General features: G+C 39.4%; 2 protein-coding genes across 2 annotated transcripts; both read left to right on the top strand.

Annotated features, from left to right (window-relative positions):
* The first annotated feature begins 8,868 nt into the window (after nucleotides 1-8,868).
* LOC110968743 (transcription factor Sox-18-like) lies at nucleotides 8,869-17,953 on the top strand. The gene is made up of 2 exons (XM_022218707.2): nucleotides 8,869-9,668; nucleotides 13,698-17,953. Exons 1-2 carry the CDS (start codon nucleotides 9,308-9,310, stop codon nucleotides 14,819-14,821), a joined length of 1,485 nt encoding a protein of 494 aa, XP_022074399.1. The 5' UTR covers nucleotides 8,869-9,307; the 3' UTR covers nucleotides 14,822-17,953.
* Nucleotides 17,954-30,476: 12,523 nt separating this feature from the next.
* LOC110968741 (nuclear factor 7, brain-like) lies at nucleotides 30,477-31,865 on the top strand. Its single transcript, XM_051949888.1, has one exon. The coding sequence runs from the start codon at nucleotides 30,480-30,482 to the stop codon at nucleotides 31,863-31,865; it is 1,386 nt and encodes a 461-aa protein (XP_051805848.1). The 5' UTR covers nucleotides 30,477-30,479.
* Nucleotides 31,866-60,027: the final 28,162 nt, after the last annotated feature.

Genomic DNA, 60,027 nt, shown 5'->3' with positions numbered 1-60,027 from the left:
CAAAGTTCTAGAATGTTGTCATAGATCAAGGTTCTAGAATGTTATTAGTCATTATTCTCGACTGTTGTCATAAGGTCATGTTTGAGAATGTTGTAGTAAGTCATGGTTGTGGAATGTCAGGATCAAGTTTCCAGAATTATGTCTTTGGTCAAGATTCTAGAGTGTTGTCATGAGGTCAGGGTTCGAGAATGCACCTGCATGATTCTTCTTGTTTGTTTCTGATTTGTACATTTAATTTTTTTGTACCATGGTTGCTTTCCAACCATTCACTTACTTCACATTTGCCTGCCTGTTTGCATTCATTGTGTTCCTCAGACCCTTTGACTTTAGGTTCTTTTCTCACTGGAGTAGTTTTTATGTTATGGTCCTTGTAATTTCTCCCGGATTCCCCTGTATTGTGTTTTCTCCTCACCTTGTGTTCAGCAGGTGTTGTTTGAATAAAATTCCTTTTTGACAGAACCTGGCTGCCATATGTTTCTTCACTTGGGTCCTATTTTCTGAATCTCTCATGACAGTATGAACTGACCACAAAATGGACCCAGTAAGCCTGAGCTTCAGATCACAGGATGTTATGGGTTCTTGTTTGTCTCAGTGCCACAGCAGACCTTAAACAAGGAACTGAAGATGCAAAACAGATCTAGAAATCTCAGTTTTTTCGATATCTTGGCTTTTCGATGCTCCTGAAGTGGCTGAATTGATTCTGGTGACTGACAGTCTTAAAAAGCCAATGTGGCCGATTCTGGATTCCATTGATTCCACTCCCAGACCAGTTCTGGAGTCTACCACCATCCAATTCAAATGCCAAAGGTGGTTAGAGGTATTAGCCTCCAGCCTGCTAGCCACCTGGGAGATCCAGTTTATAGGTTGGCTAGTCTGAGACCTGCTAGACTTTTGTGAGCTTCAGCTTCTTCTTCTTCTAGCCACCAACCTGTTAGCTTCATGTCAAGATTCCACAATGTTAGCACAGGCCAGTGTTCTAGAATTTTGTTAAAATGCCATGATTCCAGAATGTTGCCATAACTCACTGTTCTAGAATGCTGTCATAGGTCATTTCTGGGCTTTTCTCATAGCTCAAAGTTCTAAAGTGTCATCATTGGTCAAGGTTCGAGAATGTTGCCATATGTTTTAGATTCTACATTAATGCAGTGTTAGATTAAAGTCAAGATTCTGTAATTTTATCATGAAAAAATCTAGAATGTTGCCACAGGTGGAGTTGATACAATGTTGTCATAAGATCAAAGTTCTAGAATGTTGTCATAGGTCAAGATCTTAAAATGTTATCATGAGTCAAGGTTCTAGAATGTTGTAATGAGTCAAGGTTCTAGAATGCCATCACAAGGTCAAGGTTCTTGAATGTTATAACAATCAGGGTTCTAGAATGCCGTCTTAAGGTCAAGATTCCAGAATTTTATAATGAGTCAAGATTCTAGAGCACTATAATAGGTCAAGGTTCTACTGAACTATCTGTCATTATTCTACAGTGTTGTCATAAGGTCAAGGTTCTAGAATGTTGTGAGGATCAAGGTTCTAGAACATTGTGATAAGTCAAGGTTCTAGACTTTTCCCATAGCTCGGAGTTCTAGAACATTGTCATATGTCAAGAATCTAGAATGCTGCTTTGGGTTGAGGTTGTAGAATGCTGTCATAGGTCAAGGTTCTAGAATTTTCTCATTATTTTGGGTTTCTAGAATGCTGTCGTAGATTAAAGTCAAGATTCTAGGATGCTGCCATGACAAACTTCCAGAATTTTGTCATAGGTGGAGATTCTGGAATGTTGTCATATTTCAAGGTGATAGATTAAATGGCTCGCTATATGTCTCCTGTCCGATTCCAACTCTGATGCTGCCAGGGAATATATCATCTCCATCCTAGACTTTAAGACAGCCTCCGGAGGAATGTGAGTTCTCCGACAACATAGAGGCCGTTAGTCACTCTCTATCTCCACATCATCCAGCTTCCTGTCTTTTTTTGTCCTGGACCTACCTCTGGGACCAGACAGTCCCCAGACTGCTAACCTCTTGACAGTTCTGTCTTGGGTCCGCCAGCCACCTCCCTACGAATTCCTGTTCCTGCCAACGCCTTCACAAATTTGAAGTAGATTGGATGAACGATTATCTAGAAATGCAAACAACACATACACATAGGGGGATGTCTTGATTGACAGTAGAGATTCTCAGAGTCTTTTGGGTAAAAGCTAATCAGTGAGGATTTAAACTGTTTCAAGACTAAATGCACAGAACAAAGTTTTAGGATCAAGCTAAACAGGAACATTTCATACTTGTGTTATCCTTTTTCATACTGTGTCCAGTAACATTATAGGCTCGTGAAAAATAAAGGACAAAAACACAAAGAAAAAAATAAAGCCTTGTCATCTGGGGGATGAAATAAAGATTACAAAAAGGCAAAAACTAAACAGAGAAATCTTGAGATCTCAGAGAATACACATGCTGTGACTGAAAATGTGTACATAACGCCTGGTGTAAAAAGACTTTTGCTTTTCCACATTAAGGTCAAGAGAATTTACCGTCATCTCTGAGATTGACGTCAAATTTGACACAGAGCGCCCAGTGAATACAAAAGCCGGAAACAGAGCGTCTAGTTAGGAAAGAAGCCATGCTTAGTCATCATGGAAAAGATGGAAAGGAAACTGAAATAAAAGTCAGGATGGAAGTGTGACAGATCGAATCTTTTGGATGCTCCTGCAGATAGAAAATAGTGTCTAATGCTGCATTCTTTTGTGTCTGGTGCAAAAATCTTAAAAATACAGAAGACCAATTAAAAAGTGACTTTCTGTAAAGGTGCAATAGGCTTAAAGTATAAGTCTGCAGCAGGTTACAGTGGAGTCGTAGCAGCATGGTGACAATAAACAACAGCAGTTGTCACGGGGTTGCAGTCTTGTTAAAAAAAAAAAACCTCAGATCAGCTGACAACTTGTTCAAAATACTTTAATGTCATCTGTGAAAATCCCTGACAATTTGAACATACACCGTTGCCAGCGCGAATAGGTTGTCCAATGGTCTATCAGCAACTTATCACATAAAACTGTGTCTCACTGTTTTTCATGCAGTTTCACTGTCTTATAAACACTACAATCACTGATGCCCCCCATTAACTTGTTACTAAGGGAGAAACAACTAGTCAACTCAACTAGTGCAGCATGAACCAACAAATGTCCTGCATAATGTGAAAGAACAGCTGCAATACTGCCTCCTTTTATGTCTGCTCTCTTCATCTCTGACTTAAAATACTGCTTGGAATCTAGAATGTTGTTTTCAGTCAAGACTGATCACTGAAGAATCCAGAATGTTGTCAGAAGTCAAGGTTCAGGGATGTTGTCATAGATCACTATCCTAGAATGCTGCTATTATTCTAGAGTGTTGTCATAAGGTCAAGGTTCTAGAATGCTGTTATCAGCCAAAGTTCTGAAATGATGTCATGGATCAAGATTCTAGAATGTCATAGCTCAAAGTTTTAGAATGTTGTCATAGGTCAAGGTTCTAGCATGATGCCATAAGATCAAGACTGTAGAATGCTGTCACAAGTCAAGGTTGTAGAAAATTATCCTAAGTCAAGATTCTACAGTGTTGTCATAAGGTCAAAGTTCTAGAATGTTTTCATAGATCAAGGCTCTAGAGTGGCGTCGTAAGTCAAGGTTCTAGGATGTCGTCATGAGGTTAAGGTTCTAGAATGTTGTCATAAGTCAAGGTTCTAGAATACTGTCATAAGATCAAGGTTCTAGAATGTTGTTAGGTTAAAGTTCTGGAATTCTGTCCAAAGTCAAAGTTTTAGAATGTTGCCATAGATGAAGGTTTTAGTGTTTTCATCGATCAAGATTCTAGAATGTAATATTTCAAGCTTTTCGAATGTTGTCATAAGTCAAGGTTCTAGAATCTTGACCTTATGACAACATTCTAGAACATTAAACAAATGATGTTATCATGGTTCTATTGTTTTCATGCATCAAGATTTTAGAATGTAATAGTTCAAGTTTCTAGAATGTTGTCATAGATCAAGGTTCTAGAATGTTGTCGTAAGTCAAGGTTCTTGAAAGCTGTCATAGATCAAGGTTCTAGAATGTTGTCATAAGGTCAAGGTTGTAGAATGTTGTCACAGATCGAGGTTCTATAGTGGCGTTGTAAGTCAAGGTTCTACTGTTGTCATGGATCAAGATTTTAGAATGTAATAGTTTGCTGTAAACACATTTTGTTGCTTATCTTTCAGGCACTGCATTCAGTTTGTTACGTCATTTTCTACTCAGCAACATCTGGCACCAGAACTTTGTTTGTAAATAGTAAAGTTTTGTCTTATAAATTCTTAAATTCATAAGGAGTATTAACAAGTTCACAAGAACTTCAAAGACCAACAGCACTATATTTGGTTTAAACCACTTTCTTCATGGGAATCCAGTCATGAATATTTACAGTAATGTTTTTTCTGAACCAGTTACTTCTGTGGTTTCAGTCCAGTCCAGCTTTTGTCTGTGGACACCCATCTACTTATAATCCTGGCAAACTGCACATCTGTTCCCTTCATGCTGATTGGATAAGAGTAGTTCTGCGCCTCCTAAAATCCTCCATGAACTCCGTAATTGTTGTGATGTTGAGTTATAGCTGATTGAGGCCATTCATCTGTTCTACCCTACTGTCCTGCTAACTAAAGTAGAACCATCAGATAAACCTGACGGCAGGACGGTGAACGAGGAGGGAGGCAGAACTGCAGCTGTATTTATCTCATCGGCTGTGAATGCCGACGTGTATATTCAAAGTTAAATCACCTCCAGACATAAATATTGGCCTCATTTAAAACATTTAACACAAGTGGCAAGAAATATTTGACAATGGTCCAAACCAGCTGACTTGGTGAACTCCAACTCATTCAGCTTCAATATCTGAACCGCTCCTGTTTAAGAATGATTTCTGTTCTATGTGCAGAAACAGAAGCTGCTCTCTGTTAGCATTCTGAAAATCAGTGGTTAAATTCTTTATACAAAAATAGCATTTAACCCATTGACACATTGTGTATAATTACCATTATCTTAGTTTAAAATTTCCAAACTTGTCAGGCAACTGTTCGGTCCAGAAGTTGGACATTTTGGAATTATTTTTTGTTTTTTTTTCTTGTAGGCATTAATTTTTAAATAGGTCTGGTTTATGTTATCACAGATAGCAGGAGTAATTATATTAGCAACCTGTTAACACCTGGTAATTTGCTGACAGACTATTAGCACGTTGTCTAACTTTTCTTTTTGTAGATTTTTTTTCTTTCATACTTAGATTTACTTTATCATTAAGTAAGATATTTTGTCATATATTCTTTGCATATTGTTGATTAAACAATAACGGATGATTGTCTTTAGTAGTTTAGTGACGTTTTTTAAAAACATTTTGATGTCAATAGTGCATTTTTCATTGTAAGAAATCAACAAAAATCCCTTAATTTTCCAAATATATTCTCCAGAGTGTTTACAGCTCTGTTTATTTACTGTTCTGCTATTTATCCTGTTGTTGATGTTCACATTTCTGAGTCTGTACATGAAAACGTGGCCTGTAGTAAATCTCAAATTAGGATGTCGACTTGTCTGGTTTATAGTTTTCTTCTGTTTTGGATAAGGACAGGCTTCCCCCTGCTGGTCTTTATAGTGAACTGCTCTCTGAAGGATTAAAAACATCACTGTGCTAGAGTTAGAACAAGAACGTTATTATCCTTATCCCGTGTGATCGTACTCTACTACCTCAGAACCATTACCAGTATGACTTTCCTACCTACACCCACCAGACTCTTTATTAGCTCCACCTGAAAGAGCTCTGTCGTAGAATTCTGCTTTTAAAAAGCTTTTAAATGCCTCTCAGATGTTTTTTTATGTCAAAAAGTCGATAATTTTATTTTGTGTTAAGTTGGTGGTGACTACACTACAATTAGAGATGTAAACACGTAAAAGCAAAGCTTGTTGTATTTAAAGACGCCAGATTTGACAGATGTACCCAATAAAGTGGTGGGTGAGTGCATATCTTATTGCTGTTTCTGAAAGGCACTGAAGATTTCGTATTATTTGTGAGCAAAATTTGACAAAAGAATCTCATCTTATCTCCTGTTGGTGATCCGGTCACCAACGACGGCATCCTAAAGTGTTTGTTTTCTTCTTGCCAGGCATAAAGGTAGTCTAGTTTAGTGAACCTTGCAGAGATTTTTGGTAAACTAAGCGGCTGTTGGTGATCCATTTGATCAGGTTGTTAGTTAGGCTATTGTTAGTTCGTTGTCCAGAACAAAATCTGGTAACCAGTTTTCTTTACTGTGATGTATGTTTCCACCTGTTTTCCTGAAACCATCCCAAAAGTTTACTGCACCTGCTGCCACCAAGGCCCTGAGTTTGTCACCAACTTTGGTCCATCTAAAATTGGACGGACTGACCAGAGAACTAATCTTCTTTCTGAAATATTTAAATAGATGACTTTGGAGTCATTGGGTGTTTCATGCTCAGTTTCAGAAGAAGCACTTGAACGTCAAACTCTTTCGAGAAATACTGTCAGAACAGAAAGACTGGGAGCATCTATTTCAGGTTCAATCTGTCTAAACTGTTCAGTCACAATGTCTATGGCAGGTTGGTTTGTTGGTTCTTCTGCTAAATGTATTGGATTTTGTCTCCCAGTGTAATGTTATGCAAAGAACACCCACTCCTCATCTTAAGACAGCAGGAATAAACTCTTTTCTGCTCTCACTGCTGGTTCTCAGATCTTCATGTAGTAAAGAGAAAAGTGTTTCACGGATTTTCTCTAATTCATACACTTGAGTGTAGAGAAAAAACACAGTTTGGCCTCCAGAGATGATAGTTCCTGCTTTGTGAAATCCATATCTGGTGGTCTGGTGGTGCCCTCTGGCGGTCAGCAGTGTAATAGTTTGCCCAGCTCTGATATTATGTCCACCATAGACTCCTTTTTTGAAGGAAAACCTGGTGATATACTAGATTGATTCACTTCCTCCCACTTTGTTTGGCTATAGTCCCATCCTAATGTGATAGAACATGATGTTGATGTTGGTGCTGCTTCTCCCATTAAACCAGATGTCCTGTAAAGACGCAAGAAAAGATGAAGAAAGTGGTTGGTTGAAAATTGTTGAGCCAAGCTAAACTTTCACTCCTTTAGCCTCCATGTTTGCTGGCCTTCTAGTCCGATGCTACCCCTCATTTCTACTTAGACTTTTCTAAACATAATGTCGTAACTGTGTCCGACTCATTCCTAGCCATCCACATGGAGGTTTGCATTGTTAGGTTTGGTCCTGGATCTGCTGAAAATGGTCCTGGTGGGTTCCTTTAACCTTAAACTACATGCACGATTCTCTTTAAGCATTTGGTATGAGGAACGCACCGGCTACTCTCCATCTATGCTGATGACACGGTGTTGTACCTGAGTGATTAGGTAGCCATGTCTCCAGTCTTTGTTAATGCATCGCTAACACTTTTGAGCTCGTTAAGGTCACAGTAAGGAAGCAGGTTGGACATTTGTAGATTCATTCAGTAGATGTCAAGGTTGCAGGTGTGATCAGGGTTGGTTTTATGGTATAACAGGTTATTACTGTCGCTGTTGTAAAAGCTTCCTCTGGGTCTCCAATCCTTTAAACATCTGGATGTCTCCTGCTTTACGTCCTGTTAGTTTACGATAAATCAATGCCAGAACAGATTGATCAAAGCCATAAAGTTCTGTCTTCTCAAAAAACTTTGCATCAATAATCTCAAATACTGCTGTAAAATCAAGTCATGCAGCATCTTCTACCTTCTTCTGTTTGCCTTCTTATATCAGCTCTGTTGTTTATTGCAGCGCCTGTATCACCAGATAAACTCTGTATCTCTGGTGTTTGTGTTGGTTTTGGCTCATGTTTTTGGTCATTTCTTGTCTATTTTTTGATGATTAAAGGCCCAGATTGAATTTTTTTCTAAATAATGAAGAGAAAAATTTGAATATAGAAGAAAAATGTGCTATCCAGAACCAAAACGACACTTCTGTCAAATCAATCCAAACAGTCGATGCCTGTTTTTACATTAATAAAAGCAGTCTTGGTCACAAACTGGTAGGGCTGCAGCTAACGAAGCCTTGAGTAATCGTCAGAGCACGATACATCCTCAAAAGCGGAAGTGAGCGCACAATGCAACAGAGATCACCATCCGACTGAAGCGCGGAACACCGACGGACATTGGTGCATATATTATGTATGCACGATGCAGCGCTGATGTCCGCGTTTAGATACAGCTATATAGTAAACGCTGACATAGATCGCGGATGTCCGCGTTGCATCGTGCATACATAATACATGCACGATGCAGCGCCGATGTCCGTCCGTGTTCTGCGCTCCGGTCGGATGGTGATCTCTGTTGCATTACGCGCTCACTTCCGCTTTTGAGGACGTATCGTGCTCAGACAATTAGTCGAGGCTTCGTTAGCTGCAGCCCTACAAACTGGAACAACTTTGACCTTAATTCTGCCTTCAACTTGGGATGCTTGCTATATTAACCTGCAAACATAGGTAACCTCTGATCTACATGGTTATTTTGTAGGATTTATGGGATGTGTCTGTTAGATTTGCAGTTTTTGGCCACCTTTTAGACAGAAATTTGAGCAACAGGGTTTCTGTTTTGTTGCAATATTAGCCACCTTAAAGAGAAAACACCATTTCAGCTGCATCATTGTTGAACCAAATCAACATTAAACCCAATATATCATCTTCTATGTTCTTCTGTTTTGTCTCAACCAGTCGTCTGTCATGTCAGTCAGGATTGAAGCTTCAGTGGGGAGGAAAGGGTTTCTGGAGGAGGAAAGAAGGGAAGGCAGAGTCAAACCTCCCTCCTTCGCTTTTCCTCGTGGACACACTTCCCCTGCAGCCGTCTGACGTCTCATTGGTTAAATCCACCGGCTGTATATTTATGTGGTTGGTCAGGGAGGGGTTTATGTACACAGTTAAATCTGGCCACAAGTTTCAAAACTTTCAAACGGAGTAGAGTCTGAGAGTCGGAGGGAAGAAGGAGTCGAGCTTTGGACAAACTGCTGAACCAACCCCAACCAGAACTGTTGTGTTCTGGGAAATACAACAGGCAGAAAGAGGCCAAGTCATTGTGGATCACCTTCAGGGGGAATATTCTGAACCACAGCTGCTTTGTTTTCTTCCTCGTCCTCCTCTTCCTCTCACATCTCGATGCTTTGCTTTGGGATTTGTGCTCCAAATCCATCCGACTCTCCTCTCCACCTGAAACACTCCAACTTCCTGTCCAGAACTTTGCTGCCTCGCCAGAATTTCACTCGGACTAAAAGTTGACTCTGGAATGAATTTAGCCGAAGCCAGCCTGTCCAGAGAGACTCTCCTGGCCTGGACGTCCAGGACACCGAGTCCTGACTTTGATCCGGAGATGGGTTTTGATCAGAACCTCTCTGGAGACTGCAGCTCTCCTGACGACATGAGGAGATCAGAAGTGAGGGTTTCTCTGACTCCCAGCTCAGGGGGACAGAGTCCGGATCCGACCCAGGCGGGAGGCATGTCGGTGGGCTCAGACGGGAAACCTTCAGGGGCCGAGCAGAGGATCCGCCGGCCCATGAACGCCTTCATGGTCTGGGCTAAAGACGAGAGGAAGCGCCTGGCCCTGCAGAACCCTGACCTGCACAACGCCGTGCTCAGCAAGATGCTCGGTAAGAAAAACAGAAACAAACCAGACTGTAGAAATGAAAAAAAAACTGCTTGAATTTATCTTTTCTTTTGCCTTGAGAGTCAAATCTGCACAGTTAAGACTGTTTAAACCACAATATCAGTGAAATACTAGTTTCATAAAGTGAGTCTCCAGTGCAGGGCTGTCAGACTCATTCTAGTTCAGGTTCCACATTCAGCCCAGTTTGATCTCCAGTGACCAGTAAAATCACAGCATCGTAACCTATAAATAACCAGGTTACTATGCTGGTTATTTAACATAGTAACCTGGAGTTGTGGTTATAAATAACCACAACTCCAAATGTGTCCTTTGTTTTCATGCATAAAGCACATTCTGAAAATGTTCACATTTGAGTACACTTTTTTTTTTTAACAAAACATCATAAACAAACTGAAATTTCTGAAGAAAAATAAGTTCAGTTTCAACAACATTCAGCCTCAGTTTATCATTTCCACATAACAACTTCCAGATCACACAGTGTCTACAAAGGACCACAACATTTAGTCACAGCTATCTGGAACTGAACAATCGAGTATTTTACTTTATGATCACAACAACAAATAAAAGACAAAAATAAACAAGACAAAATATTACCAAAACGAGATGTAGAATGACAAAAAATGAGACAAAGAACATAAAACAAAAAAAGAAACAAAATATTTCACAAAAAGTTTCACAGCACCAAAAATGGACTCAAACGATACAAAAAAATGACACAAAAAGGAATAAAACAACAAAAAATATACAAAAAACCCAAGTCAGACCATAAGGAAGCACAAAACAACAATTAAGGGAAACACAAAATGACAAAAAAAAAACATAATAATAATAAAAATATTACAAAAATTAAGAACAAAAGCACAAAAAATGGACAAACGACACAGGTGAGCCAAACCCCACAAAATGCCAGAAATGAGACAAAAAACAATTAGGCGAAAAAATGACAAAAAAAATAGACAAGAAGGAAACACCAAATGATGAAGAAGAGAAACAAAATGACAAAAACATGAGACAAATGACAAAAGTCAGACAAAAAACAACAAAAACAAGACAAAATACGACAAAAATGAGATGCAAAACGACAAAAATGAGACAAATGACATGAAAGAAAACAAAAAGAGACAAAAAAAGTTACAAAATGACAAAAAATTGGACACAAATGAGACAAAATTACAAAAAAGGAACAAAACGACAAAAAATAGGCAAAAAACACAAGCGAGGCAGGAATCAGAAAACGACTTAAACATGAGACAAAAGACAAAAGTCAGACCCAAAAAAGACAAAAACAAAAACATAACACAAAATATTACAAAAATGAGACACAAAACAACAAAAGAACAATGAATAATGCAGTATTTTACTTCATGATCAAAACAACTCGTCATGAACTAGAAATTATTTTTAAATTTATAGATTATATTTTACAATCTGCAGTTAATGTCTTCTCTGGAATTTTTACTCTTTACAAAGTCGGGCTAGAGTGGACCCTCTTTTGGCCCGTGGGCCTCGTGTTTGACACCCCTGGTTTAGTGTGTAACTGCAGCTAAATATTCAAAATGCTTGATTTTACCCAATTCTGTCCCTCTCTTTTGTCTCAGTAACACTAATAACACCAGCAGCATCAAATTAGAATCACTGCTTTAAAAACTCAAATATATCTGCAGATATGAACATGCAACAATCTGTCTGCATTCAGTTGTTTGACAAAAATGTTCATCACATGTCCTGTATATCCGTTGTAATTGAGTCTTTGCTTTGTTTTGCCTGTTCAGAATCGGCACAGTTGTCTTCTCTGCCTATAAATTGTCAAATTTCCTGCATTGAACTGTGATTTGAGGACTTTAAAAAAGACCTAAGATAAGATAGGACTTTATCAACCCACAATGGGGGCGTTTGCATCGTTGCAGCAGCAAAAATAGTGCAAACGTTAAAGGAATGTAGCAGAAGAATAAAAAACACCAAAATACTCATAAGTACTAGTTCACAGATTGTACATAAGTAGAATGACTAATTACATATAATGTCTAAGAAGTATTCCCCCTCCTTGGATGTTTCAACTCGCAAAAAAACCCTCTTTAATATGAAAGTTAAAACAGATTTTTACTTTACCTTACATATTTTTAATTAGCTGACATGATTTTTAAGAATCTGTTTTCACTTTGATATTAAGGAGGTTTTTTTTTCAAATTCTTGTCCAAAAAAGGCCAAATTATATCGATTTCTTTATAGTGTCACCTTTCTCAAATAATGTTTTTTTATTTTGTATAATTTTTTTTGCATCTTTACCACGTATGTCGATGCTGCAGCTTTAAACAGACATCTGCAATAAATCATAATTCTCTACACGACAGTTGCGCAATTTTGTGTCAAATATTTTCACCTACAATCACTGATCACTGTCAGTTGATCAAAAGTAAAATTTCTCACTGACATCTCCATGTTAAAGCAGCTAAATTGATCTTCAGTGCATCTGACAGTCACTTCAAACCCGTAATGTGTTTGCATGGACAGAATAAGTGGGAAGAAAAAACCCAAACTGTCCTTAGAAACCTCTCAAACCGCCCATAAGTCACCTCTCCTCCGTCCATCCATGTGCTCATTATGCTCCAAGCTCCATAGTTTGTCAGAAATATGGAACCCTCTGCAGCTGATAGGAGTCCAAGTCGACCACAAGCCCTCCTTCAGCCTCCTCCAGGAAGAAAAATGTTTTATGGCCGACTCTTAACTACAGACGAGGTGAAGGTTGGACACAGGAGATTTGAGGAGGACTCACTTTAATGGACTGTTTTCTGAAAAAATCCACTTTTTCTGTGTTTTTCTGCTGCTTTTGACATCAAGATGCTTTTAAAAAACTATTCATGCATCACATTCTTGTAGAGTTTCACATTCGGCTAATCTGCACTCAGGAAGTACAGTCCTCCTCCAAGGCTGCTCAGTCTTTGGATCATTTGTGATGGACGAAATCTTGTCTGTGTTTTATGTTGTCTATGAATATCCTTTCAATTTTTGGGCACTTCAGTGAAGGCTCTTGTTCAGTTTACTGTCGTAGAAGACGAAAGAAACCAGTAAATATTCACATTTGAGAAGCTGCAGTTAAGCCACCGCAAGGTTGACCCCAAAGAGACACAAAAACGACCACAGACAAAGACTACCGTAACAGATGCAAAAGTACCAAATGAGACAAAAACGACCACAAAGAGACACAAACTAAACACAAAGACACACAAACTGACTCCAGAAAAACATAAAAACAACCACAAAGAGACAAACAAATGACCACAGAGAGTGTAGTCCTCCTCCAAGGCTGCTCATTCCCCCATATGGTATTATCAGAAATGCAGCATTTTTTATTTAGTTTTTTAATAAATGTAGCATTTGTTTATTAGTTATTGATGATCAGAACAACATAGAATGTGTCCATTTAATACAGATGTACCCACAAACACAATGACCTTGCGCTGAGCACAGCCGTGTGTTATGCATGTTTACGTTATGTACGGATACCGAATAACGTGACCTAAATATGTAGCAGGCGGCGGGAATTGATGGGACTCAGAAACACCCCCACAATTTAATCAACTGTTCCTTGTATCATGTCCGATGAATACGTCCCGATAAGTCTGCAGCGGTGGACTCATAGTAGGATCACAATCATGTGATTGTTAGCAGGCACCATTTTGACCGGTGCAATCTCCATGTTATATATGAAGCAAATCGCTGTGTTACCTGTTATAAATGTTACGGCATTTTCCGTTATCAGTACGTATATTTAACAGTGAAAAACATTTTTTTTTCAAGAAATAAATACAAAAATTACAGTACTGAATGTTCAAAAACTGTGTCAAAGTAGGGAAATGTATTTTTTTCAAGAGAATTTAGTTTTTCCTGATTCACTGTATACAAAACTTTCTAGTGTGTACGCCTTTTTACTGTTGAGGTTTGACAGTTTTTCATAGTAAAATTTATGAACATTTATGTACTAAAATCTAATTTGTAAATTCCTCTCCTCCAGGTCAGTCCTGGAAGGCCCTGAGCTCCACCGACAAGCGTCCGTTTGTGGAGGAAGCCGAGCGTCTCCGTGTCCAACACCTCCAGGACCATCCCAACTACAAATACAGGCCTCGCCGCAAAAAGACCACCAAGAAACTGAAGCGGGTCGAACCGGGGCTCCTGCTGCACAGCTTGGCCCAGGGCGGTGCACCGGGCCTGGGGTTAGGACCTTCCATCAACCCCCTGGGAGCAGAAAGCATCTCTGGAGGTTCTCCTTATCCAGGCGTCCACCACCACCATCCCCACCACCTGCTGCCGTCTCTGGGGCACTTCAGGGACCTCCAGGCCCCGGGACCCCCAGAGCTGGAGACCTACGGCCTGCCCACTCCGGAGATGTCTCCCCTGGATGTCATGGAAGATGGAGGTGGAGAGTCGGTGTTCTTCCCCCAACATATGCCAGAGGAGGCTGGGATGGGAGGTTGGAGCGGTGGGTACCACCACCAGCAGCTCCACCATCACAACCAGCACTACGGCCACCAGTACGCCAACCACAGTCCCAGTTTAGGTCTGACTTCCAGCCCGAGTCCTGGTAGGGGCACCAGACTTGAGTCTCGAATCGTCGCCTTAAGGAGTCCTGTAAAGTCTTTCCATGACTCGTACCCTCAGCCCCCCGTCAGCCACCCTGAGCCAATAAAACCCCACCAAACTTCGTCTCCCGTCGCCTACTTCAACCAAACGTACGCCGGTGGCTGCTCGAACTCCAACCATTTCACTCCGTCTCATCTGGGGCAGCTTTCACCTCCTCCTGAAGCTTCTCCGTCTTCCTCCATCCCGCCTCCGTCCACCTTCCTTCCTTCTGGGCACTTGGACCAATCAAATCCCCAATCCTCTGGACATTTGGGGTCTTCTGCTGCTGAATTCTGGTCTGAAGTGGACAGGCATGAACTTGACCAGTACGTGAATGTCGGCAGGAATCGCGAGGACGTCTACGGACCGGCCGGAGGATCCAAAGTCCTCAGCAGCAGCGTCAGTAGCAGGGATGTTGGTGGTATTATGGGTGGGTGTGATGATGGCAGCAGCCCTCTTATATCAGCTCTTTCAGACGCCAGCAGTGCCGTTTACTACAGCGCCTGTATCTCCGGATAAACTCTGTGATCTCTGGTGTTTGTGGTGGTTTTGGCTCATATTTTTGGTCATTTCTTGCCTATTTTTTTGATGATTCATGGCCCAAATTGAAAAGTTTTTCTATTGCTGAACAGAAAAACAATGCAGATGAGGAATCTTATGAGAGGAAAACTGTGGAAATTGGAAAAAATACACTTTTGTCGAATAAATAGAAATTGTCATTGGTTGTTTTTTCCATTAACAAATGCAGAGTTGACTCAAACTGGTTTCCTTTGCAGGTACAGGCTGTTGTGGCTTCTTTAAACTTGGGAATTTAGGTTTATTAACCTGCAAACACAGATGACCTCTGATCCACATGGTTATTTTTTAGGGTTTAAAGGATGTGTTTGTTAGATTACCAGTTTTTCACCACTTTTTAAGAAGGAATTTGAACAACAGGTTTTCCATCTTGCTACAAAATTAGCCACCTTAAAGAGTAAACAGCATTTCACCTGCATCATTGTTGATCCAAATCAACCCTAAAACCAATATGATATTTGATTTTTTCATTCATTCTCAAACATACACTACTGTTCAAAAATTTGAGGTCACTTAGAAATGTCTTTATTTTTTGAACAAAAAGCAGTTTTTTTCAGTGAAGATAACATTAAATGAATGATAAATCCAGAGTAGACATTGTTAATGTGGTAAATGACTATTCTAGCTGGAAACAGCTGATTTTTAATGGAATATCTCCATAGGGGTACAGAGGAACATTTCCAGCAACCATCACTCCTGTGTTCTAATGCTACATTGTGTTAGCTAATGCTGTTGAAAGGCTCATTGATGATTAGAAAACCCTTGTACAGTTATGTCAGCACATGAATAAAAGTGTGAGTTTTCATGAAAAACATGGAATTGTCTGGATGACCCCAAACTTTTGAACGGTAGTAAATATTAAAACTGGAAGCAAACGAGAGAATCTTGTCACTAAAGTGTATTCTCCACCTTTGATTGGGTTTCCCTTTGTTCTGCAGGGTGCTAAATTGAAGTGTCAGCATGGCTTGTGCTAGAAAAAACAGAAGTATTTATCAAAAGTTGGATGCATTAATGACACAAACATCATGATTCAGGGAATGTAGGACATCAGTAAGGGTTTGTCTGCATTGAAGAGACTTTTAGCAGGATGCTGACCTCCTATCTGTTCTACTTATGTATTTCTGCACTCTGGTGACAGATTTTAAGCTTGTTTCATCTCAGGACCAGACAAATAATCATCACCAAGTGAACTTCATGAAGTTTAAATGCCTCTCAGTTTTCACCACAAACCCAGAACAAACCACTGACGTCTCCCACAAACTATCAGGATGGTTTACAAGTCGACTGGGCTTTATTCTGTCCGTGACAGATGCCATGACAGGGCCCTTGTGTCGAACTCCACACCACAATCTGAAGGTTTTAAGCTGCTTTGCTTCTTGCTAAACACTAATATGCCGATAATTCAAAGTTTATTCTTTCAAAACCAGCATCACTTCTTGTTTTTATCAACTTTTATTGTCTAAAGTGGAACAAAATTAACTCTACAAACATCAGGTCTGTAGGTTAAGTGCTTTGGGAACAATTCTTTCAGGTAATATTGTGAAAATATGTGAATCTATATGTAAAAAGTCATCACGTTTATGTGTAAATTCATAGAAAGCAGCCTTAAAATATCAGAAAGTGGTTTGCAGTTATTAATTAATAACTGTTTGCATGGTTGGTGTTGTGGTTTTTGAAAAATGTTGCTTTGATGTTTACTGAAGGAGAAAGTGAGACATGAAATGTTCTCTTTGCACTGGGGAGGAATGCTACTTCTTCAAAATAAATGGCCAAATTTGATATGTTTTATACAGAAATGCTTGTGTACATGTTGTTTTATAGAGTCTTATTTTTTCGTACAGGAAAACTATTTAGGAGGATGCTGTTAGCAATACTTAGCCTAGCCTAGCATACGGACTGGAGGCATTTTAAAGAGCTAAATCCACCTATCAGCACCTCAGAGAAGTATAATTGACATTTAATTTCATGCTTAAGCAAACAGAAATGCAGAATTTGTTATTTTAAAGGGAGTTTGTGGTGCAATCACTACTCCACAAACCACAAATTGTCTGTTTTTGCTTTTCTGCTGGCGTCTAGATTGCACTATTTGGAGTTTTTCGCCTCCTGACCTATCATCGTTCTTAAATTAAAGGTCTAAAAGAGTGAAACTATTCCTTTAGAGAATATAAAAGTTTTGCTGCAGTGCGTTTTTTGCAGTTAATCCAAAATGTGTTATGATTTTGCCTTTAAAAGTGAATCTATAATTGTAAAAATTTCTGTTTTCTGTCAGACTCACAGCTGAACAAACGACTTTCCCCTCCTACGCCAAAGCTGGAAATTAAAATGAAAAATTAGTGGTTTTGTTTGTGCTGAGAAGTCAACAAGTTGCAGCCACCATCGAACCTCCGTGTGTGTTTATGTAGTTTCCATCCCATAATAGTTCCGTTTACAGTTGAGGCAAAAACCCAGAAGTGTCCCTTCGAAGATTTACTCTGCATCTGGTCTTCATTAGTGCTAAAGACAAAGCTTTTCCTCCTCTGTTTTTCTTTTTCTCTCTACATGAAACAGTAGAACAAAATAGCGCATCTTGTCCAGTGAAAGCGGTTCTATTTACCACATAATGGTAGATTTTCCAATAATTCCTCTCGAGGACGGAGCAGTATTAAAAATATGCTCCTACATCTGCATCTGACATTCCTCTGCGTTGACACCAGACTCTTGTTTCCATTTTAATTTACTGTGACGCACTCAAACATCAGAGAGACAGCGGGCGTTTTGTTTTTTTGTTGGTTTTTTTTTTCTTTCTTTGGAGTCGTGCAATAACTCTGGGGCTTTTGGTAATAATTATCTGAAGAAGAAAAAAGAAACACCCAAGGTTCTGGGATTAAAACAAAGGATGTTTTCTCGGCGCTCGTATAAATTAAAACAAGGATTTTCCCAGAAGTGTCGCTGTGATGCTTTTAAACGTGCCTGACAGGGATTATTTTTACTTTTTAAATGTAGAAAATGTTTGTATATTTGAAAAAAATGTGTCTGTAAATGGTTCTGTTCAATTTTATATGATAATTTTACAAAATAAACACATTTCTGATTCTTCTCACCGTCTGCCATCACTGCTTTAAATTAACTATGGTGTAAATTGACTGAAAAATGACCTAATTCTTAAAATTATTTCCACATTCAGTCATGCATATTCTCATCTGAGAGTTGGATAACAATAACAACAACAACAAAAAAATTCTAATTAACACATTTTTGGTTTAGTTTTGTGTTGATTTGTGCATCATAAAGTGGATTTTTCATGAAAACTGTCCAAACAGAATCAGTCTGGTTTGGTTTCATTTGAAATATTTCCATCGGATATAAAAGATGTGAGGCTTAATTGATGGAATATGAGAAATCTGAGCTGAAAGTCCAAACGTTATTGTGTTGGAGTGAGTCAGATCTTGAACCAGGTCATCAGACGTCTCCACCCAGTAACCGCTTCACTTTCCACTGCATCAGTTAAAGGTCATGCTGCTTCGTCTTTGGAACCTTTTACTGATGGTTGAAGTGAGACACCAACTTTTAGCATTTAAGATCCTGAAGTTTTAAAGATTTTAACCCTTTGATGCACAACATGAGTCAAAAATGACCCAAATCCAATGGAAAAGGGGCATCTAACGAAATGGTCAACTCAAGAAAAGATACGAAATACGAAACAGGGCTCACGATACGAAATACTCACGATACAAAATAAAGATGAAAGAAAATCCCCAATGGTAGGAAGTTATGCAAAAATCTCATTTTCTTTATTTTCTTCCTTATGCAGACATACAAAAAATAATGCTGCATCAGTACAAAATAAATGCTCTTTGAAAAAAACTAAATTGTAGTTTTTCCCCTTACTTAGACTACGCGATGGGGGTGCCCCTTCGCGTTTTTTATTTCGTGTTTTTATTTCGTGTGTCTTTGAATTTTATTTTGCCATTTTTATATTTTGCGAAATTTCATGGCACGAAATTTCGCTACACCCCTAATATATACTATCAAAATCTAGTCAACGTGATGCTAAAGGTTTCAAATCTTGATATTTAACTTTGGACAGTGCAGTGCTTCCATCTAAACTGGTCTAATTTGCTAAAACCAGACCTAAGCTGGTCTGATTTTGGTCCAACCAGGCTCCAGTTGGCAGCCAACTGTAATAAACGGCCTCGATGCTACACTAATACTGGAACCAGTCGCCTGTGCCGATACTGGTGCAAATTTTCTAGCAATTTAGTTTTACCATACAACTACCAACAGTTACCAACACTTTGACAAGCACTTCTCTTAATTTTTTTTTCTATGAACTTGGACATTCAGGGTACATTTAATGAAATTTCACCCAGTTATATTTCAGTTTTATACTTCCAGAAAAATCACTGACATGGTGACATCTGTAGCTAGCTGTTGTACGTTGCAGCAATAGCTAGTGAAAAATGCAGTCTCATGAGTCTTATGGGTTTTTCTCTGTTTAAAGGGACTGTAAATGTGACATATCGACAAAGCAAGCTGACCTGTACAGATGTGGAATCCAGGAATCTTCTCACTGTTTTACCTTGGTTATTATTGTGCTGTGGTTCTCGGTCTCTTGGACAGTTTTTATCCATTGCTGGACAAATTCGTATTCATTTTGCACAGGTTCAAAGTCATCATATACAAATTTGGAGTAATTTTAGATAGTTTTAAATGAAAATATCCAAAAACTGGAAAAAGTGAAAAACTTGTTTTGCCAAAGCTGCCCCGCATCAAATTCTGCTGACGTTAGTTAAGTCTGTCTGTTCTGCAAGGAAGGGAGCATATATATTTACACATACATAAAAGCAGGTAAAGGCATTAGAGAGTGGTTTCCCCTAAAGGAGATAGTGTGATAACCCTCCTTCCAAGTCTTTTTGGATCCCAAATGTTGACCAAAGACTGCATTTCAGTAGAAACATGGACCCATCCATATATATATATATATATTTACAGGAACCTTCTCGGGCCTCAATACCACTCATGTTTGAAAATGTTGCACTTTTTTCCATTTTCAAAGGGCAATAATTATCCACTATTGTCATTTTGCACTGGTTAAAGTAATCTTGGACAAACATAGTCATTTTAGTCAGGTTTCAAATCAAAATATCCAAAAACTGGAACCTTGTTTTGGCAAACTTACCAAATTCTGCTAAAATTAGAGTCTCAAAAGTTGGCAAAATGTTGATCAACAAACAACCAAAGTATTTTAAGTAAGGAATTAGGATGGATCCATATATATATACACTTAAAGGACTTTTCTGGGGGCCTAAATGTCGTTTTGACCATTTGCATTAAAAAAAAAGAGACTAAATATGTAGCAAACCGACCTGTACAAATTAGGAAACCAAGAAGCTTCTCACTGTTTTACCTTATTTATTGTTGTGTACAGATGCTAACCAGCAGCTAACTATGTGATAAGATCCCCATCTTTCATTTACAGTCGATTGTTTGTCCAACAGTTAAAACAACCAAAGTGATCAGACTTTTTGAAACTGCTGCATATATCTGAGCTGTGATTGGTGATTCAGAGATCAGGAACTGGGTTAGGGAGACAGATGGACACGCTAACTTTAGTTGTTGTAGAAAATAGCATCAAAAAAGCAGAACAAAGGCAGTATCTTCAGTTGTATTTCCTAATATCCACTATGAAAGCCGTGGTTTTCTGGCCTCACTTCTCCAAGAATTTGGACTGAAATAAGAGAAAGGAGGAAAAAGGAGGGGTGGGAAAGAAAAGACGAGAGAAGACGGAAAGACAAGGCCTCGGTGTTTGTGCTGTAATCCTCTGTGATCTGTTCCGTCCTCTCTGGGTTCAGATCCGAAAGACTCTAGAAGACTTTGGCTCGTTGGCTCGAAACAAACCACTAACGGACTGAAAAGAAAACATTTGGAACAAGGAAAAACTGTTCTCTCTCCTCTGACGGCCTGTTTTCTTCTCTGTTTTTTGTTGCTTTATTCCCTCTCTGTCACTGTAATTTTCTTTTGTTTTTCTTCTGCTTTTCTTCACTTTCCCACGAGTTTCATTCCTTCATCTTGTTTTATTCCACCTCCAGCTCCCGTCTTCTTTTTCCTTTTTCCTCTTTTTGTCACTTTTTCCCCCTTTATCTCTCTATTTCCATCCAGATGTTTTCTTGTTTTTCCAAATGGATCTTTCTTTTCCTTCCATTATCACTCTTTCACTCCATGTTGTCTGACTTTTATCATCTCTTCCTCAAATCACATTTAGGTCATTTTTAACCTATCTTTACATAATTTTTCATTCTTTACAACCTCTTTTCACCTAATTCCTTCCATCGTTTTCACTTCTTTCTTTGTGTTTCTACACAATTTCCCTGTTTCAACCCATCTCCTACCTTTTTAAACCAGTTCTCATTCATATCTTTTTCAGTCATTTTTCTTCCTTTTCTCTACCTTTCAACCTTGATCTGCTGTTTTGTCCCCTTTTTATTCTTTCATCTTATTTATTCCATTTAGTGTAATTTTAAAAAAAATTTCGAGCTTGTTTTTTAAAAAAAAAACTTTGTCCTAAATCTCCCTTCAAATCCACTCTTCTTTTCAGTTTACATCTGTAATCATTTTCACAATTTTCTCTCATTAAATTTTCATCCACTCATGCTTTGTCATATCACCCGTTCTTCCGTCTCTCTTTTTATCCATCTTTTTTTCATCACTGTTACGATCCAACCTCTAGGGGTTGGCTGGATGCAACAAAATAACCAGATGTAATTGGTTTAGGTAAGGGATTTATTGCTTAGTAGTAAAAGGGAAAGGAAAGGTGACAATAAACATAGGACGAGCGGGTGCTGCCAAAACAAAGAACAGAATAAAACATAACAAAGGCTAACAGAGTTTAAAACTGAGCTAAACACAAAGAAAACAACTAAACTCCCTAGCCAAACCAAACTACAGAAGCAACACCCACCACCAGAAACAAAAACTAATACAAAATGTGTACAAAACAACTTAACAAAACTGGTGCCTCTGAAACAGTGTACATAATGAGCATAATTTACAACAGCTCAACATACATAGTGGTTTCTACACAGAGCTGACAGACTACGAAGTGGAGCCTCAGTCTCCACACTAAACTAAAGCCAACAGAAGGTCGAAGTTGTCTGGAGCACCCACCACAAGTGCTTCCAGACCGAAAGACCACACAGGACCACACAGAACAAAGAGAGCACCAGGGTGGACTGGTCAAAATACCAGCCACCAAGACTGATGATATGGTGGGTCTTTATAGTCGGCAGGTGTGGTGCCTGGCTGCCTCCGGTTGATTGGAGGAGGAGGAGCTGGAGGGCGGCCCAATCAGGACGGTCGGAGGGCGGGGAGAACCAGACGAAAGTGCAGGTCGTCATCAGCTTCGTCATCAGCTGAAACGGCTGGCAGCTGGGGCTCCAAAAGGCTCTGTAACAAGCCACACACAAACATTTCTCCCACACAAAGGCCCCAACAAAACACCCGCTCAAAACAGACGGCACACCAATACTGGTGGCCGTAACAATCTCTCACTTGGACTTTTTAACTTTTTTCCAAGTGACAACCTCTAAGGCTGAAAACTGCAGTTCCTCAAATGCCCACTTGAGGTTGTTCCAAAAGTGAGTCAATCCTCATAGACCTCCATATTAAAATGTCCAACTTCACAGCAGAAATAAAAGCGTTTACAGCTTGATACGAGAATAGTTTTGGTCTCTACAGCTAATTTCTTCATTCATGACAGATGTACAGGAAGTGTATTTTTAAATAACTCATCCATTTACATTTTATTAAAGCTTAAAGTTATGTATAAATCAGAACGTTGCAAATATTTTTGCTCACTCTTGAGAATTTCGGACATTTTCAGGATTGAGAAGTTTGTATCTTCTTTCTTTAAATTAATTTTAATCAACAGGAATCATGACTGTTCTGATTGTTTTCTGTTGTTGCTTTTAGTACAGCTTTGATCTGTTGCTTTGTTAGTCATGCTCTAACAAACATGACTGTGATGTGTGTTGAATTGTCACCAGTTTCTCTGTTTCATTTTCATTTCAAGCATAGACATGGGATCAAACAGTAAGGCAAAATAAAACTTACATGTTGTTAAATTCTAACATGAAGACAACATGGAAGCAGCTTGTAACTCCACACATCTAACATCACCATCAAGACCTCTATGAACACCAGTTTCTGTTCCTTAACAATGAGTCCACATCAACACTTTGTCAAAATGACTAAAAACTGGAACCTTGTTTTGCCCAAATTTTCTACACATCAGATTCTATTGATGTTAGAACCTCAAAACTTGGTGAAATTTCGACCAAAGAATGTGTTTTAGTAGAAATATGGGTTAATCCTTATCCATATACAGTTACAGGAACTTTATGGAGACACAATAGCACCGTCGTTTGAAAATCTTGTGCTTTTTTCCATTGTCAAGGAGGAATAACTATCTCCTATTGTCAATTTGGTCAGTTTTGAGTCATTCTGGACCGTTTTAAGTTACTTTGCACAGCCTCTATCCATTGTACAACACATTCGCATTCATTTTGCACAGATTTAAAGTCATCTTGGACAAATTTTGAATAATGTCAGACTGGTTTCAAATCAAAATATCCGAAAACTGGAACCTTATCTTGGCCAAACTTGCCACAGATCAGATTTACTGAAGTTAATGAAATGTTGACCAAAGACTGTATTTTAATAGAAATATGGCTCCAATCATAGATATACACTTAGATGAACCTTCTGGGGCCCCAATACCACATCCGTTTGAAAATTGTGCACTTTTCCCCCCATTTTAAAAGGCCAATAATTACAAACATGGCCTCTGTTGGAGGAATTTATTAATTTGGATCTAAAGGAAGCTATCTTGACTCCATCTTTACTAAGGGAGCTTCATTTCTGGAGATATATGAACCAGAAAATTGCAAAAATTCTAAAATTTCCAAGTTTGAAAGCTTGTGAAAGTCTTAAAATGCAGCCACAATATTTTACAAAACTTAATTTTGGATCCCAAATAAATGAGTGGAGCCACACCACCAGCTGAAATGACTGACTTCTATGATTTTTCTGCAGTTTTGCTGATCGTTTCTTGACATTTTTCTCTTTTCTATTCCACAATCCACTTCCCTTTCATCCATTGTATCTTTGTCACCCATCCTTCTAATTTTTTTTCAGCTGTTGGTCACTTTTTCTACCAAACTTTGTTCTTGCTTTCCAAAACATTTCTGTCTTTGTTCCATCTCCTTCTCAATCTTCCTCTTATTTTTACCTTCTTTTTGCTCTCTTTACTTCAGTCTATGCCTCTAAATCTCACCTTGATTCTCTTTTTTCTACTACTGTCGTAACACTTCCATAAGATTCAGTTATCTTTAGGCTAAAGGAGGCTTTGTGCATCGTAACTGGGCTGTAAAAACCCAAAGTTGCGGTACAAAGTGTGTCTTCTTTCCTACATTGGCTCATGTACTCTTGTTTGTCAGTTTGAAGGTTTTTCTGAGTGCGTTCGTGTTGCTGAGGTAACCGTCAGGAATGTTAGCAACGAGAAGGAAACCCCTGTGGAAGTTCGGGATGTTCGGGAAGGGTGTGTGTTCACAGGGAGGGAGGAAGAGGTGTATATTTATGTGAGACCACCTCACCCGGCTGCTTGTTACCCTGACTGGAAAAGATAACACAAGGCTGGATTCCCCTTTTCCCAGATGGAAATGAACCATGTGATCTTGTAGGGAGTGAACATGGATGAGTATCTGTGGCTTCTTAACCATGTCAGTGTAATCTGTGTGGGTTTCATACTCTGTGACGATCAAGAAAAACCCCTTTGGTTGGGAAATATAGTTGAAAAATGAATAAAAAAGTGTTCAATTATAGTAGATATCAATAATAGTCAGAAGCATCCTGATCTGATGTCAAAGATCCAGGCCAATCCAAGCTTCTTCTTTTTTTTTTTAACAAACCTGAGCCTGATCCTTTGTTTATGTCTGCTGTCATACAGGTGTCATTTACAGAGTGTACAATTTGTTGCAGGATGTTACAGATGTTTTCTTTTAGTTTCTAAATCAATAATCAACAGTGTTATCAATCAATCAATTAATTGATAACATGGATTAAGCACAGCAGGCTTTTATTCTGCACTGCTATCATTGCTTAAGTCAACAGACACATGGTTTGGGACGTAGCTACAGCTCTGTAAGCAGTGATATAGTGAATCTGGGTTCATCAGAAACACGTTATCTCTAGTCGGACGTCATTTACCACCATAGAAGTCTTTGTCACGGTGTGTGTTGTTGCTGAACTCCCACAGCATGAACCGTAATCTGAGTGACACCTCCTCTGCTCTCTACCTGTATGAAACAGTAAGAGGCGCCACCTGGTGGAACAACCAGGTACTATGGCATCATTATCAGTGACAAATTAATTATAGCACTAATTTAGCCTGGTGGACATGTGTCCATTGCAGTTTTACTCAATAGACACATCATTTGGGCTGCAAAGGTGGTATTGTTACATACAGAATTGTTGTCTTTGTTGGTCTCAGCTTCTCTAAAATATATTAGCTCTGTCTGGAGGTCATTACCCACCACAGAAGTCTTTGTCATGATACACGTTGCTAGTGAAACCCCCACAATGCTCTCTGCTTTTCAACATAGTCTTTTATTCCATTCTTCTGTCTCTTCAGTACAGCTGTTTCAGGGTTCTTCTTTCCTTCAACATGGGGATGCTAATTCTGAATAATCATCTTAACTAAAAGTGGAACACATCATCATCAGTTGATCATAAAATGGAACAACGTACAGTTGACTATTTTCCACATGCTGATGAAGTTATTAACCAGGGACACAAAACATTGCAGACAAACCAACTTTGCTTCCTCTGCATTATGTGAGCTCTGGTCGGAGGTCATTAACCTCCACAGAAGTCTTTGTCATGGTGCCCGATGCTAGTTAAACTCCCACAATGCTCTCTGCTTGCCAGCATTAACTGGAGTCTGAGTGACACTCCCTGTTAAACAGTAAGAGGCTCCACCTGGTGGACCAACCAGGTACTACAGTTGATTTATGATATATTTATTGACATTGTGCATAGAATACAGGTTTTCTGCATCACTACATTTACCCTCTAATACTAGATTTACCCTCTGACACCACATTTACCCTTGAAAACTAGATTTTCCTAATACATAAAATTTATTCAACTGTGCAGTGTATACATTAGATTGATTTTATTAACTTTAATGCACTTTTAGTGTATATTATCTCGGCAAATGATATCAGATTGGGCCTTGGTTTGGGCAGGTGCTAAATATCAAATCATTCCAATTAGATATGCCAAAAAAAACTTGATTATGATGACTTATTTTCAGTAAAAAACAGCAGAAAAATAGGTTTCATTTTAATTTAACCACTTTAGTCTATTTATTAAGGTACATAGCTAATAATTAAATGAAAAACACATACAAGTAAAAAAGATATTCTTAATCACTCAGGTCCACTTCAGTGTCTCCATGAGAAGCCTTCTCATCCGTCTTTTTAGAGGTCCCTACAACAATCATATAAAGTCAAGTTTCAGGACAAATCTATAACAAAAAAAGAGTTAAAATGAAATGCAAAAGTGGAAACAAATGAGTATGAAGCTGGGAAAGGAGCAACGATACAAGGATCCGATGTGTGGAAGATGAATAAAGAAAAGAAAAGAAGAAACAGATTCTTTATTATGGCCATAACTGACTTAGACAGGGAGACATATATCAGTTTATTTTAATAGGGGCCCAGAATCTAACCTTCTTCCTCTGGGTTTTCCAGGAAAGTCCAACTGTTCATGTTGGTAAGTCCTCAGAGGGTGAAGGAATGATTTGTGATTTCTACTTTATTCTTTGCACACTGTGAACGAATCATGAGCCAGATACTGAAGATTCACATGGAGATAGACAACAAAACAAAAAAACTCCTTAAACAAGCAGAGAAGTGGCATTTGAACATGTATGCACTTAAAAAAGAGAGCGTAATTAAGAGCGACTTTGCAGACGGAGAGAGATTGAGGGATTTTCCCGTCTCTTTTTGTCCCTGTGGTGTTTCATTGGCCACATGTGGTTAAGATGTCAGATCAGTCACCACAACTACACACTGACTCACAAACTGTGTGTGTGTGTGTCTGTGTGGCTGCGGTCGACAATGTGTGTGTTTGTGTGTGATTTTACAGAGTTTGTGCGATGACAGTTGGTTTACGCTGTAAATGCAACTCCTTTGTGTTCACTGTTCTGTAGCGTTCTTGCGTAAAGGTTTGTGTACGTATGTGTTGTGACTGTGTGTGCAGTATTCGCATGCATGTGTGTCATCATACTGTGAATGTGTGTCAGGGTGTAAACGTGATTCTGAATTTCCACTAAAACCAGCTCCGAACATGACATAATGGTGTTTTTGTGTCACAGATTAAACAGGAATTAATGACAGATACAGCAGAGAATGCGGGTCTCATCTGTGTTTTGTGTTGTCTGTGAATATATTTCCATTTTTTGTGTATTTCAGTGAAGGTTCTTATTCAGTTTTCTGTCGTAGAGGAGAAAAGAAACCAGTAAATATTGATGTTTGGGAATCTGCAATTAAGCCACCACAATGAAGACAAGGTTCACCTGCAAAAAGACACAAAAAAACCACAAAGACACAAATCAATTACAAATATACACCCCCGCCCCCCCAAAAAAGACACAAATCAACTCCAAAAAGATGAAATGCAATCACAAACAGTTGCAAAACTACCACAAAGACACAAAACAACTAGAAAGAGAGAAAAATGACCACAAAGAGACACAAACCAACTACAAAAGGCACAAACACAAAGACAGACCATACTTGTTTTATGGGAGTTATCCAGGTTGTTTTTTCCTGGCTAGATGCTTGCTTATGTTGCATCTACTCTCAGATGTACGTTGCTCTGGATAAAAGCATCTGTTAAATAAAACTTAAGTGTAGAATTGTAGAAAGAGACACAAAAGTATCACAAACAGATGCAAAACTACTACAAAGAGACAAAAAAAAGACAGGTCTTCACCATTCTTGAACATCTCCACGACTCTGTGGACGGTCATCCGGCTGATGTTCAGCTGCTTGGCTCTGTCAGACTTGTTGCGGCCAGCACGAAGGAGAGCAGATATCTCAACTCTTTTGACTTCCATCTTGATACAACTTCACCAGAGAACAAATTTGTGTTAATGACACCTGCCTATAAGGTAGAACTTTCAGTTTATTTAATGGAATTTTTCACTCCGACATGTAAACGTCTCTAAAGATCATGAAACCGTGTAACAGAACTTTTGCAAAGCCCGGTATGTACTTTATGAGGGAGTTGTAGTACATATTTAAAATAAAAAGAAAAAACAGTCAAGAAAAAGGTTAGATTAAGAGAAGGGAACTGGTAAAACAGTGTTTTCTTCTGCTGCTCATTCTGAATGTTTCACCAAGAAGCAACAGGAAGTGAGGCGACAGTGAGGGTTATGTAAAGTTTGAGTTGAATATTGGTTAGTAAGTTGTGAGGCACAAACCAGTCCAACTCTTGCAAAACCGGCAAGTTAACTAGTTGTGGATGAAGCTGAGGAAGGTAGAAGTACTCATCTAAGTTTATACCAACCACAGTAAAAATGAACTTTCACCACAACATGGGAAAATGTACGATTTGGAGCGCAGACTAAAAATCAAACCAACCCTCACTGTAAGTTTCCTGATAGACCAGATGATGTCATGTTGGGGGTTTCTCTCTCTCTGCTGCAGGATGTCCAGCTCTATCTTCCATCACCCCCACAACTTCCTGTTTCCTGTCTCGGCAGGAAGTAGCTCTGCGTTCACTTCCTGAGAGGACCAACAGTAACACTACAGTGTTTGAGGACCAGTAAGGGACAAAAACAGTTCTAGGGTTTTAAAAAACAGACAGAAAACTTAAAAGCGCTCCAGTAGAAGTTCACGAAATGAAAGGAAAACATCTAAAGTGATGTCAAGGATAATAACCGAGCCCCTGAGTGCGATTAAAACATCTGTTCGGAAGCTGAGTGGTGTTTGTGTTGACTGATGACGGTTGATCCACAACTCACAGGAAACAAACGATGACCTCTGATCCCGAGTGAAGCCGTCTTTACTTTTAATAGACACCAGAGTCTTATATCTGGTTTTCCTCTTTCTGTTATTCACCTTCTGTCCTTTATGCGTCCTGTTTTTATCTCGTTCCAATCCTTTATTCCGTCACTTTGTCCTGACTCTATTTTTTCCTGTCCGTCTTCCTCCATCTCCTCGCTCTTTTTCTTCGTATCTTCTAACCTGTTCTCTCTTCTTTCTTTCATTCTTTACCTTCCCATCCTCTTCATGTTGTATGATGCATTTAAGGATGACGCCTTAAGGCAAAAGTGTTGTTTGAAACTTAAAGTCAGAGTGAATTGTATTGCAGGATACTAAGGAAGGGCATTACAAAGCAAGATTAATAGGTTAGCAGGTATGTTGAGCCTAAATTCAGAGTTTTCAGTGTCTAACCTGTTCTGGAAGATCTTCCTGCTTCTCTAATGTATGGTTTCTCACACAATTTGCAGAGAATTCCACATATGATGTTGCATTTATTCTCTGGTTCTATTTTGTCTCCGTGGTGTACCAGTGGCTGTTGGAGTTTTGCATGTAGTTCTACTGCTGGGTTAATGTTGTGTTTTTTCATTATTTGTTTTAAAGGTTCTGTTATCCTTTGGATGTATGGAATGGTGACTATGTCTACAGAGACATAATCATACAAGAAAACATAGATTAGAGAAAAAGAAAGATCATATAAGAAAAAAGGAACATCAGACACAATGTGAAAAGGAAATAATTGGACGACTCACAAGAACACTAAAAGACAAAGCCGATCAAGAAAACCTAAAATCAACCATCACGGACCACTGCAAGAGACATCACCACAGTAAAGACTGAGACAAGGGAAGAATTGTAACCATCAAGAGATGGTTGAGCAGAGGGCCTCTGATGATGTCACATGGAATGGTCCTCATATGGATTATAGCTTGTGAACAGCTGGTTACTTCTAATAAAATATGTCAGATATGTTTGATGAGGTTTTTCTGGATTTGTTCCGTGGTCAGAACGTCATCTGTTGTTATGAAGGCCTGCAGAAGCAGCTGAACGGCAGCGAACTATCCATCCATCCATTCTCTGTACACTGCTCTATCCTCACTAGGGTCGCGGAGAGTGCAGCGAACTATTATTCTGTTAAACCAGACGCTGTATCCAGACCGACGTAACTTCCTGCTGAGCATTGATCACTGCTCTGGAATGAAACAGACCCTGAATAACAGGTAAGGCAGGAGATGAGGTGTGACGAAGCTCCACCCCTCACCTGGCTCACCTCGGACAAACCAGAAAACAGTTTGTGATTCTTTCTCAGTAAAGCGACACTCAGACCATCAGACGGAGCTTCAGCGTCCTCAGACTGAGTCCAGCTACAACACTGCTGCTTCCAACTGTGACACTCCAAACACTGAAGGTGAGTCTGAGCAGAAACACCACTCAGAGCCAAAAGAGGTTTCAGAGAACTTAGTGACTCACAGGATTCTGTGTCTGCTGTGTTTTTGACTTCACTCACAGGCTAAATGGCTTCCAGATCAGAGGAGGATCTCTGCTGTCCGATCTGTCAGGACATCTTCACAGATCCTGTTGTTCTGTCATGTAGCCACAGCTTCTGTAGAGACTGTCTGAAGACCTGCTGGAGGCAGAAACCAACACACGACTGTCCAGTTTGTAAGAGAACATCAATGTATGAACCACCATGTAACCTGGTTTTAAAGAATCTGTGTGAGTCCTTCCGGCAGCAGAGAGCTCAGAGATCTTCAGAGTTTCTCTGCAGTTTACACTCTGAGAAACTCAAACTCTTCTGTCTGGACCACCAGCAGCCAGTGTGTGTCATCTGCAGAGACTCAAAAAAACACTCCAACCACAGATTCAGACCCATCAATGAAGCTGCACAAGAACACAGGGAGGATCTCCAGGAAACTCTGAAGTCCTTAAAGAAGAAGTTAAAGGTTTCTGAGCAAGTTAAAGTGAAGTTTGATCGAACAGCAAAACACATTAAGGTCCAGGCCCGACACACAGAGAGGCAGATTAAGGAGCAGTTTGAGAAGCTTCACCACTTTCTGATTAAGGAGGAGGAGGCCAGGACGGCTGCACTGAGGGAGGAAGAGGAGCAGAAGACTGGGATGATGAAGGAGAAGATGGAGACTCTGAGCAGAGAGATAGCAGATCTTTCAGACACCATCAGAACCACAGAGGAGCAGCTGAGAGCTGAAGATGTCTCATTCCTGCTAAACTACAAGGCTGCAGTGGAAAGAGTCCAGCGCTGCCTCCTGCTGGAGGATCCACAGCTGCTCTCAGGAGCTCTCATAGACCAGGCCAAACATCTGGGCAACCTGAGCTTCAACATCTGGAACAACATGAAGGACATGGTCTCCTACACTCCTCTCATTCTGGACCCAAACACTGCAAATCCATTTCTCATCCTATCTGAAGATCTGACCAGTGTGAGATATGGAGATAAACAGCAGCTTCCGGACAATCCAGAGAGGTTTGATTTTAATCCCTCTGTTCTGAGCTCTGAAGGCTTCAACTCAGGGACTCACACCTGGAATGTGGAGGTAGGAGACAGTAAACTCTGGGCACTGGGTGTGACAGAAGAGTCTGTCCAGAGGAAGGGAATCAACCAGTCTGGATTATGGAGAATAAGATTCTCTGGAGATAAATACTTTGCATGTTCACCACCAGCTTCCTCCACTGTTCTCTCAGTGCAGAAGAAGCTCCAGAGGATCAGAGTGAATCTGGACTGTAACAGAGGAAAGTTGTCGTTCTCTGATCCCGATACTAAAACACTCATACACACCTTCAATCACACATTCACTCAGAGGATGTTTCCGTACATTTTCACTGATGATGAAGTAAAGATTTTACCAGAGGAGGTTTCAATGACAGTGGAACAGAGCAGCTAAGAGGTAAAGAAGATGAGGATATTTCTGATGTACACATTGTGTGATTTTACCAATCTCATAAGGTCACAGCTTGCCACGCTGTATGACATTAGTCTAATAATCTTTGGGTTTGAGTTTTCTCAGTGCCGATTGAACAATGAAAACACAGCTGAATTGCAGTCTACGAGGTACAAGTCGATGTGAACGTGCAAGAATAAAATGTGTGCTGTCTATCCATGAAAAATAAACGACAGAAGCATAAGCGGAGCTCCTACATTCGCAAGGAAACTAGCCAAACATGAACGGAGCCCTCGTGACATTTATGTAGTTGGAGAGAAATCCTAAAAAAAGGAGAAGGTGGAGAATATGGACGCGGTCAGAGCTGAAATTCTGCCTCTATATCCTTCCATGCTTCGTTCTTGTTTGTCCGGTTGTGGTATGAGCTGGAGGACACGTCAAAAAGGCTTCTGCTGAAAACAACTCCACTAGACTGTCTTCTGTGTTTAAATCCACATATTTGTTTTGATGTGTTTTGCCATTGTCACCGCAAATCATCTATTTGGGTTTAGCACGAGTGTCGCGCTGATCAGTGTGTGATTTCATTCTGCATTTCTATTGGTTAGTTAGCTGTTGTAGGTTGCAGCAGCAATCACACTGTGAGATGGTCACCTCAAATTTCTGACACTGTCAGAATTTTATCACAGCTTGTCTTTGGTTGCAAGACTATGAGAACGGCTGTTCTTGAACCTGTCTCACTGTCTGGGGTCGGACCACCGATTTAGAGCCACAACCAAAGATTCTCTCACAATTGTTATCTTTCATCTGGGACGGCTGAAAATTGCACAGTGTGTAGAGGCCTTTAGAACTGGAATAAACTGATGAAACTGATCATAAAGACTGTTGTTGTTGAGCGTTTGCACTGATGATATGAATGTTGGGTGGAAGGGTAGCTGTAGGATAAAGATAGAATAATGAGCTGCGTTAATGCCACACATGATTTTATGTTTTATTTCAACTGTCACAACTATCTGGAGATGTTTTCAAAGCAAAGTCAGTGCATATTTTAATCACCTGTAATGTTACTGGACATCAGATGTTAGCTGAAAATGTACTCCTTTGCTCTCTGAGATGATTTTTACTTCACTACTGGTGCTGAAATATGGAAAATATCTTCAAGATTCTTCTGTTTGAACACTTGTTTACCAGCAACTGCTGGTGATGCTCATTTAGGGTTTTGGCTCCAATAAAACACCATATTTTACAGCTTTTAAACCACATTTTTTAAAAATATAAACAGTCAGAATTTGGCTGCATTCGTACAAAGATTTATTCCAGTATTTAATGAAATCACATGTTTGATGTCATTTTAATCAGCTGATCAGTAGGATTTCACATTTATAATCATGAAAGCTGTTTATCAACCACATCAATATGTCATAGGAATTATTTTATATCTGTCAGCTCTAAAGGTACTTGAACCTTTCTGCATTATGAGGGCTTTTCTTCGATATCAGCCTTTTTGTTGGAGCTTTTCTTCACCAACTATCAGTTTTTTTAAAAACTGTGAGCTTATTATCCAGTGCTTTTCAAATATAATACATTTTTTCCTTTATTAGCCTTTTCAGTGTCACAGTGGAAACTATTTTCTGTAATTACATTTTTAGTTGGATGCATTTTTTTGTGTAACTACACAAAAAGTAATATTGTGTTATATTGTCTGTCACCAGCAGTTAATAAATGTTCTGTATGTGAATATAAGCGATGCTGTCGTGTGTTTCTTTGCACTTCAACTAAATGTCAGTGAAATCTGAATTTACGACTTCTGCTTATAGGACTGATCAATAGAATTATATTCAATAAATGTTAATATAGGACTGCAGCCACTGATTGTTTTAGTAATCGAGTATTCTATCGATTATTCTGGCGATTAATCAACTATTTAGATTCCGCGTTTGGTCTTACAGCATCAAAAGTTGAAATATATCATACATATATACATACATGTATGTAAATAAACTTTTGTCTCTTTTTGTCTTTTGGTGTTTCTTATCTTTCATGGATCCATTAGTGGTGGTGACACATGACCAATATGAGAAACTTCACCGGTATTAAGCATCTGTTTTGTCGGTCATCAATAAAACACTAAAAATTAAGGTTCCATGGAGAACACAAATAGTAAAAGACACTTAAACTGCATGGAAACAGGTAAAAGTTTGGTCACATTTCTTCTTTTTGGTCACAAAGATCACCAGATTCGGTAAGATTTATTCCGTTTCATTGGGTTTGGTTCCTCCTGAGGGGATCCCAGTTTGTTCCCAGATGAGATATAACCCCAACATCCTCCCAATTTATCAGAAAACCTCTAAAGGAAAGTTTCAAGGAGGCATCCCTATGAAATGAACCACCTCCAATGGATAAAAGGAGAAGATACTCAACTTTGAGCTCCTGGGTCAGGATTAAAGTATAGATCAACAGATCAACTAGTAAATCGAGAGTTTTGTACACTTAACTAGTCCGATACAACACCCACATTACTGCTGATGCTACCCAAATCCTTCTGTCCATCGAATAATTCATTTAAAAATCTGTAATACTTCATATAAACCACAAACCAGCCAGCTAGTGGACGCCTTATTATTTATTCTGATCATTAATAAACAAAAAGTAACCCTGATAAAGTCAGAAACATCTCACACCTGGACATAATGGAGCTCTGTAACATCTGACAACATCCTCCAAACATCCTCTGGATGTTAAAACATTCTGTCTTCATTCACTTTTAACCTCACAGGAACATTATTAGAAATTATAAACATCCTTACAATGTTCTTGGAACATCAGATTAAAATGTTTTCTTTCAAACATTATTAGAACTCATAGGTAACATGAGTTAATGTTGTGGGAACGTTCTCTGCTGTTTGACCCAGCTAGATTTTTTTTGGTTCCAAAAACATTGTGAGAAAGTTCTGAAAAGTTCTAGTTATCGTTCCAGCAGGAATTTTTCTTTTAGTTCCCAGAATCTAAGTTGAAAGTTCCCTAAAGACATTCAAAAATGTTCTTGAAACATTTTCTGAATGTTGCACTGAGAACTCCCATAACATTGCAGGTGAAATGTTCCATCTTTGCTCATATTTTAAATTACAGAAACGTTTTATAGTTTTATTGTCTGTACCTGTTGGGTAAGCGGCCTAATGAGGCCAAAAGATGGTGTGATTGTCAAACCGTTGGTTCTGGAAAGTTACCGTCACCCTTTCTTATCTCCCACTTATTTCCCACGTTAACTTTCTTGGACTTTCCTAGCCTCCTCATCTCCTCATTCCTCCTGTGCTGCTATCTGTCCTCCTCTCACCTCCCCTCTAATCTTCTCTCCCTGGCCGAAGCCAAGGTGTGGGTGTTAAACCTCTGAGGTCTGCTGGTTTGGTGGCCTTGGCTTTGAAGGGCTTGTGGGTTGTGGGTTCAGGTCCCGGGCAGGCCTAACCGCTAACCTTCACTGGTGGAGCCCATCTATCACCGTGGAAACAGTCAAATCGGCCAGTCGCCGAGCCAGAGTCTGAGTCAGCAGGAATCCGGAGAGAAGGTTCAGTCTTATTCTATTCTGGTCGCTCGTCTGAAACAGCGTCTGTGTTTCGCTGTTTCTTCTGTGGCTCGTCCTAAATGCTTATTTTGGAAACGAGTGAGAGAATGCAGCGATGAAGAAAATGCCGATTTAAAAATACCAGGCAGATGAAAGGGTGAACATTCGTCCCGTTAGACGCTTGGTTGAAGTCCAGAAGGTAGCAACAAAACGCAAAGTTAAACAAAATCCCAGAAGGGCAACAGAATCATGGGAAACAAACTGAAGACAGAAACCAAGAAACACAAGAAGCTTAAAGAACTAATTGGACAAAGCAGAAGTTTATGTGGAACGTGGAGAAACTGAAAACTGGCATCTATTCCTATTGGATGTCTACATATCAGCTAAACAGCAGCTCGATTTTAGTTTTTATTGGTTCTAAAAACATTCTGAGAAAGTTCTGCAAGTTCTAGTAATGTTTTTCTTGGGAAGTTTTCATTTAGTTCCCAGAATATTCCTCTTGAAGGAAGAATAAAGTTCTCTAAAGATGCTCTAAAAATGTTGTATGAGGCATTGAGAACTTCCTTCTTTTGTTATCATGTAACATTGTGGGAATGTTTTATAGAAGAGTGCTCTCGACAGCAACATCCCCAAAACATCTTCAGAACATTGTAGTTTGTAGTTATCGTGGAACGTAATCTGACAACATCCTCCAAACATCCTCTGAATCTTAAAATGTTCTGTCTTAGTTCACTTTTAACCTCACAGGAACATTGGGCCTCATTCATGAACCTCTTCTTAAAAATGTTCTTAAGAACGGCATTTAAGAACGTGCTGACAGGACAGTGCGCCAGATTCACGACGCGTTCTTAACAGGGGCAAATCGTTCGCACAGGTGTTCTTAGTGTTCGTGAATGCCAATTTGGAAGTGCATGCATGTGGAGGCTGATTTGCATCCGTCACCACCCATTTTTCCCATAAATGGGGCGAAAAAAGTGCCGTGCACAAAGCGTTCAGCTGGTGGACATGATGCCAAAGCGCAAATGTGACACAGAGGAGCAGACAGACAAACGAAAGAAAAAAATTCAACCCCACAGAAATAGAGGTGCTCTTACAAGGAGTGACCGAGCACAAAGAAGTGTTATTTTCCAGTGTGACAACGGGTCATCAGGCCATCCAAAAAAATTCTGCATGGGATATAATTACAAACAACGTTAATGCCATTTCAATTGAAAGGCGCACCACTGCAGAAGCTAAGAAAAAGTGGTTTGATCTAAAATCAGACTCAAAAAAGAAAATTGCAGAACACCGGAGGGATGTCCAGGAAACTGGTGGAGGTGGGCCATCAACTCGTGCTGACGTTTCAGAGGTGGATGAAAGAATAGTAGCCATCATCGGGGAAACTGCTGTCAGTGGAGTCCCAGGCACGCAGGCTCTGGATGCAGATGTCGACTTCTCCTTCATCATATCTGAATCTGAGGGTAAGTTAAATGTTGATTTTGTTGGTTTCCAAATTACAACTGGTCTACAATATGCAGCATTGTGGTTTGCAAATTAAAAATTAGCCCTTATGCTTAAACCCCCCCCACCCAAAACATTAGGCTATTTAATGCTTAACACTTTCTACACCTTTTATCATTTTTTTCTTCGGCAGACGAACTGGTCGGACAAACATCACAGGCCAGCACCCCAACACAAGCCAAAACTCTGACCCAGGCTCCGTCCTATGCACGTGCGTCTTCGCGTCACTCCAGGGTCATCTCAGACGTTGTATTAGAAAATCAAGAGCGTATTGCAAACTCACTTGCTCAAATTGCATCAATTCTTAAAAATATTTCAGATACACTTCGACAGATACACACAGTCATAATGGAAAAATAAATGCTAAAACAATTGTGTGGAAGTTGTTTATTTTTTTGTCTAATCACATTTGATTAATAATGCGTTGTCTTATTAACACGGCTGCTCTGTGCTCTGGCTCAAGACGTGGAGGAGGCCGCATATCGTTGTCTGGGGGAGCCAGGAGGGCAATGGGCACACCACGCTTCATTGCAACATTGTGCAGCACACAGCATGCCATTATTATTCTGCACACCTGTAACATCAGTATATTAGTTTGAATGTTCTACTATAGTACATCTGGATGTAAACCTTACCTTTTCTGAACTGTACAGCAACTTTCCACCTGCTGTGTCCAAGCACATCCAGCTCCACGCATGAACGTGTGCGCGCATGTTTGCGGTGTCCGTGGATTATTAAGTGGAGTCATAAGCCATGGTGCGAGGGCATACCCACAATCACCTGCAACATGTTAGGTTAATTCAGAGTTTGGTATGTAAATTGCGAAAAAATGACGTTTTGCCCACCGATAAGCCATCCATCGCCCGCTGCTCCATGCCTTAGGCGCATTCCAACGGAGGAGTTTTGGAGAATGTATGAGCCGTGTGTACCACCTGGGAAACGTGCCACTACATTCAGGAGAAGGTTTTGGGAATCAGAGATTATTTGAACGTTTATGTAAAGGAAGCGTTTTCTATTGAGGTAGGGAAATGAGTCTGGTGATGGTGCCTTAATGCGCACGTGGGTACAGTCAGTGGCACCAATTATGTCTGACAGGCCTGCCACAGAATGGAACCCAGTTTTGACGAGTATCTGTTGTCTGGGGGTGTATGGAAATTGTATATATTGTGGAGCGAGGTTGACAATTTGGTTGAGGACACGAGAAATGGCACAGCTGATGGATGGCTGCGACACACCAACTCTGTCTCCAATTTCTCTTTGGAAAGTGCCAGTGGCTAAAAAGCCTAAAGTGGAGAGCACCTGAACGTGGGCTGGTACTTGGTTGGACCTGTTGGTGGGGGCTTCTAAAGCGTCACGCAAGGTGTCACACAGCTCGATTAAAACTGGTCTAGGAAGTCTGAAGCGTGATATTAGGTAGTCGTCCGTTTCCGCAAATAAATCCATATGCTCCCTGTAGAGTCTTTGTCTTTGTCAATGACCACTACGACGTGCACGCGCGATGACCGCCGCCACGTGCACGCGCAATAACTATTGAAACGTAAGCGTAATATCCACCACGCTGACCGCCGCCACGTGCACACGCCCCGGTGTGCACGCGCGTGCTGACCGGGGAGACAAGGCGGACATGGCCTGGGCAGTTTTACCTGTCACTGCAGCAGAGGCAGAGGGTGTTTTATTACGACACACACACTTTCTGAGTATAAAAGTTTAGCTGTCTCAGGTCAGACTTTATTGGCTGTTTGAAGCTCTGTCATCTGCAGAAATGATCATCACTCTGGTGGGCGGAGTTTCACCTGCACTCCAGTGCTCACGTGTCTCAAACACGCTCTTGCTGCTGCCTTATAAGGAAGTTTAGAGGGTGTACCTTTTACATTTACAAGTCAATACAATGTAAATGTCATGTTAATGAGAGGGGAGGGTGTTCGTAGAGACTGTTCTTGAATCCGGCGCATCTCCCTCCGAAGAACAGATTTGGCTTGTCAAGAACGCTTCGTGAATCCGATGTACTTTTCTCTTGGGAGTTCTTAAAGCCGTTCTTACAAACACTTTTCTACGAACGCGTTCATGAATGAGGCTCAATGTTCTTGGAACATTAGATTAAAATGTTTACTTTCAAAAATTATTAGAACCTGTAGGTATTGTTAGTAAATGTTGTGGGAATGTTCCCTGCTTGCAGTGATTGCTGTATTTTTCATGGATCCATAAGTGGTATTTCACACATGACCAGTATCTCAAACTTCACCAGTATTAAGCATGTGTCTTGTCAGTCATCAATAAAACACAAAAAGTTATGGTTCCATGGAGAACATTAATAGTAAAAGACTCTTAAACTGCATGAAAACAGAAAAAAGCTTGGTCACATTCCTTCTTTTTGGTCACCAAAATCACCACATTCGTGTGTTACCAACCAGTTAGCCCACTAGGAGATTTATTCCACTTTGTCGGGGTTTGGTTTCTCCAGTTTGTTCCCAGATCAGATAAGATACAAAATCCAACCAGTGAGTTCTGGGTCTACCCTGATGTCCTCCCAGTTTACCAGAAAACCTCTAAAGGAAAGTTCCAAGGAGACTTCTGAATCAGATGTTGAACCACCTCAGATGGTTTAAAGAAGCAACGACTCGACTCTGAGCTCGGTCTGGATTTCCAAGTGCCTCAATGTAGCTCTAAGAACTCATTTTAATCCTCAGAGATCCTGCTTCAGGGTTAAAGCATAGATCAACTAGTAAATCGAGAGTTTCATCCATTGATTCAACTCCTTAACCGGTCCGATAAACACCTACTTTACTGCTGATGCTACCCAAATCCTTCTGTCCGTCCAATAATCCATTTTAAAGTCAACACTGCTTCATGTAAACATCAAACCAGTCAGCTAGTGGACGTCTTATTGTTCATTCTGATAATTAATAAACAAAAAGTAACCCTGATAAAGTCGGAAACATCTCACATCTGGACATAATGGAGCTCTGTAACATCTGGTAAACATAGAAAACACGGTATTTCAACCCAAACAAAGAACCTTTTCGAAATGTAACCACAAAGTTTTGGTGCCTAAACTTAACAAAATATTAAATGATCCCAAACATTAACTGTATTATTTATATATCCAGTGCTTAACAAATGTATGAGGCTATAACACAACACACATATTTAGAAATCTGTCAAAAACTTGTTTCACACTAAAAATTGCATGATTATTTATTAGACAAATAGCAAACTGGAACAACTTCACCAAACCTGAACCTCTTTGGTGCTGTGTGCACCCGACCATCCACCCCGACCTCCACATTAATCAGGAAAATCTATGAACTCCATTTGCTGGATTCTTTTATGTACACTACCATGCAAAAGTTTGGAATCACTTATAAATGTCCTTTTTTTTGGAAAGAAAAGCATTTTTTTTCAGTGAAGATAACTTTAAATGAATGATAAATAAATGTGTTAAATGACCATTCTAGCTGCAAACAGCTGATTTTTAATGTAATATCTCCATAGGGGTACAGAGGAACATTTCCAGCAACCATCACTCCTGTGTTCTAATGCTACATTGTGTTAGCTAATGCTGTTGAAAGGCTCATTGATGATTAGAAAACCTTTGTACAGTTATGTCAGCACATGGATAAAAGTTGTCTGGGTGACCTCAGACTTTTGTGTATGTGCTGAAAGAGCACCACTAAATACTAACTTTCTCTCTTTTTCCAGCCTTTCAGACATTTTTGTCCTTTGTCTCCTCCGTTGAGAAACTGTTAAAATGTCAAAAAGAGAAAAAATAACGGTGGGAAAAGCAGAACAAGCAGAAAAAAGGAGCCCAAATGAAAGATGGCAGCCGGTGTGAGAGCAGATGAAGACATTTTTAGGCTCTCCGTCGTCTATTTTTTCCCTCATGACAAAAGTACCAGAGCTATTTAAAGGGACGAGAACTTTTCAGTTATAATTTATCTTGCTGGCTCCCCTGCTTTTCCTAAACCTACATGCATGTCTAAACACCGGCTTTATGGGAGCAGCGCTGATGTGGAAATCTCCTAAAATTAAACGGAATTTCAGCCCCTTTTTATATATTTGTCCGCCGTCGGTTTTGCCGCTATAACAGGCCCTGACGCCGCGTGGGAGTGTGTGTGTCGGTGTGTGTTTGCGTGTGTGATTGTGTGTGTGTGTGTCGTCGTGGTGACCCAGCATGACGCCGTAGTAAGCATCGCACATGGCTGCCAGCAGACGTAGAAAAAAAGAGTGTGGGAAAGTACAAGAAAAAAGACAAAAAGAGAAGAGGAGAGCAGAAATGAATGGTGACAGAGGGAAAGGAAAATATGAAAATAAGGAAAGAAAATGCAAAGAACTGGAGTTACTGAAACAATGGGTAAGGAAAAGATGGAAAATCTGTGACTTTAGGAACAGAAACCTCACATTTATTTGTATTTGCAGGTTAATTGTTCATTCTGAACAACCAGTTCAAACATATATACATAATAATATATTATGATACAGTCATGTGGTGGTTAAAGTATTTATTGTAATTTTTGGGGGGAAAGATTTCTATTTACGTCTTTTACTCCAATATTTTGTAATTTTTCATTCTTATTTTACAAACTGAAAACTGAAAACATGTTGACGTCTGTTCTGAAAAGTGAATGGGGAGCAGCTTTACACTCAGTGGTCACTTTATTAGGAACACTTTGCAGTAAAAGGTTGGACCTGCTGCTGCAGCTCTGAAGGTGAAAGAGGGTCCAGAATCTGTTCCCTGCCTCTGGAATATTTCTAACTTGTCTTCCTGTAAATGAGTCACAGAAGCAGTAGTGACAGAAGTCCGTCTTTTCTCGGTCGCTCCTGTTATTGTTTTGCTCAGTTTTCCCCTTCTCAGGTTTCCCCCTCACTTTGTTTCCCAACATATCATTGGCCTCGGCAGTTAGTGAGTCTGGAGCCATGGGATGGAGTGTGTGGTTACCCACTGGTGTGACCAGGGACACTGGGGCACCTCCATCTGCCTCCGTTTGCCTCCGTCTGCCTGACTCCAGCTCTGATTCTCTGTCATTTGCTGCAGCGCTGATGTGTTGGCTTTGCAGCACAAACTAACCGTCTCGCTTCATCGCTCAGCTCCTTTCTGCCATTTAAGTGTTTTGTTTGTCAGATTTTGCAATCAGTCTGAGACCAAAGTGAAAATGCTTCAAATTACCCCCATTCACATCATATTATGACTGTTTTTGTTGTTTCTCTTTTCAATTTTTTTTTGTCATTTTCATTTTTGTTGTTGTTTTTGTTTCACTTTTGTAATTTTCAGTCTTTATTTTTGACAAAAATCTATGTTTATTGACGTGCAGGTTCCACATGTGCACAGAAGAATAAAGAATAAGAGAAAAACACTAAAATGGAAGACTGGCATGGGGTAAAAGGTCAGCGTCCAGATGTGCAGCTCCACACAGGTTGAAGGCTGTAACCGCTTTACTTTGTCATCTCTTTAAAATCTCCCCCACTCACATCACACTGAAAACTTTGAATATTTTTCCATAAAAATGTTAAATTACGTGGTTAAAAATTCTCTAAATGGCATCTATGCTTCCTCTTTTATTGGAAAACAGCCTGCTTTCATTTCAAAAGTTAAAAAAATGAATAAATAAAAGTCTAAAATTGCAGTGTCCAAATGTGCAAGAGAAACCCGATTTAGAATCTACTAAACAGAGACTGGAAGGAGGTGAATGCTGACGCAGTCAAGAGTCCTTCTTTGTAAATTCTTGTCCAATAAAAGCCAAATTAAATTTACCATTATTTAATAACTTCAAGAAGGGAATTTTTTGTATTTCATTTAATTTAATTTTTGAAAATAAAATTAAACTTAAAATTACTATCAAAGTAAAATAAATAATAATATAATTATTTTATTTTTGTTTTAAAAAATATGCATCATGTTTATTATAAATAATAAAAATATTATTAAAACAGAATAACATTTAAAAATAAAATCTAACTAAACTTGTATTTTGATTTTATTTAGATTTAATTTTATTTGTATTTAATTTAAATAAACAAAAAAGTGATACATTATTTTATAATAAATCACAAAATATAATTAGTAGAATAAAATGACATTTAATAAAATATATATTTTATTTGATTTGACTTGTATTCAATTTTAATAATTATTATTTATTATTTATAAGAAAAATATTTAGAATTTATATCATAAAACTACACTGCTCAAAAAAGTTAAGGGAACACTTTTAAAAAAACATATTTCAATGTGGGGGGGGAACAAACTGGATATTTACATTGATATGGACTGGATAATATTTTAGGAATGAAAAGTGCCACATTGTTTGATGGGAATGAAAATTATCAACCCCCCAGGAGGGCTAAATTCAAGACACCCCAAAATCAAAGTGAAAAACTGATGTGGCAGGCTGGTCCATCTTGCTGAAATTCCTTGGCAGCAACTCAAAACAGTATTCAGTAGTTTGTATGGCCTCCATGTGCTTGTATGCATGACTGACGATGTCGGAACAAGCTCTGAATGAGACGACGGATGGTGTCCTGGGGTATCTCCTCCCAGAACTGGACCAGGGCATCGCTGAGCTCCTGGACAGTCTGAGGAGCAACCTGATGGTGTCAGATGGAACAAAACATAATGTTCCAAAGGTGTTCTGTAGAGCTCCAGGAGATGACGTCACACAATCCCGGCATGCAACAGTCAAAATCAAAACACCGCCATATTGGCAGGAAGGCGCACTGTTTAAACTACTGCCAGCTAACTCCTAAACGTTCTTCAGCGTCAACATCAGAGTTCCACCATATGGTGGACAGTTGTTGCGCCCCGGGATGCCAGAACAGCCGAGGACGAGCAAAGGGGAGAGCATTTTATCGGATTCCCAAAGATCCTGAAAGACGACAGAGGTGGATCACTGCCATAAAATGCGCAAGAAGCGAGCAGAAGAAAACGGAGCGGTGGGAACCCACAGGCAACGGATTCCGCTTATGTAGCGACCACTTTGTATCAGGTACAGAATCCGTTTCCTAAGCTTTATATCTGATCGCGTAATTTCTAGCAATATGATGCTGATATGTTTCATGTTAAGTCAACTAAGAGATTTTGAAACACCTGCAATTACTAAACCTGTATGGTTTCTTTTTTACATATCTTCCAGGGAAAAAGAGTGATTTATCATGTAATTGTAGGGTACTGCAGGTCCGGTAAAAGGTCCGCTCCGACCGCCTCAAGATTCTTAAATAAGATACCGGGGGCATGATATGGATCAGATATGTTTAGTTTGTCCAGTTTGTTTGTATATTTTATAATATCATCTGATTTAAAATGAAAAGTAAACTCAGACGGCGTAAATTTTCTACCAGCGCCATTCATTTTGAAGCGGAGTTTCCTGCCAACATGGTGGCGTGAACAAACGGAGTCACGTGACGTCCGGAGCTCTATAGGATTCAGGTCAGGTGAGCGTGGGGGCCAGCTAATGGTATCAGTTCCTTCATCCTCCAGGAACTGCATGACTTCTCTTACCGCATAAGACTGGGCATTGTCGTGCACCAGAAGGAATCCAGGACTACTGCACCAATGTAGGGTCTGACAATGGGTCAAAGGATTTCATCCTGATACCTAATGGCAGTCAGAATGCCATTGTCCAGCCTGTAGAGGTCTGTGCGTCCCTCCATGGATATGCCTCCCCACACCATCACTGACCCACCACCAAACCGGTCATGCTGAACAATGTTACAGGCAGCATAACGTTCTCCACGGCTTCTCCAGACCTTTTCATGTCTGTCACATGTGCTCAGGGTGAACCTGCTCTCATCTGTGAAAAGCACAGGGCACCAGTGGTGGACCTGCCAATTCCTGTGTTCTATGGCAAATGCCAGCCGAGCTCCACGGTGCCAGTCAGCGAGCACAGTGGGCACTAGAGGACGCTGGGCCCTCAGACCACTCTCATTACATCTCTTTCTGATTGTTTGATCAGAGACATTCACACCAGTGGTCTGCTGGAGCTCATTTTGTAGAGCTATTGCAGTGCTCATCCTGGTCCTCCTTGCACAAAGGAGCAGATAGCTGTCCTGCTGATGGGTTGAGGACCTTCTACAGTCCTGTCCAGCTCTCCCAGACTAACTGCCTGTCTCCTGGAATCTCCTCCATGAGAATGTGCTGGGAGACACAGCAAACCTTCTGGCAATGGCACGCACTGATGTTCCATCCTGGAGGAGTTGGACTGTCTGTGGAACCTCTGTAGGGTCCATGTATCGCCTCATGCTACCAGAAGTGACACTTACCCTAGCCAAATGCAAAACTAGTGAAAAACAGTCAGAAAACATTAGGAATGAAAAATGTCAGTGGCCTTCACCTGTAAACTCATTCCTGTTTTGGGGGTTGTCTCATTGTTACCCCTCTGGTGCATCTGTTGTTAATTTTATGAACACCAAAGCAGCTGAAACTTACTAAAAAGCCCCTCAGTTACTGACTTGACCAGATCAGTATCCCACATGTTTCACTGATTTGATGCAATACTTAGATTAAAAAGTGTTCCTTTAATTTTTTTGGAGCAGTGTATATTAATTATACTATCATTTATTTCATTTTAATTAAATTTTGTTTTTATTAGATTTTTTTTGTAATTTTTATTTTAAAGAAGACGCTTTTAAAAATAAATCCTGCTGGTTTTGCATCCTCCTTCCTTTTCCTAATAACATCGCAGTGTGGGCAGATGATGCTGTTTCTTGTTTTTCTGTCTGAATCCCCGTCAGACTGCAAATCGTCACGTTTAGGAAGCAGCGGTGACGTCAGGCTGGAGAATGATCCACAACAGGACGAGAACCGGAGTTTAGGGTCAAGACATCGCTGTCAGAAACACGACATGCTGCAGAAGCATGAAGGATTCAGAAAAACAAGGAAGGAAAATAGAATTAGACGAGCATGACGAGAAATGTTGGCTTGAATAACATGTTTGCTTTCACACTAGTGGAAGGAAATAATCCAAAAGAGACATTTACTGCACTTTGTCTGGACTTTTTGGACAAATTAAACCATATTTAACTGAAATTGTCCTGTATTGTTCTTATTTTATCTATTTCTGTCACCCAGCTCAATAAACAACAGAATAAGATTTGATCTACAAGGCTGATCTGTGGATTTTTGTTTTTTATTTTTGCTTTATTTTACATTGTATGCAACACAGTGCTTTTATTAATGCATGTGTCTATTAATCCATGAGTGTACTTGTATATTTTCATATATGGCTTCTTCTGTCCCTTCTGTTGTTTCATTATCACGCTGTCTGTAAAATTAGCCCTACTGCTCAATGGCAATAAAGTAGATTTATTTATTTATTTTACATAATTTGAATATTTAAGCATGACCTTTCTGAAAACTTGTAACAGTAAAATAAAACAAATCATCCGTAATGAACTGCAGAGGTTTCACAGTGATATCTTAGTTCATTTCTTTCTTTTCTTTGTTTACTACAACCACTAATTCCTATTTAAGTGATATCTTATAATCCTATTATTGTTTTAAAACACTCCAGTTCATGCAGTTATTTCTTTTAAACCCCTTCTCAGTAGTCCTTATTATTCTGCTTTAAACAATTGTTTTTGTCGAATTTTTCCATAAAAATGTTGAATTACGTGGTTAAAAATGATTAAAATGGCATCAATGCTTCCTCCTTTATTGGAAAAAGAACTTATTTGGCTTCAACAATTAAAAAATGCCTCATATTTCCTTTAAAATTTTTGCTGAAAACAAGTTTCCACACAGGACAGCCTCAGTTACATAGAGGAAACTTTCAATTTTCTAAATATACTCTTGCATATTTGATTGTTTTACAGAATATGTGTTTATTTAACAACGTTTCTCTGGTTTTAAACTAAAAACACTTAAAAATGACACTACAGTTCAAAAGTTTGGGGTCATCCACACAATTCCATGTTTTTATCCATGTGCTAACATAACTGTACAAAGGTTTTCTAATCATCAATGAGCCTTTCAACAGCATTAGCTAACACAATGTAGCATTAGAACACAGGAGTGATGGTTGCTGGAAATGTTCCTCTGTACCTCTATGGAGATATTCCATTAAAAATCAGCTGTTTACAGATAGAATGGTCATTTACCACATTAACTGTGTCTACACTGGATTTATCATTCATTTAATGTTATCTTCACTCAAAAAACTGGACATTTCTGAGTGACCCCATAAAAGAATCCAGCAAATGGAGTTTTCCTGATTAATGTGGAGGTCAGGGTGGATGGTTGGGTGCACATAGCACACAATTTTGACCCCAAAGAGGTTCAGATTTGGAGAAAGATGTGATAAATTTGGCCAAATATGTAAAAACTCAGAGTCTCATGTTGACTTTCTCACTATTTACCCAGAGCCCCCATCACTTCCTGACCTGAGCCAAGCGCTGCAAGCTGCAGAAACACAAAATGCTAATGCTGTAATGAATGTTTCTCATCTGGCGAGTTGTTTTTCTGTTTATTACAACTCAGGCAGTGCTAGTTTTGGGTCCAACCCGAGCAGCGAGAGAAAGAAATTCTTGAAGCCCAGAAACCTGGAAGCCTCTGAAGGCTTTTGGAGTTTTGTTGTGTCTCCTGGGACGAGCGGCGGTTCTGGATGTGTGGTCGGCTGCTTCGCTTGGCTTTCAAGCGAGCGGCAATAAAAACTTGGATCTTTCTAGAAGTCGTTAAAAACAATCACAGAGAGCAGCAGAGACCAAACCAGAAGCAAACAGCAGCTGCAAACAGATCTACAGGGAGATCTGCTGAGTGGGTGTCTACTGGAGGAATCTGCAGCTGGACCAAATGAACATCAACATCTACTCTATGAGTCGACTTTATCTGGTAAAACAGTAAATCAGCCCATGAGAGACGTCACTATGAAGGTATTTTTTAGCCAGTATCTGCAGATGGTCAGACCCAAACTGATTTCCCTACAAAATCCAGTTGCAAACTTCAAGTACACTAAAGTTATTACAATCAACCCAATGTAAATGTGTCTGTTTAACCCTGGTGTCCTCCTACGGGTCAAATATGACCCGTATTAAAGTTTGAAAATGTGCAGAAAAAAATAAATTACACAGTGAAACTTCTGATGTCCACATTAACAATGTTTTTGTGAAATTTTCGAACATTTTTTGGTGAAAAAGAAAAATGCTTCTTGAATATTTACAGAAATTATACATTTTTGATGTTAAAGAAAATATTAGAAGTTTTACTGATATGTATGTAATCATTTTAGATATTTTAAAGTTATTTTTGAAGGATTTTTACTCATTTGTTGAAAATATTTACAAATTTATTGTTTTGACAAATTTAAGGGATTGTTTAATATAAAAAATTTTAAGGGGAATATTTAAGGAATTATTGGAAGGTTTTGCAAATTTTCAGAAATTTGGGTGAATTTTTATGTTAAATTTTTGGATTTTTTTCAGACAAGTAAACAATATTTTTGGGTGCCTGTAAATGAAGACAACAGGAGGGTTAACTGACTAACCAGGCCTCCTGTAAAACAGTTGTCTCTATTCTCAGTGGGACGTTCTGGTTAAATAAAGCTTAATAATTATGTAGGGGGGCAAACATGTGACAAATCAAATTTGATCAGTTGTAGAGATAGGCAGAGGAGTTAGTCATCCCTGAAACCTCTCTTTGCATACATACATGAGTCAACAGAGACCAGGAAAGTGGTATTGTGAATGTGAAAAGTCTAGTGCATAATACTGATAAGTATTATGCTGACATTGAGACCACCAGGTTGGTCGTTCCAAAAGATTATCCGCAGGTAGTCCTCCATCTGGGCTGGGCATCGAGGCCAGGCCAACACTGAGAATCATATTGTTCAGCGCTTTTATTGGCCATCTTTATACACAGATGTACTAGAATACTGAAGGACGTGTCATGATCGTCAGGTTGTTGTTCCAGATCAAGGGCAGTTACAGCCATAGTCCATCATGGATGTTCCTTATGAGAACAGCTGGAGCAACGGACACAAACATGCCCTGGTTAGATGTGATTGTGGAACCAGATATCTATCCACTACACTCCATTCAGGTCTAACGTAGGGTTGGGTGTTTAGTGGAGTTATTTCCTAGAGTGGGCACCCTTAAAGAGATCTTAACAGTTTAAGGAACCAGCTTTATGTCACATTTGATGAGATCTCGCTATTACAAACTTTGTGTGAGGGGATAAGAACTCACTGTTGTACCAGCTCCTTACCTGACCACTATTTTCTTTATTTAGTCCAATAGCCACAGAGAAAATGGTGCTTTCTGATGTTGAGTTAACTTTTCTGAGTGGAGAGAGCAGTCTGTTAAAATTACATTAAGTTTGCAAAAGTTACTACCTGAGTTTCTTCCTTGTCCTGGAGGTTAAACAGGAAGCAGCCTCCAAAGCTGCTCTTTCATTGGTTCACTGAGCAGGCAGGACCTCAGATAGGACAATGGATGTGTTCTGATTGGCTGGTTTAAACTGGACGGTAGCCCCTGTCCTTATGTATGAGTGTACTGGGAGAGACGGGAGGAAATGGTTTGTTCAGAAGGCAGCACAAAACAGCTCTAACTGTGCTTAAAAGTTTTCTTGTAAGTTTCTTTTTGTTCCTTTTGAAGATTTTAAAGTTTGTTTAAAACTTGCAAATAAACAGCTTCAGATTTTCAAGCACATTGTTTTTTTGTATTTTTTTACCAGCATGATGTTTAATGATGATGATAAATCAAATGAACAAACCAATTTATGCTGAACTACTGTACTGGTTTCTAGTGGATTCTTGTTTGATTTTATTTTTCCCCAAATACATTTTCAGAGGTTTGACAGAAAATCAACAGAAGCTGCAGAATGTTGCAACATCCCTCCCAACCAGAAAAACTTCATTCATCACTGCAGCAAATGACCCAAACGGGATCCATGTTTATGTTCAAGTGGCAAACACGCTAGCAGCCACAGTAATTATGGAGAAGGAGATAATGTTGTAGAGCAGCAAGACGGGTTTGATCAACAAAATGTGGGACTTTACCGACGGAGAAAACCATCAGTCTGCTCTGTCCGACTAACAGAGCTGGTTTTAGAGGTGACCTGAAGTTCTGAACGACGGAGTAAGATTAGCATGTTAACAGGCATGTTGAATTTAAAGAGTTTTCAGTATCATGAAGGTTTTTATCCTGCTAAAGCTCCATGATAACTGATGCTGTAGAGCTAGATCTCCATGGTAACTAATGCTGTAGAGCTAGATCTTGATGGTAACTGATGTTGTGGAGTTAGATCTCCATGGTAACTGATCCTGTTGAGCTAACATAGTCCAGGCTTTGTTCAGAGTTTCGGATTTAAATCTGCTATAAGAAGTGTCTTCCTTTAACCAAATCATTTCCTGGGGATTATTTATGAGTGATACGGATGCTCAGCTGATTCAAAATGTTTTATCTGCAACCTCGTTCAGCATCACACACTGTATGCATCGTGTTACCATGGTAACCTACATTTATTCAGCTGGTGATGCAGAAATCGTTTAAATCTATTTTTATGTTTGGTCTGTTTACTCTGCTGGTTCTGCTGCTGATAGAAAACTGATCAGTTTATTAGTATTTATTACAGAGAAAACTCTATCAGTAACATTAGTTTCACTCTGATTTGACCAAAAGTGAAAGTGATTTTCTCTTATTATGAAGCAGTGTCAGACCTACAAGCACTTCAACACAATATCATGTTTGAACAGATGAAGTTTAACAGCTCTGATGTGCAGCTGCATTGATCAGTAAAATAAATATGTTAACACATGATTACCAGCTTTCTACCTGCATCATTTGCAGTAGCAGCACTTCTTACTGTCATAGTTTTTATATTCCTCGTTGTTTTGCATTAAAACAACCTGTTGACTGAAGCAGCTGAACACAAACAAGAGTCACATGACGCATTCGATGCTCACGTTTATGTGAATGAGCTCATAGTTTTAAGCAAACAACCTGAACTAACAAAGAAAGTTGATATCCACCTTCATGACACCTGTTACCTCTGACTGGACGTGTAGTTTCTGTTGAGACGACTCACACAAAGAAAGTCTGGATGTGCTGGATTCCAGACCTTTTGCTGTATTTCACCCACCTGCTCACTCTCTTGCATTTTCTGTCTTATCAAGGAAAGTTGGGAAAACTTTAAACTATATCTTTAAGAGAAAACACAAACAAAAGTTGGTTTCATTTATCTCTGTCCACATGGCGCTTATGGCTTTACCTTATCAAAGTAGTAATTTTCACCCAGACCATGATCCTTCCTTAAACTTGTTGTTTTTGTGCAGAAAAACCTCTCGAAACATTCAGTAAAGTCTAAGCAGAGGCCGAATCAAAACCAGATCACATACTTTTCTTTTTACTTCAACTACAGCTGCCCTCAGACCTGTTTCATGCAATATAGATACAAATGGGACATACTTCATTGTAATAATGCATCTTCAGCTTTGATTAGGGATAGATCAATTATCGTGGACAATAATTACCATTTCACTGATTACTGATATCCTTATTTTTATTGGCCGATTATAGCTAAATTAAAAGCAGCCTCCTCTCTCCGTCTGTCATCACTCTGGGGCCTCGGAAAAGTCTCTCTAACAGAGAAACTGAACAAGAAACACAAGCCATTGCCAGAAACTGGGAAATTCTCCTCTCTCACAGTGGCTAATGCTATGCTAACAGCTCATGGCTAAGTTAGAAAGCAGCCACAGATTAACATGAAACAGAGTCTGGAAAACAATACATAACAAGGCTGTAAGATCTGGACCTCAGTGGACAATAAAGATGGTAGAACAGTGAAAGATCAAGCATGCAAGACCTTTTCATTAGTCTGAAAATGGTGACCATGCAAGCAGGATGTCAGTTTGGGAAACAGAAGTCAGATGGTGCAGGTTGAGGTTCAAAGTCACATTTTGCTGCTTCTGCAATCTGGTGCTCCTTTATTCTTTGATTGCTTTAAACATCCGAGTGTTTGTGGACACTCTGTGAATATAACGCTATATATTGTACAGTTATGCCCCAAGATAAGAGTTATGTGCTTGTTTCCAGATGAGACCTTTGTAGTACTGCATTAGCATCCTTTAACTTCAATGCACCTGGACCATCACTGATCAAGCTTCACCATTCCTTCACAGAAGAAGGTCCCATTTTGAACCTTCAGATTCTTCTCCACAGCATGTGTTACGGGTCCCAGGATGGCACCACAGCAACAAAGTACATCTGAAAAATATGATAAAATGCCACAGCAATGAAGACACAGAGCGGTCAGTTCTTTCTCCAGGTTGCGTCTCTTATTCAGTTTCACAAAACTTTCATTCAAACATTTAAAACATTTCACTGTCAGTCCACGCATCAGTCCTCATCAACTGTATGTAAGTGCTATAAATGTCCAGGAACAAGTCAATCTCATCTCAACATGTGCATTCACATTAGGACAACTCAGCAGTGCAAACCATCACTTCCACATCAGTGCATCAGAGCTACCACATTCACATGGAGCAAATTATAACAGTTTCCAACTGTAGTCAACACAGCAACATCTCATTTGCCATAACCATGGACATTCACACTTAATAAAAATAAACTTTTGGCTGACAGAGAAGTATAATATTTTCTAAACATCAAAGCATTCTGCTATACCTGAGTCTTAAAGGAAACATTTAACTATTGAACTTTGACATTAGCTTTTCTTTAACAGTTTCTCCATGTTTGTTTCATGCTTACACATAACACACTTCTGAAATTATTACTTAACTGTAAGCCACTACATGTGAGAGCCCGTTCGCAGTATAAATATGCACAAAACATAGACATTAGCGGCCCGCTTGACGAAGAAAACACACCCACGATGTAGCATGCGCGCTCTGCTGCTACGGAGATGGCACTATTTAAAAGTCATTTCAAAGTGAACAATAGTGTCCAAACTAAAACCAAAACGCCTCATAACAATCGCCGTTACGGTAAAACTTACAAAGATTACAGCTAGTTTGTTTCTGGCGTCTACTAACCTGAAAAATATGATAAAATGCCGCAGCAATGAAGACACAGAGCGGTCAGTTCTTTCTCCAGGTTGCGTCTGACATAGATATATACAAACACTAGATGTCTCAAGACGGAGTCTGTGGCGTCGTCACTTGGCGGCCATCTTAGGACAGGGGACTGCTCTGGCGCACTGTACTGTAGTCAATGGTAAGGTGGATGATTTCCTCACTTTAACACTCACAACTCGCTCAATTCTTGATTGATTTACAAACGGTTTAGTTTATTAAAAACCTTGTTAACGTGGCTATGATTCGGGCTCAATTCCGAAATCGCAGCTTTTCGTTCTGAAAAATGCGGCATAGTTGTGTGTCTTTTCTGCCTGGCTACTCACACTGAAGATGGTGTTACTCACAATCTGATTTTCAATTATTAGGTTTTCCTGAGACCAACGTTTTTTGAGAACCTAATCTTTAGGCGAAATTACATTCTTTGTGGTTGTGGTTGTATTTATTTGCTTGTTAAGAGACTTTGATTGAGACCTTAGACTTATTGTTTGTATACATCTATGCCTGGATTAGTTAGCCTGCAGCCGAAATGCATTGTGGGTAATGTAGGCACCAGGTTCATGAAAAGAAAAGACAACATCTGTTTGTTGTGCATTGATTTTGGTTGAGCTTTGTTTTTATCTGTGCATTAGAAAGCTGATAGTAATAAAGAAGTGCAATGCTAAATAATAAAATTACATTTACATCCATTTATGCTGAAAAAAGATGATATCTGTGTTCATTATTATATGAATTCAATGGTTTTAATTATTCTTATGTAAGCAGTAAAACAAGTACATCTCTGACGTTTATAACAAACCAAGCTGTTCTAAAATCGGTTGAAAATTGAGCAATCTGCAGTGATTTTAAAATCCATGCTCCATTGACTTTAATGTTATGAGTGATCGAGCAGCCCTGTCCCAAGATGGCCGCCATGTGGCGACGTCGCTCCCCATAGGCTGACAGCGCTCATGAGACATCTAGTGTTTGTATATATCTATGGCGTCTGAGGCATGGGCGGAAGTCCCCACCTGAGACCACCCGGGCGCCCCTGCTTCCGTGACGAACGTTCCGTCCCAATGCTGCGCATTTTTATCATGCTTGACCATCATTATAGTTACATGATATAACCTGACATTGATGTCATTTATTCTTTAAGGGTAATATTAAACCTTGAAAGAGAAAAATTATTTCTGAGGTGTTAAATTCTCAAATAAACACAAAAATGGTCGCTCTATTTTTGGGCATGTCACACATGCATGACCTTTTCATAAGTCTGAAAATGGCAACCACACAAGCAAGATTTCAGTTTGTGAAACAGATAGAAGTCAGATGGTATAGGTTGACTGAGTAAAGTTCTTAAATCTACAGTATCAAAGCCCCATTTGGCTGCTTCTCCACCTCAGCTACAAGCTGTGATCCCATTTATTCTTGGATTGTTTCAAAATGTTAGTTTTTGTGGACCCACTGTAGATATGGTTTTGTCGTGTACAGTAGTGTTGCATTATTTCTTTAGTGTCCTTTAACTCCAATGCACTTGGACCACCGTTGTACAAGCTTCACCATCCCTTCACAGGTCACCTCTTGAACCTTGAGATTCTTCTCAACGTTATGCACGACCTTTTCAATAGTCCGAAAATGGCGACCATGCCAGTAAGATTTCAGTTTGAGAAGCAGAAGTCATATGCATGAAATAACAGTTCAAAGCCACATTTGGCTGCTACATTGTTCAAGCTTTCCTCTCCTTTTTTATTTAAATACTTCAATTTGTGTTGTCTTTTTGTGTACGGTGGTATAAGGTTTTGTAGTGTACAGTACAGATACAGCCTGAAGTCAAAGCAAACGTTTATTTTTTAAAACTGGATTCACAACTCTCTCTTTAAAAAAAAAATCACACACACATATAAACATTGAATCTGACTGAGTCTGAGCTCATCAGATTTATGATCTGAATCGTGTTGAAGTCATGTGACTAGAACCCAGCAGACCTCTGGCGTGTCCCACAAACCTCACTGCTGACCTCTTTTCAGGCCCACAGCTCTTATAACAGGTTTCAAGTCCTAGATTGAGATCATGAACTGTGGTTTCAAAACCCTAAACAAGTCATCATGTCGACCCAAATTGAAGTCGTGTGGTTTGAGTCCACACCTGCAGCAGCAACCATGAAGAAGAGAAGTAAGTAAAACTGAGCGCACAGTTCATGTTTGCATCCAAAAAAGCAAAATAAAAAGGAAATGCATCAAGCGTTGAGATCGAATCCAACACTTTTCGCTCCTTTCCACCACCGGATTTTAACATCACTTGGTTTCTACAGCAGGCAATCGGAAATATAGAAGCATTTAAAGTTAATTCAAGCAGGATTTTCATTCATCTGAAGCCAAAAGAGCCTCGAGAAAGTTCCAGGTTTTTATTGCTACTTTGCAAAATCCAACAGATCCAAAAAACTAATAAGTATGACCTTATTAGAACTTTATTCTACTGCAGAAAATAATGTGTTGCTATAAAAATGGAGAGGAAAACCCAATTAACAATAGAAGAGAGACAGATCATCGTAACACTTAAAAATGGAAGTCTTTCAGAGAAATTATTAAGAAAGTCAAGATGTTAGTGAGTATAGTTTTCTTCACCATCAAAAGGGTCAGAAACTAGAGGGAACTCTGACAGAAAGAGATCTGGAAGACCCAAAGCCACAACACAATCAGATAACAAGTTTCTGAGAGTAAACAGCTTCAGGCTCAGCTTAATATTGGTCGCAGTAAGAAGTCTCAACTTGAAAATCTGCCCAAAATAACTTGAATTGTGGCCATAATAACACAAAATCTGTCCAAAACAAACTAAAATTTGGATAAAATGACTAAACTTGTCCAAAATTACTTAGAATTTTTTTCAAAAATGATTTAAAATCTGTCTGAAACATCTCAAAACCTTTTCAAAAATGATTTAAAGTTTGTCAAAATGATTTAAAATGACTCAAAACTTGACCAAAATTACTTTAAATCCACCAAAAACAAAGTAAATTGTGGCCAAAATAACACAATATGTGTAGAAAACAATCTAAAAAGTGGCTGAATTGACAAAACCTGTCCAAAATTACTAAAATCACCCAAAACAACTTGAAATGTGGCCAAACTGACACAGAAGCCTGTCCATCATGATTGAAAATCAGTATAAAATAAGTAAAATGTGGCTAAAATGAAAAACAAAAACAAAAACAAAGCCACAACAGAATCAGAAGACAAGTTTCTGAGAGTGAACAGCTTCCAGCAGAGCTTAGTAGTGGTCGTAGTAAGAAGTCTCTGTTTCAGCTGTGAAGAGAAGACTTGGAGCTGCAGCAAGAAAGCCATTGGTAAGACGTCAGAATAAGAAAAAGAGGCTTGCCTGGGTCCTGAAACACCACCAATGGACTACTGAAGACTGGAAGAAGGAATTATGGGGTGAAGAATCACAATCTGAAAATCTGAAATCTTTGGTTCATCAGCAGGATGTTTGTATGCCGTTGAGTAGAGGCTGCAGATAAACAATTTCAGCTCTTATATCAGCAAGAATTCACCAGTTAATGTAGATTCTAGAAGATCTGCAACACCAAGGAGTGGTGCTAAAGATAATTCCAAACAACTTAGCGTTGAGCATGAAGTTTAATTCATTCAGATTCATGGTTTAAAGCATCCATAAAGTCCGACTATGGAACCTTGCTCCATTATTCAAGTTCTTTTCATCCATAAGAGTTCACCAATCAAAAGCATCGAGATGTTTTTTTTCATAAAATTACACCAAGTTGTTTCCACAAACTTTGTTCTTGAAGTTGTCTCGTTGGTTTTCTGCCGACAAAATAAAACTGTCGCCATCTTTTTTGATAGTTTTTTTAGATTTCACCCCAGGACTTCCAGTGTAGTACAACAATTTATTCCATTTTAAAAGGCTAGTCTACTTTGTCAAAATGAACTGTTATTGGCTATCAACAAGTTACTAATTCACAATTATAGCCAATGCTAATAGTCCTTTCCAGTCGTTATATGCATGAGTAGTTTGGTTGCATTTTAGCCAAGCTATGTCCATGCTAACAGTACTAACTATCTAATTTAATGCTTGTCTGCTTTGTCAAAATGAGCTGTTATCGGACATCAACCAGTTACTTTTTCACAGTTTTATCAAATTAATATAATTCCTTTCCAATGGTAGCATACACGGGCAGTTTGGATGCATTTTAGCAAAGTTATGTTCCTATTTTTTCTATTTGCATAGGCTACTTAATACACAAATTCAAGTTAAAAGACTACATATTGCATTAAATGTCTTAAAACTGAAAGAAACACAACCAAAAACATCAAAATTCTCCAAAAAATCCGAAAAAAATGTAAAGATTTTAAGATGAAATATATTAAAAAAAATAAAAGTAGAGACCAATTTAAACCAGCATTTCTTAATTTACTGGAATTGACAGTTTGGTGCAGTGACACCACAAATTAAAAACTCCGTAAGTTCCATAAGATCAGACTTAGAGGTCTGTAATTTCATACGAGTGGTGTTGACAAGATGCACAAGGTTGGTGGTTTGGAGCAAATGTCTGGCTCAAACCATGTCTGTGTTATTCCTATTCAAATATGACCTATTATAGAGGAAAACAAGCTGTTTTTAGCCATATTTGAATTCATGTAGAGGTTGTGTTTGATCCTCAAGCAGAATTTCAGTAATTTCATGTGAAAATTCCACAACAATCGGAGGCTGCTGATGACTGTTTAGGGACTGTTTCAGCTCATTTGAGAGTTTCTGTAAGGAATTTGTAGCCTCGCTCTGTTTCGCACTCGACATCTTCCAGACCGATAATGACAGCGAGGAGCTCTTTAGTTCCCGTCCAAACCAAACACAGCAGCGTGATGACTGTGTTTGAGTCATCTGCAGCTGGACGGACAGAATGAGCAACTCTGAGGCTGGAGCTTGAGTCTTTATCGAAGCCTCCGTGACTGTTCCAGCAGTAGAACAAAAACCATAAAGAGAGTAAACCTGAATCGAAGCCGTGAGCTGTGAAACGTGAAAACAGCGCTGGGATTGTTGCGTCCGGGTGTCAGAGGTCAGGCGTTGTCGTCATGCTAGAAGGGACGGAGGCGTTTGAAGAGATAAAGAGGTGGACGGAGAGCTCAGTCCTTCTGTTCTCGACTCTAAACATCCTGTCGAAGGGGAAAACCCCGGCGGCTCTAACAGGTGTCTGACTTTGTTTCACGCATTCAGAAAAACAATCCAACATGTGAGGGTTTGACACCTTTTCCTCCTCTTTGGGGAAGGTCAGTTTAATGAAACAAAGCTGAGAACAAACTGCTGAAGCTGATATTTACCCTAGAGGGTTCAGTCAGAACAAACTCAGCAGCAGCAGCTCAGTGAACTAAAGATTATACTTAGACCTGCATCAGTAGAATAGAGTAAACAGCTTAGAACATTCTGGTTTTGGGTAAATAACTAAAAAAATATTCAGTACAATCGTATGTATATACTGGTGGTTTATCCTGGTCATAGATCTGTTTGTAGCGCCTTTCAAACCTGCACTTCATTGGTTTTCTAGATCTAAATGATTAAATGGTTTCAGCAGAGGCCAAATTCTGAATTACCAGACTTCGAAAATGGGGAAAAAATGAGTACCGGTAGTATTTGGGCCCTGGATTATCCTTGTAAGTGTATATATATGGATGGATCCATATTTCTACTAAAATACAGTCTGAGGTTGACATTTCACCAACGTTTGAGGCTCTAACATCAGTAGAATGTGATGTTTAGAAAGCTTGACAACGCAAGGTTCCAGGTTTTTCTGATTTTTGACTTGACACTGGTCCAAAACAACTTAAAATTTGTGTAAAATTGCAAGAATGGACAATTATTTGCCCTTTAAAATTGGAAAAAAGTACAGAATTTAAGGAGGGTGGTGTTGTAGCTCCAGGAAGTTCCTTCAAGTGAATGGATCCATGTTTCTACTAAAATACAGTCTTTGGTGGACATTTCACCAACTTTTTATTAGGAGCAATCAGAAGAACCCGAGCAGAGAACACAGCGGCAGGCGAGAACTGGTTCAGGCAAGGATTTATTTCTGGAGAACAGGCGGATTTAGAGGGAAGGAGTGAGGGAAGCTGGAGGGGGGAGCAGAGTGGTTTGGGAGGGGGAGCGGCGGTGCTGGGGGTCAGAGCAGACTGGGTCGTAGGCAGGCAGGGGTCCGGTGGCAGAGAGCGGATCAGAGGCTTGGTTCCTGGGCTAGGGCCGAGTGCGGGAGTTCCGGACATCTGGGTGGCAAGACAGAAGATTCCAGTGGTGGAGAGCAGACTGGACGCTTGGGTTCCAAGTTCTGGGGTCTGGGTGCAGGGGTTCCGAGTCATCAGGGAGTCAAGGCAGGGGTTCCAAGAGTTGGCGGCCAGGGAGGGAGATCTGGGACCTAGGCGGGGAGGATCAGAAGTGCAGAAGGGAGTCCGGGCAGCTGGATCAGGCAAACTGTGAGGCAGGAGAACAGGATTAATATTTTGCGGTTGATATGAAATCATGTGAAGGCTAGAAAGCAACTGACTGCAAGAGCAGAGTTTGCAATCTGGCAGGGTGTGGAGGGTTTGACCGGTTCTTATGGAGGAGGTGTAATCACAGGAATGACTCGCAGCCCAGATAGCAAACTATGGGTGAATCAATGTTGAATCTATGTTGAGACCTAACGTAGAAATTATACAGAAAGTGCAAGGTTGATAAAATGTTGAGTCAACGTTTGCTTTTCAACCATAAATCACACTTTACCCAGATAGCAAAAGATGTTAAATCAATGTTGAATTAGGGTTAAGAAGGTTGAATTGTGGTTACGGTTGAAGATTGTTGGTTGGATCAACGTTGATTCAACAACATTTTGTCAACATTGAAGTTTGTGTTTAAAAGATACCATTGAATCTACGTTGTATTTTGGTTTAATTAAAATGTTTGACAGGTCAATGTTTAATTAATGTTGAATCTATGTTTGCAAACATGTAATCTATGTAAGCAAAAGTTGACTCAACATTTTATCAACCTTGGGCTTTCTGTATAATTTCTACGTTAGGTCTCAACATAGATTCAACATTGATTCACCCATAGTTTGCTATCTGGGAGCTGCCCGGAT

This window comes from Acanthochromis polyacanthus, chromosome 6, assembly GCF_021347895.1.
Source record: "Acanthochromis polyacanthus isolate Apoly-LR-REF ecotype Palm Island chromosome 6, KAUST_Apoly_ChrSc, whole genome shotgun sequence".
NCBI classification, from domain to species: Eukaryota; Metazoa; Chordata; class Actinopteri; family Pomacentridae; genus Acanthochromis; species Acanthochromis polyacanthus.
This window is presented reverse-complemented; position numbering and strand designations above follow the sequence as displayed.

Coding starts and splice junctions, on each gene's coding strand:
- LOC110968743 (XM_022218707.2), top strand. CDS start 9,308: ATGAATTTAGCCGAAGCCAGCCTGTCCAGAGAGACTCTCCTGGCCTGG. Junction 9,669..13,697: donor CGTGCTCAGCAAGATGCTCG/GTAAGAAAAACA, acceptor CCTCTCCTCCAG/GTCAGTCCTGGAAGGCCCTG.
- LOC110968741 (XM_051949888.1), top strand. CDS start 30,480: ATGGCTTCCAGATCAGAGGAGGATCTCTGCTGTCCGATCTGTCAGGAC.